We start from the raw sequence: 72089 nt of genomic DNA on the forward strand, positions 1-72089 counted from the left end.
CCGTGCGGTGTCCTCACCCAGTGACAGAAGGGGTAGCGAGGCACGCATCGTGTTGTTGCCATCAAGGGTAAAAAGATGGGTTTTATATCTATTGCATGAATTTATCCCTCTACATCATGTCATCTTGCTTAAGGCGTTACTCTGTTTGTCATGAACTCAATACACTAGATGCATGCTGGATAGCGGTCGATATGTGGAGTAATAGTAGTAGATGCAGAAAGTATCGGTCTACTTGGCTCAGACGTGATACCTATATGTATGATCATTGCCTTAGATATCGTCATGACTTTACGTGGTTCTATCAGTTGCTCGACAGTAATTCGTGCACCCACCGTAATATTTTCTATCATGAGAGAAGTCTCTAGTGAACACTATGGCCCCCGGGTCTACTTCACATCATATTTTCAGCTCCACACTTTTACTTTGTTGCACTTTCTGCCTTCAGATCTCACCTTGCAATCAATCGTGAAGGGATTGACAACCCCTTTGTAGCGTTGGGTGCAAGTTTGCTATTTTTGCGCAGGTACTTTGGAGACTTGCCTTGATACTCCTACTGGATTGATACCTTGGTTCTCAAACTGAGGGAAATACTTACTGCTACTGTGCTGCATCACCCTTTCCTCTTCAAGGGAAAAACCAACGCAAGCTCAAGAGGTAGCACGTATCAACCACTAGTTTCAAGATGGGCAAGGGAAAGAAGGGAAACTTCAAGAATGGCAAGCCAGGTGTTGCTCCAGTGAAGAAACCCAAGGTTTAACCCAAACCCGATACTAAGTGCTTCTATTGTGAGGGGAATTAACGGTCACTGGTAGCGGAACTACCCCAAATACTTGGTAGATAAGACGGTTGGCAACGTCAACAAAAGTATATTTGATATACATGTTTTGTGTACCTTACTAGTACTCGTCGTAGTGCTTGGGTATTAGATACCGATTCAGTTGCTAATATTAGTAACTCGAAAGAGAAGTTGCGGAATAACCGAATAATAGCTAGGGCGAGGTGATGATGTGTGTTGGAAGTGTTTCCAAGGTTGATGTGGTCACCATCGCATGCTCCCTCTACCTTCGAGATTAGTGTTGAACCTAAATAAATGTTATTTGGTGTCTGTGTTTAGCATGAACATGATTAGATCATGTTTATTGCAATACAGTTACTCATTTAAGTCAGAGAATAATGGTTGTTCTGTTTACATGAATAATACCTTCTATGGTCATGCACCCAATGTGAATGGTTTATTGAATCTCGATCATTGCGATACACATGTTCATAATATTGATGCAAAAAGTTGCAAGGTTAATAATGATAGTACCGCATACTTGTGGCACTGCCGCTAAGGACATATGGGTGTAAAGCGCATGCAGAAACTCCATGTTGATGGATCTTTAGACTCACTCGATTTCAGATTGCTTGAGACATGCAGACCATGCCTCATGGGCAAGATGACTAAGACCCCATTTTTCTCAAACAATGGAGCGGGCAAGTGACTTGTTGGAAATCATACATATTCATGTGTGCGGCCCAATGAGTGATGAAGCACGCGGTGGGTATCGTTATTATCTTACTTTCACATATGATTTGAGTAGATATGAGTATATTTACTTGATGAAACACAAGTCTGAAATTTTGAAAAGTTCAAGCAATTTGAGAGTGAAATTGAAGATCATCATGACAAGAAGATAAAAATGTCTATGATATGATCGTGGAGGAGAATATCTGAGTTATGAGTTTGGTATGCAAGACAATGTGCAAGTTGTTTCACAACTCACGCCACCTGGAACATAACCGTGTAATGGTGTGTCCGAACATAATAACCGTACTCTATTGGACATGGTGTGCTCTATGATTTCTCTTATCGATTTTCCACTATCATTTTGGGGTTATGCATTAGAGACAACTACATTCACCTTAAATAGGGCACCATCTAAGTCCGTTGAGATGACACCGTGTGAATTATGGTTTGGAAAGAAACCTAAGTTGTCATTTCTTAGAGTTTGGGGATACAACACTTATGTATGAGAAGCTCAAACCCTAAGAGGAAAAGTGCATCTTCATAATATACCCTAGAGAAAAAATTGGGTATACCTTCTATCATAGTTCCAAAGGTGAAAGGACGTGGATGTCACCTAGAGGGAGGTGAATAGGCGCGTTAAAATAATTACGGTTTAGGCTTGAACAAATGCGGAATAAAACTAACATTTAATTTGTCAAGCACAAAACCTAAAACAACTAGGCTCACCTATGTGCACCAATAACTTATGCTAAGCAAGATAAACAACTAACTGATAGCAAGATAAATAACAAGAAACAATATGGCTATCACAAAGTAAAGTGCATAAGTAAAGGGCTCGGGTAAGAGATAACCGAGGACACGGGGATGACGATGTATCCCGAAGTTCACACCCTTGCGGATGCTAATCTCTGTTTGGAGCGGTGTGGAGGCACAATGCTCCCCAAGAAGCCACTAGGGCCACCGTAATCTCCTCACGCCCTCGCACAATGCAAGATGTCATGATTCCACTAAGGGACTGCTACCTCTTGAGCTTGCGTTGGTTTCCCCTAGAAGAGGAAAGGGTGATACGGCAACGTAGATAAGTATATCCCTCGGTTTGTTGAGAACCAAGATATCAATCCAGTAGGAGGAACAAGCAAGGATCCAATAGTAGTACCTACACAAATAATCAAACACTTGCACCCAATGCTATAAAGGGGTTGTCAATCCCTTCAGAGTTATTTGCAAGGATGAGATCTGATAGAGATAGATATAAAAGATTGCGGAAACAAAAGTAAATAAATTGCAGCAAAGTACTTTTGGTATTTTTGGTTTATAGATCTGAAAATATAATATGGAAATCAGACCTGGGGGCATATGTTTCACTAGAGGCTTCTCTCATAAAGGAAAATAATATGGTGTGTGAACAAATTAGTGTCGAGCAATTGATAGAAAAGCGAATAATTATGAAGATATCTAAGGCAATGATTATGCATATAGGCATCACGTCCATGTCAAGTAGACCAAAACAATTCTTCATCTACTACTATTACTCCACACATCGATCGACTCCAACCTGCATCTAGAGTATTATGTTCATAAAGAACAGAATAACACATTAAGTAAGATGACATGATGTAGAGGGATAAACTCAAGGAATATGATGAAAATCCCATCTTTTATCCTTGATGGCAACAATACAATACGTGCCTCGCTACCCCTACTTTGTCACTGGGTGAGGACACCGCAAGATTGAACCCAAAACTAAGCACTTCTCCCATTGCAAGAATTATCAATCTAGTTGGCCAAACCAAACCAATAACTCGAAGATACTTGCTAAGATATGAAATCATGCATATAAGAATTCAGAAGAGACTCAAATAATATTCATAGATAATCTGAACATAAACTCACAATTCATTGGATGTCGACAATCACACCGCAAAAGAGTATTACATCAAATAGATCTCCATGAAGATCATGAAGAACATGGTATTGAAGATCAAAGAGAGAGAGGAAGCCATCTAGCTACTAGCTATGGACCCGTAGGTCTATGGTGAACTACTCACGCTTCATCGGAAGGGCAATGCAATTGATGTAGATGCCCTCCGTGATCAATTCCCTCTCCGACAGATTACCAGAAAAGGCTCCTAGATTGGATCTCATGGGAACAAAGGCTCTCGGCGGTTGAAAAGTATTTTCGTTGCCCTTTTTCATAGGAGAATATTTGGGAATTTATAGGCCAAATAATAGGGTTAGGAGGTCTATAGGGGACCCACAAGCCAGGGGGAGCGGCCACCCCCCTAGGGCGCGCCCTGCAGGCTTGTGGCCTCCCGGCAAGTGCCCTGCCCCCTACTCCAAGTCTCCTAGGTGTCTTCTGGTCCAAGAAAAATCTTTCCGGAGATTTTGTTCCGTTTGGACTCCATTTAATATTCCTTATCTGCAATACTAAAAAACGTGGAAAAAACAGAAACTGGTACTAGGCTCTAGATTAATAGGTTAGTGCCAAAAATAATATAAAACATCATATTAATGCATATAAAACATCCAAAACAAATAATATAATAGCATGGAACAATCAAAAATTATAGATATGTTGGAGACGCATCAGCATCCCCAAGCTTAATTCCTGCTCGTCCTCGAGTAGGTAAATGATAAAAACAGAATTTTTGATGTGGAATGCTACCTAACATATTTATCCATGTAATATTATTTATTGTGGTATGAATATTCACATCCATAAGACTCAGAACAAAAGTCTAATATTGACATAAAAAATAATATTTGAAGCATACTAATAAGGCAATTGCTTCCTTTAAAAATAACATGGTCTTAGAAAGTTATCCATACAAAATCATATGGTCTGGCTATGCTCCATCTTCACCACACAACATATCTAAGTCATGCACAACCCCGATGAAAATCAATAAATTGTTTCACACTTTTTATGTTCTCACACCTTTTCAAATATCACGCAATACATGAGCCTGAGCCATGGATATATCACTATAGGTGGACTAGAGTGTGGTGAAGGTTGCAAAAAGAAAGGAAGAAGATAGTCTCACATCAACTAGGATTATCAACGGGCTATGGAGATGCCTATCAATAGATATCAATGCGAGTGAGTAGGGATTGTCATGCAACAAATGCACTAGAGCTATAAGTGTATGAAAGCTCACAAAAGAAACTAAGTGGTTGTGCAAAAGATGTAATTCCACTAGTTATATGAAAGTGACACCATAGGAGACTCTCTATGAAGAACATGGTGCTACTTTGAAGCACAAGTGTGGAAAAAGATAGTAACATTCTCCCTTCTCTATTTCTCTCATTGTTTTCTCGTTTTTCTCTTTTTTTCTTTTTTGATGGGCTTCTGTGGCCTCTTTTATTTTTTATGAGCTTCGGTGGCCTCTTTTATTTTTTGTAAAGTCTGGAGACTCATCCCAACTTGTGAGGGAATCATAGATTCTATCATCCTTTTCTCACACGGGACAATGCTCTAATAATGCAAATCATCACACTTTTATTTACTTACAGCTCGAAGATTAGAACTCGATATCTAGAATAAAGTATGACTCTATAAGCAATATGAAAGTGATGTTGCGTGTCATAAAAACTAGACGATGGTGTTGCATGGCAATATATCTCGGAATGGCTATGAAAATGCCATAATAGGTAGGTATGGTGGCTATTTTGAGGAAAATATATGGTGGCAGTTTTGAGGAAGGTGGTTTTAATGTACCGGCGAAAGTTGCACGGTACTAGAGAGGCTAGCAAAGATGGAAGAGTGAGAGTGTGTATAATCCATGAACTCAATATTAGTCATTGATGACGAGATGATGCATATACTTCTCGCACCTCGTTGGTTACCCCAAGTTGAAGGTTGAGCTGTAGTCAGCAGCAAGTTTTCCCTTACATGGAGACTGTACGGTTTATCGAACCAGGAGGACTCCTAGGCTCAACAAGTAGGTGTCTCCCATCGTGGCGCTAGCAAAAGACGTGGACCTGCACACACACAAATAACTTTGCTCCCAACGAGTAGAGAGAGGTTGTCCATCTCTCCGGCCTTGTGGTTTGCAAAGGATCAAAACACAAGTGGGAATAGTAATAGTGATTGCAACGGAAAAGTAAATGAAAACGGTAAATAGTGGAGGTGTAAACGATGGTGGTGATATGGACCGGAGTCACATGATGTTCACTAGTGATGTCTCTCTCCCAAAAGACGATAAACAACTATGCTTGGGTAAACAAATTACAGTTGGGCAATTGATAGAATTATGAACGCACCGCAATGCTAATTATGCTACTTGATAGTTAGAGGTTCAATAGTAATGGGCAGTACGCCAAGGCAAGTAGACCATTTATTCATCAACATCTACTTACTAATCATCCACCTTGAGATATCTATCCAGAACATCTCGCCGGTATTAAGTTGTGAGCCCCACCCAAAGTGTAAACTCAAAGCAATAGACAACTTCATTAACGAACTATGCGTAAGGTAAACAATCCTTGCAACCATGGTAACAAGCACCGTTGTTTTCTCCTTGGTGGCAACAGCACATCCCCTAGTCTCATGTTTTTGTCACTCAAGCTAGACATCGAGGGGCATGAACCCACAATCATGCATAACGCTCCCTCTTGGAGTTACAATCTACTACTCGGCCAAAGCAATAAATAGCAACGGAGAACATGCATGAATCACTAAGGAACATAATATAAAAGGATAATCAAATATATAAGTCATAACAATCTGAACATAATCTCTTAATCCATCGGATCCAACAAACCGAGCATAGCAATATCAAGAGAATTACATAGATGCCTTGATCATGTAGGGCAGCTTACAAGGACTAACAGTTGAAGCACAAGATTGGAGAGAAGACATCACATAGCTACTGGTCATGGACCCATGGTCCAAGGAGGACTACTCACCGCACGTCCGGGAAGGGTCCATGGCGGTGGAGAAGCTCTTGGAGGTCAATCCTTCCTTCGACAAGGTGCCGGGAAGAGGTCTCCTGACACTCCCGATCTCGGAAGCGCTGTGGCGGCGTAACGATGGAGAAATTCACGATTCTGGATCCCCTATAGGGTTTTCCTCGACAAGGGGTAAGTATAGGCGAAAGGAGCGCACTGGAGAGCGTGGGACCCACCCAGGCGGCCTGTGGGCGCAGTTAGGGGGTAGGCCGCGCCAGGAGGTCACCTGGACGGCCCCTGCCCCCCCCCCTCTAGCCCATCTTCGGTGATCTGGAAGCTTCCGGTACGTTGATTTTTTATATATTTTTCTCAGGAATTTTGGGGCTTCAAAAAATTGGGTAAAAGCCACTGCAAAAAGACATTAGCAGACAGGAACTGGCATTGGGTCCACTGAGTTAGTAGGTTAGTCCAAATATGTGTAAAATGATATAAAAGTATAGCAAAACATATAATAATGTCACCCAAAAGATCATGGAACAAGCATAAATTATAGATACGTTTGGGACGTATCAGTCATAAAGAACTCACAGACTTATTGCAAAAGCCTATTAGTTATCGAAACAAAGTATTAGACGCATGCTCCTAGGGGAAGGGTTGGTAGGAGTTAACCATCGCGCGATCCTGACCTCCACACAAAGGTTGACAATCATTAAACAAATCATGCCCTGACTTCATCACATAACGTATCACCATACGTGCATGCTACGGGAATCACAAGCTTCAACACAAGCATTTCTTCTAATTCAAAATTACTTACTAGCATGACTCTCATATTACCATCTTCACATCTCAAAACTATATGCAAGGAATCAAACTTCTCATCATATTCAATGCACTTAATATGAAAGTTTTTATTGTATCCCTCTTGGATGCCTATCATATCAGGACTAAATTCATAACCTAAACCAATTACCATTCTATTGAAAGAAATCTCAAAATAATATAAGTGAGGTACGAGAGTTTGATAATTTCTATAAAACACAACACTGTCAGCGTTCTGGGAGTGGGGGTACGCAGACTTGTCTGCCTGTGGCCCAAGGCTGGCCCACTTCATCAAGCAAGCACAATCGGGCGCGGCACCACTCAAGGTAAGGTCCTCGCGAGGGGGCAAGCCTCGCGAGGAGGAACAACATCAAGACCCACAGGGGGGCCTCATCAGGACCACTCCGGAGCGGCGGATATTCTGAGGCGAGACCCGACCTGAGGAGTCAAGGATGGCGCGGAGGAAGGACATGCGAGCAGCAGACAGCAGGACAGAGCAGTTTCCCCTTTAGTGCAAAGGGGGCAAGGATGAACCGAGGTTCCCAAGGCATCTTCCAAAGGTTTCCTTTCTGGTGCAACAAGGCCATCGCCGCCCGCCAGCAGGACAGACGTCATCCTTGGACCCGTTCCTGCAACGCTCCCAGCCACTTTGCAGGTGAAGACCACCTTTGGGCAGGGGAGCACGTTCCCCTGTTCCCATTCAAAATTAGCCGTTGTGGGATCCCTTCCCGCTGAAACGATAAGGGAAGAGGATCGGGTCCGCCACTATATATAGAGAGAGTAGGTTACTTCATATGGGGGCCGATTCATTCATTCGCCCACCTGTACCACACAAGGGCCACCCAGCCTCCGAAGGCCCTCGAACACTATACTAGTTCATCCACCAACCTCCACGAGAGGCAATCCACCAAAGCAGGAGTAGGGTATTACGCTTCTCAGTGGCCCGAACCTGGGTAAATTATCGTATTATGTGTCTTCCTCACCATCGAGTGAGTTCTTTGCCATCCCCAGCGAGCAGCGAGTTAGGTGAGGCGAGCCCGCGAGAGATCTTCATACACGCCCATGAGTTCGAATCTTTAGGGTTTTGCGGAGCCTGAAATCCGACATTTGGCGCGCCAGGTAGGGGGCATGTCAAGGTTTCCTCCAAGCTCCGCCTTCACCAAGCTTTGTCGCTCCGATGGCTGACGCTCGCCGGGCTCGCGCCAAGCGTCGCACCACCCGCGTTGCTCAGACGGCGCCCGTGGGCCCTGCCGGCGCGCGCCGGTCACCGTCGCCCATGGTGAACGCTGTCACGGGCCCCGACGCTCAAGAACAGCAAGGTTCCTCCCAGCTGGCTACCGAGCAACCCGACGACCACACCGCTACTCCGTCGCTCGTCCGGACTTCCAGATTGCCCTCGCGCGCCCGGCCAGATATGCTGCATGGCCGGCGCGCGCTTGCCATGGAGACTGAGCTGCTCCACTACCGGCCCGCCCCTGACCGCCACAATGCTAGCTCCAGCGCATCGAGGAGCTCGTCGCCGCTGCCGGTGATTCCGTGGCCCTCTTCTGCTCGTTTCGACCCCAACCGTCCCTCGCGAACGACGAGGAGCAAGACGCGTCAGCCCCACCACTGTGGCATGGCGCGCGCCCTGAGCCCAGGCAGTAAGCGAGTCCCTGCGACCGGCCTCGTGAACCCAGGGCGAGGCCAGGAGATGAAGCAAGCTGTCAGGTGGTTCCTCCGCCACGCGTCGACACGCGCGCTCCCGGCGATGCAAATTCCGCACCACGAGCGTGCCCCGCTCGAAGCAGACCCATTGGAGCAACAAGACCAGGCCGCCCTTGCGCGCGCTGCACCTGTCGGGCCGGTGGGGTGCCTCGCCATCGCCCCTGAGCTCTACCCAATTGAGTGGCCATGCAAGTTCAAGCCTGACCTACCCCCGCGCTACGACGACACCCTGGACCCGGCCGAGTTCCTGCAACTCTACACGCTGAGTATCAGGGCGGCAGGAGGGGGCGACAAGGTCATGGCGTGCTGGTTCCCCATGGCGCTCAAGAGTGGCGTGCTCTCGTGGCTCCTCAACCTCCCAAGGGCGTCCATCACCTCCTGGGATGACCTACGCGAACGCTTCATCGCCAACTTCGAGGGCACCCGCGACCACGCCACCACCGTGAATGACCTGCGGCGTATCAAGCAGTAGGAGGGGGAGACCGTGCACAAGTTCATACAGTGATTCACGACCATGCGCCTCAAGATCCCCAAGGCATCGGACGAGGCCGTCATCTCGGCCTTCTCCGACGGAGTCACCCACCTCAAGATGAAGGAGGAGCTCACCATGAGTGATGAAATGAGCATTGCACTTGAGATGTTCAACCTGGCAAACAAGGGCGCCAGGGCTGAAGAAGGTCGCATGTCGCTCCTCGGGCCTCAGGCGACGGAACCAGAAGAGAAGAAGAACAAGGCCAAGGAGACGACGCGCAAGGCTTCGGCGGTGCTCGCAGCCGAGCCTGAGGCGAAGCACGGCCGAACGGGAGAGTGTTGGAAATATGCCCTAGAGGCAATAATAAAAAAGTTATTATCATATTTCCTTGTTCATGATAATCGTCTATTGTTCATGCTATAATTGTATTAACAGGAAACAGTAATACATGTGTGAATAAATAGATCACAATGTGTCCCTAGCAAGCCTCTAGTTGGCTAGCTCGTTAATCAATAGATGATCATGTTTTCCTGATCATGAGCATTAGATGTCATTGATAACGGGATCACATCATTGGGGGAATGATGTGATGGACAAGACCCAATCCTAAGCATAGCACTAGATCGTATTGTTCGTATGCTAAAGCTTTTCTAATGTCAAGTGTCTTTTCCTTCGACTGTGAGATTGTGCAACTCCCGGATACCATAGGAGTGCTTTGGGTGTATCAAACGTCACAACGTAACTGGGTGACTATAAAGGTGCACTACGGGTACCTTTGAAAGTGTCTGTTGGGTTGGCACGAATCGAGATCGGGATTTGTCACTCCATGTGACAGAGAGGTATCTTTGGGCCCACTCGGTAGAACATCTTCATGAGCTCAGTGTGATTAAGAAGTTAGTCACAGGATGACGTGCTACGGAACGAGTAAAGATACTTACCGGTAACGAGATTGAACAAGGTATAGGTATACCGACGATCGAATCTCGGGCAAGTTCTATACCGACAGACAAAGGGAATTGTATACGAGATTGATTGAATCCTTAACATCGTGGTTCATCCGATGAGATCATCGTGGAGCAAGTGGGAGCCACCATGGGTATCCAGACCCCGCTGATGGTTATTGGCCGGAGAGGTATCTCGGTCATGTCTGCTTGTTTCCCGAACCCGTAGGGTCTACATACTTAAGGTTCGATGACGCTAGGGTTATAGGGAATTGTTATACGAGGTTACCGAAATTTGTCCAGAGTCCCGGATGAGATCCCGGACGTCACGAGGAGCTCCAGAATGGTCCGGAGGTAAAGATTGATATATAGGATGGAGGGTTTTGGACGCCGGAAATGTTTCGGGCGTCACCGGTAGCGTACCGGGACCACCGGAAATGGTCTCGGGGGTCCAGCGGGAGGGGCCACCAACCCCAAGAGGTAGCATGGGCCAAAAGGTGGAGGGCAACCAACCCAAAGTGGGCTGGCGCGCCTCCCACAAAGGGGCCCAAGGCGCGGGAGGTGGAGAGGGGGGAAACCCTAGGCGCTGGTGGGCCTAAGGCCCACCTAGGGGTGCACCACCCCCTCCCCCTGCCCTGGCCGCCACACCTCCCATCTGGGGGGGGATGCCGCACCACCTAGGGTGGGAACCCTAGGGGTGGCACCCCCCCTCCTCCTATATATACCTAGGGTTTTGGGGCTGTTTTGCACACCGTTTCTTCCCTCCCTCGGCGCAGCCCTGCTCCCCTCCTTCCTCCTCCTCCCACGGTGCTTGGCAAAGCCCTGCCGGGAGACCTCGTCTCTCCATCGATACCACGCCATCGTGCTGTCGGAGATCTTCCCCAACCTCTCCCTCCTCCTTGCTGGACGAAGGTGCGGGAGACGTCACCGGGCTGCACGTGTGTTGAACGCGGAGGTGCCGTGGTTCGGCACTAGATCGGAATCACACCGCGATCTGAATCGCCGCGAGTACGACTCCATCAACCGCGTTCTAGCAACGCTTCCGCTCAGAGATCTTCAAAGGTATGAAGATGCACTCACCCCTCTCTCGTTGTTGGTCTCTCCATAGGAAGATCTGAATATGGCGTAGGAAAATTTTGAATTTATGCTACGTTACCCAACAGAGAGCGCCCGTCAGGAGGGGGCCAACGTGCATCTTCCAGGGCACCAGCGGCCATGATACCTCTGAGTGCCACGAGCTCCGACTGGTCCGTGCCGAGCACTTCAGCAGGCGCCCCCGGTGGGGAGACAGAGGCCCCACGCACGGCCGTGGTCGCAGTGGAGGCCGCTGGGATGATCGAGAACCACGTCAGGGGTGGCATGAATAGCCTCATGAAGACCGTTGGCGCGGCCAACCTCAGGAGGACCGCTGGCGCGACCGGGCTCGGGACGACCGCTGGCGCGACGACCTTCAGGAGGTACAACGACGCAGTTAGCCTCGTGAGGCTCGCCCTCATGAGGCTGGGCTGCCGCCGCTGCCTCCGCCACCCAGAAGGAGGGATGAAGACATGAAGAATGATGGGCCTGGGGGCTTCTAGGAGGTCAGGGCGGTGGCCTCCATCTTGGGCGGCGCCCAGACCCCGGCCTCGAACCGCGCCTTCAAGTAGTTCGCCTGGGAGGTGAATGCCACTCTCCCGAAGCCCGAAGCAATGCGCCCCTCAACTGGTCCCAGACCACCATCACCTTCGACCCAAGTGATCAGCTCAGGTGCTCATTCATGGCCGGCAAGCTCCCCATAATGTGCACCTTGACCATCAGCAACGTCCTCGTCACCAAGACCCTTATCGACAGTGGAGCGGGGCTCAACGTCCTCTCGGTCGAGACCTTCGAGACACTCCAGCTATCGTACGAACAGCTCATGCCGACCAAGCCCTTCTCAGGAGTCATGGATGGGTCCACCGTGCCCATCGGGCAGGTGCGTCAGCCAGTCACCTTCGGCGAGCGCAAGAACTACCACACTGAGATCATCGTCTTCGACGTCGTGCACCTCCACCTGTCGTACAACGTGATCCTTGGGTGCCCGGCTCTCGCCAAGTTCATGGCAGTGACCCACCATGGCTACAACGTCCTCAAGATGTCAGGGAGCAGCGGCGTCATCACCATCGCCTGCGACGAGAAGATGTCGTCTGCACACTCGAGCACGCCTACCGCGCCGCGGCGGCGGAATGCTCGGATGACGAAGAAGACGAGCCACCTCGTGAGGACCCATGCAAGAAGAAGCAACAGCTCCTCGGCGGAACGATTGGATGGTTAGAATGACAGTGGTATCTCAGTCCATCAAGGTTTAAGTCCTGGTGCTCGCATTATTCCTGAATTTATTTCAGGATTTTCGACGATGTGCATTCAGTGGGAGAAAACGTTTCCGTCGACAGCGAGACGTCTACGATGACTTCATAAATCTCAAGATGATATGTCCGCTCACTATCTTTAAGATGCTCACATGGATAGAATGTATGTGTACGTTTATAAGAGTGAGTGTTAGAGAAAAAGTTTACATATGTGTAGGTGTAGCATTTTTGAGTCACGAGACTCATGACCCCATGTACGTCGTGTGACAAGCAATCAAGCAACAAAAGCAGGCAACTCTAAATAAAGGCACTATCTACACCGGCGCGCCGGGCAAAACTTTCGGTCGATCGCGTGCGAGCCGTCAGAACAGGCCCTGTTGAACGATCGAGTCATGCAGCAAAAACCGTCGATGATAGCAAAAATAAGCAGCGGTGTAGCAAATTTCGGCCACGGATACAGCAAAAACTTGGTTGCAGCAAAATCATCGTCGTCGTCGCGAGGTCGCAACACCGTCTTGATGGATGTAGCAAAAAAGTTCATCGGCAATAGCAAAATGCAACTACGGTTGCAGCAAAAATTCCTCATAGCCGTCGCTAGGTCGCAGGTCCACCTTGATGGATGTAGCAAAAAAGTTAGGCAGTAGTAGAAAAATGCAAGTACTGTTACAGTTTTCCTTGCTGGGCAGAGCCGATTGAAGCTTTTTCTGTCTATGGTTGAAGCTTTTTTAGATGACGGTTACAACACTTGTATACGCGCGAGCCCAATGATGAAAGCACGTGACGAAGACGACAGGCGAAGGCTGGAACCGACGGATCTGACGGCCGATGGGGACGGGCACCGGTGATGCGGACGATCGACGGGGACGGACACCGACGATGCGGGCGGCAGCGATGCAGGGACGGCAGCAGACCGGCTGTAAACGTTTCTTAAAAAAAAAAAAGCTAGGCGACAGAAGGGGGGCGTCGCGTCGGCCTCGTGACTCGGATCAGATTCCAGACCCGCAGAAAAGGGCGGCCAACACAGGCAGCGGCACACAGCACAGCAGGAGACACAGAGGCGAGATCCCGTGGAGGCTCAGCGGCCGCCTGTCTGAACCGGCAACGTACCTCTTCCCTCCCCCCTCCCCGTTCCCCGCTCCACTCCGACGATCTACCCGTCGAGTCTCCTCACCGCGCCACCCGCGGCAGCGCCGGAGGAGGAGGATGGGGCGGCCGCCGAGCAGCGGGGGCCCAGCGTTCCGGTTCACGCACGCGGAGGTGGCGGAGATGGAGGAGCACCTGCGTCACCTCAACAACGCCATCCCGCAGCGCAGCGTCATCCAGGGCCTCGCCGAGAAGTTCACCGCCTCCGCCTCCCGCACCGGCAAGATCCCCGTCCAGTACAAGCAGGTACGTACGTACTAGGTTTCCCCCTCCCCGTCCGCGGAGCTCGAATTTAGTTCCCCCCACCCTATTTCCTTCCTTGGCGATACGAGACGGGCCCGTCTTATTTTCCGATCTAAAAGTATGTTGGATTTTGTGGATCGGCGCAGGTGTGGAACTGGTTCCAGAACCGGAGGTACTCGCAGCGGGCCAGGACCCCCAGGGGCGCGCCGCCGCCGCAGGGGAAGATGCTGCCCACGGGGGCCGAGGAGCACCACCCGGCCTCCTTCAGGGCTCAGGGGTCATCCTCTTCCTACCCCGGATCCCACTCAGGTGGCTGCTTGAACGCCCATAACTCGATATTTACGTATGCTGTTCATTTCCACAGCATATAGTAATTCCCCCTGATGGTTAAGATGACAATGATGATGGTATATCGGTATTGCTTTGGTGGTGCAGAAAATTTATGCACCAGTGCTGTGCTCGTTATGTTGAGTGTAGGGGTGCCTCTGAGTGTCCAGGGCTTGTGTTTGGGTGCTGGCTGCTATAAGAACAATTTTAGTGTTCATCGTTTAGAAAACTTTAGTTTTGCAACCGACCAGCCATGAACCATGTATCATGTTGATTATGGATTATTGATATTTTCGTTACCAATCAGGAAAGAGTGCTTCGGATGGTGGCATGGCCGAGTTTGAAGCAAAGTCAGCTAGAGATGGCGCGTGGTATGCAGATATACATACTTCATCCTCTCATCTTTTGTATCTTTTCATGTCACATGTGGTCTGTTTTTGCGTATATGTTGATTTATTTTTGTGCGTGTGTGGGCTGGTTTGTGTGTCTGTTTGTGTGTGTGGTGGTGGTGGGGGTTAAGCGTTGATCCAGTTTACTTGCATAAACCTTTTAGTTTTATATGCATGACCGGTCTTTGTTGTTACAGGTATGATGTTGCTGCCTTTCTGTCCCACAGGCTCTTTGAAACGGGGGACCCGGTAATGGCCATATATTTTTTTTGTTAAATATGATTGATTTACTAAATTCATTTCTGCCATTCTTTGTTGAAGCACTTTACCAGCACTAAAACTAGAGATGATTCCGGTTCTCATCTATTTATAGTTGGTTGGTATTGTGTCCTAGATTGCCCCAACACTTATAGCTGGATCTGTGTTGGTGTCCAAACATTTTGAACACCCGTCTTATCTAACTTTGTGTTGTAGAAGTCCTGTGAGTCGGCACCGTATAACTCCATCCTGCTCAACACCCTTACAAGATGGTACTAATAAAGTACTGATCAGTTAACACAACTCCAAGAACCTTGTGTATTTGCTACTTTAGGCTGGCATGGGAAGCTGATACTAGATGGTATAACATTTACTTTTCACCATCTCTGTGTTTTGACATGTAAAACAAAATACATAGATTTAATGTTTCTTTTAAAGATTATATAGCAGTGTAGACATGTCAGAGTTTGTAAAACAAGTAAGTTAATTCATCCCCTTCAATTATCCTGAGAAGCGATCTTGAATACTGAACCACGATGCTATTTACACACTTGAATTGTAGGAACTAAAGCGAATCAGATTAGAATAGTGGTTTTCATGTCAGTTTGGTCATGTAGCGACCGAATTCAGCTGCATTGCCACCATGGACCCCTACTCACCCATTCTACCAATCCCATGATCTATAGCCAGCATAGGGAAAATATTAGAGATTTGATATGGTGTGAACATGCAACATAACATCCTTACACGCGACACTGTGTGTGCCATCCAATTGCTTGCCATGAGCATGATGGCATGATCCGGACATCAAAGACGTGACCGTCATGACAGCTCCACAGGACTTTGTCATTGTCCCTGCAAGGGCCATCCATAATCAAACCCTGGCTGCTTCTCTTCCACACAGCCAGCAACAAGCAGGGGCGTCTCTGAGCCAAAGAGCCCTCCTGTACTATGCTGCAGGGCGTGGCCAAACAAGCACACCTACTCCAGAATCTTGTCCCAAGAGAAGACCCAGACTCATACGCATGCGAACTGCAAAGCGTAGGCTTCCATGCTGGGTTAATTTCCAAATTAACTAATTGATCCATCCAACTCTGCGCTAACTACCAGTTATCCACCGCCTCCGTACTAGCTGCCAAAGGTTTGTTTCTTGATGTCTTTGCCCAAGCTTGATGATTTGTCATAATTCTAGTACTTCTTCTTCCAGTTATTAATGGAGAATCACAGCAGCAGCAGCAGTAGTATTGTTTTAGACTTTTGGTTGACTCCACACACACCAAAGGGAGAAGCACAGCCATAGTACAGAAATCACTTTGCATCCAAATCAGTCTGTACATCACCTTGGGGGAACTGTGTGTGGTTGACGTGCGATGTGAACCACTGTAGGTGTAGTCTAGTGTATGTAGCAAGCGCGGAAGGCAAACATGTTTGATGGGCGCCCAAGGGTTGGTGGCGTTGCACAAGACGTTGAGTCAGTAACACATGTGGCTGCGGGGTTTGTGAGCCGAGTAAGGGTTGAGAAGGGAGAAACAAATTGACGACTTGACGTGTCTTGTCAAGCTGCTACTAAGATTCACATAAAATGATGATTGGGCTGCCAACACGGCAACGATCACTGTCAAAACCAGTCTTAAGGGTGATTTGTGTTTTTCACAGTTGAGAGTGAAAAAAAAAGACTCACTCATTCTCCACAGTGGGTTTACTACCTGTGTGTTACGCCAACTGTGCTTGCAGTTACTAGATTTTTGTGTTTCAGGAAGTAAAAGTTCGATTTTCTGGATTTGGACCTGAGGAGGATGAATGGATTAATGTTCGTAAATGTGTGAGGCTGCGTTCTCTTCCATGTGAATCTGCAGAATGTGTTGCTGTGCTTCCTGGGGATCTCATTCTTTGTTTTCAGGTAGTCATCTTAAACGACTTCTATTCACCTGACTTAGCACTTGAAAATTCTGCTCGTTAACTTTATTATTCCGTGATTACTTTCTTTCTGTTACTTATTGTCCTCTGATAGAGTCTTGGGTCTTAGGTCTTCCGAAGTTTATGTTTTGACTGTGGTGCACATGACAAACAGATTACTGTTGTTTATTGAGCCAAGTCACTTATTTGGTCCTTTTTAAGAATAATAATTGATTCATATATTTCAACCTTGTTGACACTCAAGGTTCTGCACAATTCATAGGCTCTATTTCTTGTTTGTGTAGACTTATCAAAGTTGTAATTCCAGTCTGTGAGCTTTTGAGTGTTGTGGTTGACAATATACCTATTAAATGGCCTTACTTTAATCAATAAGAATTATAAGCTCCAGTGCTGCATGTATTTTATATGATATATACAGCGCTGTAGTTGCAATAAATAGGACATGTAAGTACAACATCTGTTTTCTGTGGCTTTCCATATTCTTGGTAATCATATTTCATAATAGAATTTCACTGATGCCACTTGGTCCAACTGGCACTGTTGATTTTACAATTTATTAGTTAAGGTGTGAGTGGAAAAAGGACTGTAAAATCGCTACATTTTATTACTAATGTCATACTTTTGAGTACTAGGATTGATTTTTAATCTAAAATTGTGGATAAACCAACTTCCATCAAATAAGGCTGCCTAAAAATTTGTGTTGGTCGTTGTGCACAAAAACTGGGACCGATATATTAGAGCGTTGAGATTAAATGTGCATGAGTTTACTGCTAGTTCAAGACAGTATTATACTCAAATTGGAGTATTGTTGAGGGTCTGAGTAAGGAATTTTGGTCACCGGGTGTAAGTAACATTGTGAAGGAAAGTTGAACAAAGGGCCAGTCTATTTTCATTTGATTTAGTTGTCTTGTAATGTAGTGTTACCGTTTATCCGAGTTGATTTCTCACATGAATTAAGTATTTCTGTGCTGAATTGAACAGGAAGGCAAAGAGCAGGCCCTCTATTTTGATGCTCGTGTTCTTGATGCTCAAAGGCGCAGACATGATGTAAGAGGGTGCCGCTGCAGGTTTCTTGTTCGTTATGATCATGATCACTCTGAGGTAATTCTCCTTCTGTCCAACACTGTTAAGCGTTCAGGCATTTACTCTGGTTCCAGTGTTACACCATTTTGGATGCCAGAATTGGGGCTAGGGTGCTGGAGTTGCGTCTCTGGTTCCAGGGCTGTTTGCCTGCACATAGACTTGGATTTTGGACTTTATCCTGGATTCCATGAAGATTTGATGACAAGTACAACCCGAGCTGGAAAATCAGACCTCCACCCCTCTGATTTATATGTAGTTGGCCATGGTTTTCTTCTTCATAACGTGCCTGGACATGAATAGATGTGTAGCTCACCGTGGTCCTTTGCCGACCTAATTAAAAACCCATCCCAGTTTCTGTAGGCAACGAAACCTATTTTGGAATTTCCTTGTGGTTCCATTTCCAACCGGCAATTTCTTTGGCAGCCAAACAAAGAAATCTGAATGTTCAAGGAACAAATGATGAGGAAGAATAGTGTAAGATACTATGGTTATTGTTCTAGGCTAATTCTCTTACTATGTAGTCAAATAAAACAGAAAGAAGAGTGACGAGTTTAGCTTGTTTTATGATGTTTCAGACAAATAATCTTACCATGTAGTCAATTTCTTCTTACATTTCTTTTCATGTGACAGGAGATTGTTCCTCTGAGGAAGGTATGCCGTCGACCAGAAACTGATTTCAGGCTCCAGATCTTGCACGCCTCTAGAGCGGCGGCGGCTGCAGATGCTCAGAATGTTAGCCCACCTGAGCAGAAACCCCAAAAGCCACACAAGATGATGGACGTGAACACTGCCGAGGTGACCGTGGTTCCCAACCCAGATCAAGGAGGGCCATCTGACAAGCCGGCTGCTCCCTTACCAGCTGCGCCTACTAGCATCCGCAGTGATTCAGTTTCAGATGTGCAGATGGGGAATGTAGAGATTATTCCAAAAGTTGAAGCTGCAAATGAAGCACAGGACGACAAGATGAGCGTGTGAGCGTAGTTGTTTCGCTTCCCTGTGCATTTCGTTGTGAATCCTATAGGTCCAAAAAATGTTTTGCTTAGGAACATCCAATCGAGGAAGGATGATCGCCCGGTAACTGTAATGTGCCGATGTTGACTTGTTTGTTGGTGTGTTGTACAAAGCGTTGGATTGTCGGTATCTATTAGCTATATCGCGAGACAAATGCTGTTTTCTGGTGTTGGTGTCTTTTTATCTGTTCATCAGGGTCTGGGAGGTGTTTAAATGAGATTATCTAGCCCTCAGGAGAAGCAAGATGTGAAACTGGACTATAACGCTGTCTCGGTTCGGCTTGCACCATTGGTGTTTCGGAACTTCACAGTTTTGACAGAGAAAACACGAGCTTGCTCATGCACCAGAAGATTTGCAGAAGCTCCAAAGCCCAAGATAACCCTCGCACGTTCTTTACAAATGGCGCATAACTTGAACAAACTTGTTGGTTTCCAGTTCTCTTTCTTGCTCAATGAAAAGGCAGAGCTCTGCTGGTTGCTTGAAAAAAGAACGTTGAACCATGGTTCACAGTATAATTTTACATAAAGCGATATTGTTGCATTTACCTTGTTGCCGAGACATGGTATCTAGGGGAAATGGGGAATGCCATCAGGTACATTGCAATTATCTCAGTTCGGTCATCTCAGTCAATTTTCTCTCATCAATTTGTCATTCTCCCTCAATCTCTATTCCTATTTTTCGCCTGATGATTGCATAAAGCCAGCAACGATACACCTCAGGGTAGATCAGTCACATGAAAAAACATATAAAAATCAAACCCAAGGTTCTAACTCTGAAATCTTCTGGACCCATGAAACAAAATGCTAATTGTAGCCAAAAATATATTTCTTACGGAAGCAATGCCAATCATACCCCAAATTATTGATCCATCAGTTGACGTTTACATGAAAAGTGTAGCCTACAAAAGAATGTCTTCATGTCGATCCTGGCCGTGGCCGGGTCTTGGTGTACAACAGTTTATCAGCGTTCCAAATTGAACTTTTCCCATGCAGATCTGGATTACTAGTTGCCAGCCGCCTCACCGGGCGTCTTGGTGGTCATTTGGTCCACAGCATGCACGGTGCTCTGAAGCTCCTCCCATATAACCTTGTAAACCATTCTCTGCCTGTTCACAGCGGATTTCCCCTCAAACGCCTTCGAAACCACGTCTATGCTGAGGCCAAGAAAAGGGACAAGTCTAGTTTCAGAAATATAACCAAAGGGAAATAGTAGGACCAATCAAGCATCAGTTAATGAAAGAATCCCAAAAACTGTTGCCTCAAATATATAGTTTAACATAAGCACCCTACAGATCTAATTATAATGTTATTTGTCAACTCATGAACATGACGACTGTTAGTGCTAGCGGCAGTCTATCCCGACTTTCCGTAATTGTAGAATTAAAAAGTTCATGTTGAGAAAAAGAGGGATCTGTCCGCAGTTGAAGACAATCTTCAACATTATTGGACTAGCTGAAAATGGTAAAAATGTCTAGACACGGGTATGGAAAATGCTCGATAACCATTTTAATGGATTCATAAGAGAAGGCTTGATGCAGAATATGGATGTTGATAGCTTCTGATGTCAATCATGATTATTAAGTTGGATTGCCATTTTTTATCTCTTTTCAGTGTTCAACTTCTAAATATTTCCACGATCCATGATGCATGAAATAGTAGAGGGATGGGAGTATATGTATCTGAGTGATGTTTGCCACAATAATTCACTTGCGGGTGCACACTATCATATTTGACCAATCTAACTTAATTACTGTCCACTTATTATTTCTGATAATACCGGTGCCTTGGAATTTAGTTTCACTGTCTAAAATTTACGTCGCGTTCAAATACCAAACTGATACTACATCAATTTCCACAATGGGAAAAGTTAGCATGTCAGTATGTTGAATGCTATTGCCTCTCCCACTGAAATAAACCATGAATGTGATGATGCTCATCGAACTATCCATATCACATTAACACGAAATCAACTCCTATCGTTTTGAACTGATCCACATAGCTCTCCAATATCTGTAAGTTGCCTTGCAGGAATTGCACCCCCTGAGTCCCTGACCGATCTCCTCTCCTGTGATAGCTTCATTGCTCATTGAATGCACTGTTAGCTTTCTTCTCAGATTGTCATTGGCATGAAAATACTATGCCAAGTTTGTGGGCTTTTTCTTTCATCATTGCTCAACATGGTGTCACTCTGAGTCTGCACAAGTCCTTCACTACTTAACAAATCCGGATCATGGACTGTACGAGCAACTCTTTTATAGCAAAAAACATTATATCCATCGTTGCAAACAACACAACTGCTAGCACCACTGCAGTAATGATTGCTAATAGGTAGCTTGTGCCACTGTTGCCGCCCCGCCATCCCTTTGCCTTGCTGCCACGGCCAAGACCCTGGCTCTGGCACTACCACTGTCACTAACAGAGCAGATCCAGAGAATCTAACCATCCAGTCGGCTATAAGTTGGTCTCTTTCCTCAAAAATTTGCATCATGTATCTAAAGGGTTTTAAGAACATTAACTTACTAACAATGCATTAGTGCATTATAAATCCATTTTATGCATCCTCCCTTCTCTAATAAAGTAACCTAGTCTGAAAACCAAATGAGCTAGTCCCTTATGCATTCATATACCTCCACGCACAACGCCTAAAGTATCCCGACTATATCACCATAATACCGATGCTCCATACACAAATGTCACTCGCAACCAAGAGGTGATCAAGGGACCACAGATCAAATCAGTCTACTGCTTGAGTACAGTTACAAGTCTAGACCATGGAGCGTCTGTTCTCGACCGATAGCTCGAGGACCTAATTTACGCCGACAGAACAGCAAGCGTTATTTCATCTAGTCAATCACAGAGCTGTTGCCAGGGTCAATTTTGTTACCAGACGTGGCGGCCATCCCCTGAGGCATCGACGACGGTGACATGGTCCGCCTCCAGCTGCTCCTTGATCTGCCAAGAAAAAAAAGGATAACGAAAACAAGTAAGCAACCCAGGATTTTACATCTTACAGAAGTTGATCGGCTCCACCCGTCGAGAAACCAAGATTACTAGTAGATTAGAAGCAAGAGGCACCAAGCGGGGCGCCAAGAAGTACCTTGGTCTCCAGAGACTGCGCGATGGCGGAGCCGGTGGGTCCCGCCGGTCCCGGCGCCGACGCCCAGGCCGAGAAGCCCCCGGTCCGGGCGCTGCCGGGAAGAGGGGGAGGGGACCAGGTGGTGAATCTAGCAGACGACGAGGAGGGGGAGGAGGATAGGGAAGAGAGGGCCAGGGTGGCCTGACGGCGGATGGCGTATGAAGCGGAGGAGGAGGTGGTGAGGCGGCGGAGGAGCATGGAGGTGAAGGAGCAGGGGGCGGCGGCGGACCTCATCAGCAGCATCGTCGGAGAGGGCAGAGAGAGAGAGAGAGAGGACCAGGAGATTATTTCAGTTTTTTCTTTTTGAGACAATAGGAGATTTCAGAAATGTGGTCCTGTTCTGTCTGTGTTCGCTTGCTTCAGGGGCCATTTGCTTTGGGCCCGATCCAGGTCCCAAAAGGGCCGCGTGGAGAGGGTATTCCCGTGGGCTAAAAGAAGTAGGGCTGCCAATTCATTAAGAAGCTTATCATTACTTTGTGGGCAATCTGAAGCACAAGAAGGAAAGCAATTCATGAATCGATCTTTCAGAGTCCGGAGGCAACCCATGGCTTCATCTTAAGATACCTAGCGGACTCAAATCATTGCATGCATGCATGCCACAGGAGCAAGGTAGAACTACGCAACGGGCACTACAGGTGCCGAAGTGGATCCCTCCTGCGAAAGGCATGATAAAGATTAACTTGGAGGGAATTTACCTTGGCGGCGGTGCGACGGCCGTGTACCGAGACGTCCAAGGAATTTACCTTGGCTCTTCCGCTCGCACCATTGACAACTGTGATGATCCTGAAACACTTGAAGCAATGGCCGGCCTGTTTGGAGACACTATGCCTTGCAGCTGATCTCAATCTTCATAGGTTCATTATTGCATGTGACATAAAAACGGTTGTCAAGCAGATTAAGGAAGGAGGGAAGGGAATTTACAGCCATATTTTGCAAGAGATCAATATCCGCCGGCGGGAGTTCGAGGAGGGTTATTTCCCCTCAAAAAAAAGAAAAGAAGGGACAGGTCTACATATTTCATTTGAAAAGAAAGATACCACTAAAAAAATTAGAAGAAACATTCTTAAAAGAGAATGTACATGTTTTATTTTATTTCTCAAAAGGAATACAACAACACCAAAAATTTTTTGGGTTTCATCTTTATAAGAGTGGCTGAATTTTAAAAAAAATCGAAAAAACTTTCGATATATTCATATTCAATTATGAAATTACAACGAAATAAAAAATAATTAAAATTACATATAGATCCGTAGACCACCTAACGACGACTACAAACACTGAAGCGAACGGCTCACGGCTCACCAAACCTATCACAACGCTCCTCCTTTACCCGGACTTGAGACCACATATGTTAAGACAAAGTAATGCAGAGTTCACAGGGGGGGGGGGGGGGGGAGGCGGGCTGCCCAGGCCCCCTTTGTGCACTGTGGCGTTTTCGGCCTCAAGATACAGTATTTCGCTACAGTATTATGAAGGATTTGAACCTCCAGCACCCCGCTGAGCTGGATCCGCCCCTGTGTAATACTTTCTCCGTCTGAAAATATTTGTCCTAAAAAGTATAAAATGAATGTATCTATAACTAAAATAAATCTAGATACATCTATTTTTATGACAAATATTTCTGAACGGAGGGAGTATTATTATTATAAACATACTACTACGTGCATTATGGGTGTCTAGACATGAGTTTTGACCTTAATTTATTTGTATAAATATTTCGCAAATAGTTACAGTCTTACAGAATGACTAGGACTACATATACAAGGAGGTTTCCCCTCGTTCGAGTCCATGCATGGCCGAACCGTAACTGGAAACGTGAACTCGAATCTCGAAACTAGAAGTACAACTCAACGTTCACATACATGAGAGGACGCTGTAGAGTTAATGGTATATTGAAACGTACTATCAAGAAACATCGTGCGGCCATCATCTACTTTGTTGGCCTCGCAGGAGCAGCGCACGAATCTCCAGCATCCCTGACCTGCGGCGGATGCGCCTGCCTCGCTACGCCGGCGCCGTTTGCAGGAGCAGGAGCACACCTGAAGCCTGCTGCCGCGAACTGCCGGGGTGGGCCGAGCAGCGGGTGAGGCAGCGCCGGCATCCTGCCGACGCCACCGGCACCGCCACCGGCGCCGTGTTTCTCCCACCCCGCCGGCGGCTTCACGTGCGCGAACTTGATCTCGAAGACGTCGTCGTCGTCGTCCATGTCGTGCACCGTGGCGCGGGAGCTCGGCAGGGGCCTCATGACCGCCGGGTACTTGGCAGTGCCCAAACCCTTCTCCGCATCCGCGGTGCTCTGCTGCTCTGCAGAGGACTTTTCCCTGGACGACGACGACCTCCGGCCGCACAGCCGGCCGGCGATGCACGCGGCGACTGCGAGGAAGGAGATGACAGCGAGCACCACGAGCACCGGCCCGAAGGAGCCTCCGCCCTCGTCGGGCGCCGGCCCGCTGGCGTGCCGGACGGCGCCGGCGGAGGGATAGTAGCTGCCGCCGTACGGCAATGGCTGCGGCAGAGAAGCCATTGATGCTCTCCGATCGACTCCCGCGACGCAAGATCGATACTCGGCCTGCTTCGTGCGGTGACTGGTGAGTGCCGAGGGCTTGTTTATGTAGCAGCAGCGGCGTGCCGCTAAAGGTGGCCATGTGAGATGTGACGGTGCTTTGCCCGACTTTTGTGCATGTTTCTGGGCATCTTTGAACGCTTCGGGACGCGGGAAAAGGAAAGGTGATCGTACTACGTGTTCTTCCAAGGATCTCGTCTAGAATCTGTTTCAGATCAGATTTGTTCACGGCGTGAGGAACTCTTCTTTTGTTCTGCGATTGTGCTCTCCGCTTTGCTTTTTTTGCTTTGGGGAAGGGCGTTGCACTTGCAAGTTGGAACGGAACAAAGCAGGCAGGTGACCAAAGCATATGCAGGCGGGCCTTCGATAGATAAACTTGATTCACCCACATGTCTTTTGCTTTTATTTCTTTCTCTCTGAGTTATTTGCACAAAGGTATCACAATTCATGCTAGCTTTATCACTCTTTTTTTTTCACTCTTTGTAGGAGCCCAACCTCATCGATGCGGGCATGGCGCCGCATCTCACGGGCGGGATCGCCCGCTCGCGGCGGCGGAGCGTTCTTTCCCCGCGCCCGAGTAGGGGGGCGTGGGGGCCTCCCGATGGCGACGGTGTGGCTCGGCAGCGTGGATCCCGTTGGCTACAGGTCCCCCTGATGCGGCGGCGTGACTGTTAGTCGCGGGGCGGTGCTGGTGGCCGGCGGCGCTCGTGCGACCCAGATATGAGCCCTTTTGGGCTCCATCTGGACTGGGCGGGCCGATGGCTCGACGCGCGGTGGTGCTGCTACCTGGTGGTGGTGGCGTGGAGGTGGTGGACTGCGGGCAATGGCAGCTGGGTCGGCTGGCGAGCTGCAGCGGGGCGGCAAGGGATGTCCAAATCTAGTTGGGTCTGCCAGGACCAGGGGCCTGGTAAGCCCGTGTCGTCGCGTTCGGTCGGCTCCGCGTTCGCGAGGGAGGCTATCCCTCCTGTCGGCTGCGTTGAGGATTCCCCCGAGCCCCTTGTCTCCTCATCCGTCTTCCAGGTCTCTAGTCGGTGGACTCAGTGAGACGGCGGAGTTGGTTCGTGACTGTGGTGGCACATTGATACATCTTCAACGTATCTATAATATTTTATTGTTCCATGTAGTTATATTATCATTTTTGGATGTTTTATGATCATTTTATAGCAACTTTATATCATTTTATTGAACTAACATATTGATCCAGTGCCAAGTGTCAGTTCATGTTTGTTGCATGTTTTTAAAATATCCATATCAGACGACGTCCAAACGCGATAAAAATTTACAGAGAATTATTTTGGAATATATGTAATTTTTGGGAAACATAATCAACACAAAACGGAGGCCCACAGCCCCCACTAGACACCACCACGCGCCGGGGGGCCATGCACCGATGCACGGCCTTGTGTCTAGTGGGTGCCCCTTAAGTCGGTCGGGACTCTTCTTTGGACGCAGAAAAGCTAATTTATGGATAAAAATCCCCTCAAAATTTCAGCGAATCGGTTACGGATCTTCGAAAATTTAAGAAACGGTGAATGGCCAGAAAACAAGAACACGAAACAGAAGAGAACAGAAAGGGAGATTCAAGACCATAGGGGGGAACTCTCCTCCCATCTAGTGTGGGGGGGGGGGGGGGAGGGGGGGGAAGGAAGAATAAGGAGGGGGGCTCCCTCCCCCCTCTCACGATGGCGCCGAACTGCCGCCGGGGCAAGGAGTGTGACGGCGATCTACATCAACAATCTCATCCCCGTCAACGCCAACTCTCTCCACCTCTTTTCCCGCTGTAACTCTCTATTAAACATGGTGCTCAACACTACATACTATGTCCCAATGATATGTGGTTATCCTGTGATATTTGAGTAGATCCATTTTGTCCTACGTGTTTGTAATTGTGATATGATGTTACTGATATGAGTTACGTGTTGATATCATGTTGTCCTAAGATACCTTTCGTGGTGCGCACACGCGAAGGATAGTGGGGGAGATATGAAAATATCAATATCTAGAATATGATAATGATTTCATATTCTGAATGTTGATATTTTTGTCAATAAACTTGGTCAAAGTTTGAGAACTTTGACTTAAAAAAAAGTACACCTTATAATTAGGAACGGAGGGAGTAATATAAGGGGGGGGGGGGGACTCTTTTCCATTAATTAATTTCTCAAGAAGTAGGACAACGGCAATATAATACCGAGTGACCAAATTAGTGGCAAAGATGATATATATATTTTTAAAACCACACATAACATAATTGGCATGACACTACAATACATAAGATACAAATCTTCTCTATTACGTTTTGCCTTAATACTTGGTACTACTAAGCATGTTATTGATGTATGTCTTACACATAGATGTAGTTTGTCCATAATCCTTGTAGAAGGTACGGTTACACTTGGAAGCAGTGTAGTAACACATCACGTTCATTGGTTTCGGTTCTTCGCCAGCAGTCGACAGCGCAACTCTCCAAGAGCCCAGATGGGGAATAAGTTGCCGTAGTTGCCGTAATTGAAATACAAGGAGCAGTTGAAGCATCCAACGTGTTCCTGTCGCCAAACGTGAAAGTTTAGATTGCTTCGGGTCGCAATAACTAACATCTTGAAAAATGTACCACAACATGATAAATTAAATATATTAGTAGAACATGGTCCACTACTATCAAGGTTAGCAGATGATCATGGTAGGGTTTTGTGCCTTAAAAATATTTTTTCTGAAGAGTATATAACAGTTTCATCCTAAGCAGGAAGTATAGAAAATTAGAAACTAGTAATGCTTCTGTAGCCTCAAAAGTTCCATACTTACTTGATGGGGAAACTCTCCTGTCTCTAACTGCATATTGATCAATTCTTTGGCAGCCTGGTACAGTGGCATGGGATCTCGTTCAACCTGAATATAATGAACATAACATGTGGATATCAGAAGTTTAAAAGATGATACTCCCTCCATCCCATAATATAAGAGCGTTTTTGTAGTAAAAAACGCTCTTATATTATGGGGTGGAGGGAGTATATCAGAAGCTCAAAGTCAGTTCAAAAAAACCATGAACAAAACATACCTGCCCAGCATAAATTAAAGCCAACATTGCCCAAGCAGTGTTGACAGCATGCGGACTAGTAGCGCTCACATAAGACTGTAAAATATGAGGGTGAAAATCATAATTAAATCCATGAAGATTTGTACTAGTCACTTAATCAGTATTGACAATATATCAAGTAGTTCAAAAGGAACGGAAGTTAGCAATTTTCAGTTATGCCAGATAGCCAATCATTATGCACATGATCAATTATTCAATCAAAAGACTCAAGTTGGTATGCTTGCACAACAAGGACTGCATGGTAAAACATTCAGCGTGGTAAACTAAGAGCAGTATCGACTAACAAATTATGAAACATACTTTGTCACAAATTCACTAACTCGACACTGACATCACATGAACTGAAATGATTAATTTCTCTTCTTTCCATTGAGTATAGACGAGGAATGATCAAGAGGTAGCGTCAAGCTTGACGCCCTCCATGAGCGAGCTCGGGACAAAATCTGAGACAGCATGGTGGGCGGTGCCGAGCTGGTCAAAGTAGAAGCTATGGAGGACGTTTACCTTGGCTTGGTGAGAGCCAACAAACCCTACATGACAAGGATTATGCATGGGCACTCCATCGAGCTCAAGGGAGGCAATCTGGCTCTTCCTCATCTACGTGGATGCACAGGCACGGAAATACTTTGTGTTCTCGTCACCAAGCCAACAAAAATGAATTTGCTTCGCTGCCTCGAAAAGGCAGTGGTTTGAACCTCATGTATATCTTAGGAGCACTAGACAAGGCACCAAAGACAAAATTCAGGGCCAAAAATAGGTCGCCGCTCTTCGATGAGATCGATAAAGACAAAGACAGCCTGGCAGTTCCCCACAAGCGCATCCGGGTGCTGCAGTCCGCTTGCCCAGAAACATATCTTAGTGCATCCAGGATTGCACAGTACAGTCTATTCCTAATTAATTTATCATGGGTGATTTGAATTTCTGAACTCTTTGGGGCTTGAGTTTGCGCTAGTGATCTGCCAGATACAGGCATACAGCTACCGGTAGATAGCATCTCAAAGGCATACTCACTGTGTGTGTGTGTGTGGGGGGGGGGGGGGGGGGGGGGCGGGGGGATAGCATCTCAACAGCTTGCTCTTGTACTTATCATACCAAGCTAAAAAGTACAACAAACCCTACATGACCCTACCAAAACCTAATCAAAGTGTGTGGTTAGATACAGAAAAGAATGAGAATTACCTCAGTTTCACTAGAAAGATAAGTCTCTCCCCATCCACCTGTACTTAGCTGCTTTGACAATAGAAAGTCACATGCTCTTCTTATGGAGGAACTATTTTCATAAGTTCTTCCAGAAGCAATTAATCCTTTTACAGCAAAGAATGTTCCGTAAGTGAAACATACACCCCAAGTGCCAACCCTGTCAGATTTAAAATGATCCAGCTATTGACTGCCAATATTATAAGTTCAAATAATTAACACCAAGAAACAAAAATCATTTAAGATACCATGAGCCATCCTTTCGTTGACTATTCTCGATAAACTTGGAAGAATTTTTTATGCATTTTCCTATCTCCTCTTCGCGGTACCCCGGGTAAAGCTCTCGAAACAAAATAAAGGCTTGAAGCACCGATGATGTGCATTCAACAGATCTATCAATTGTTTGAAGTAGGTGAATTAGATCTCCAAGGATATGAAAAGGAATCAATTATATTTTCTGCAAGAAAGGAGATGTTTTCTTCCTTACGGATAATCGACAATAATATTCAGAAAAGACTCGGAAGGGTTGAGAACCTAGTACAAATAAAACCTAGGTTAGTGTAAGGTCAGGTAAAACATGTTAAGCAACAATATCATTTGGACATTCTGAATAGATAAACAATAAATAAGACGAGGAACCAATGAAGAGATAAATTAAAAGTACAGCAAAAGGATAGCTGGAAGTTAAATTTATTCCCAATTTGAACGATTAGATTACGGTTTGCATCTTCTGTACTTTATTTTTTAGACATTCATATGTCTATAGAGTACCTGCTACATAAACTGGACCAAATTTTGTTTCTGCCATCTATCTATAAATACTAATCGTTTATGATTGTACTGATAGTTGTCATTCGTGATGATAAAAGGATACGGTTGAGAACAAACTGGTTCCCAACTGAGGCCAGTGTGCTGCCTATTTTGGCTAGTTTCTAAAATTTAAACTGAAAAACAGTAATTTTGGTTGACAATTGTTTAAATTTGAAATTCCAGTACGAATCCGCAAATTGGAATTTCTGTCTTGATTGTAAAATTATTATTTTACACCATGGTTTTAACCTGATCACATGCAACTGAAACAGAGTGTCCCCATAGTTCCTGGGCTTGGTTTTCCAAACAACAGAAGTAGAACTGCGAAATACTCACCTCTAACAAAGATGTAGTTCTCTTGCACTCATATGTAGAAAAGGTACCGTCTTTGTTCTTCAAAGGAGAAAAAAAGTACGATCAGTGATCATTGATGTGTGCAATGCTAAATGGTTTTAAGACAACACATAAATCATCGGTAAGCATTAAAAGTGCAAAAAATTTAGTAAAAAGAAGAAGAGGATTTCTTGCAAGACAGCACAAAAACTTATAGTAATTCGCACCTAAGCAGAAAACTACAGAGATTCCAGTAAAGATTAGTAACAATTTAAAGGACTGATTATGATACATCTCATGGTATATTATGCAGTTGACGGAGTCTTTATCCTTCACCAGTTATTCAGCGTCGAAGCTGGGGTGCTGGTTGTGCATAAATCCAGGGGAAAAGTATAGTGGAGAAACCTTTGTAGCTAACATTTGTTTGCACCATAGGCATCTCCAAAAATCTACAGTCCACATGCACATATTACTTTATGAATCACTGTGTACTTACTCATTAGCTAAGAAATTACTATCTACACCACTCGCACAGATTAATTGGACATTCGGCGTACTATCCACTACTGACATACTCATGAATTTGAACCGCACAAGATACTCAGATCTATCTTTGGCACTTTTTCTCCATGTTGTCTTTGACCCAAGTGCACCTTTTTTCCCCTGCCTTTACTTCTAAGCATGACTAGTTCAAAGCTGATAGAAGTGGACTGGATTATCTGTCATTTAGACAGTACCTCAAAAAATTGAGAAAGGTAAATGTAAGGACATGAAACATGATTCGATTTAGTGTCATACCATGAAAGAAAGTAAGCAATCCACTGCATCATGCAACCTTTCACCTTTTATGGGATCTCCCACAAGATTAGGAGAGATCTTTGACAACAGCAACAATGCCTAAAGAGGTAAGAATCACTAAGAAAATTCCGTTACACAATGGGTGACATATCCACACATCATAAAGTTAGGACATTTGGGAACTTCAAAATAATAAGGAAAATCTACAAAATTTCATGACATAATGACACAAGTGCAGTTGCAAATTTTAGTGTAAGAAGATGATGATGTATGTATAATACAAAATTCCAATCAATATGGGTCGTTCTAGTTATGCATGAGTCTTGGTTGTCTTCCATACATTTGTTGCCTTCTTTGGAAATTTAAGAACCATTCACCCTTCTAATGTGCAAGCCAAAATGGCTCTAGTTGCACCTAGTTAAGTTGATGAAATCAATGGTCGGATATGAATAAAAAATGGTATTACTTTTCTGATGAACCACATTTTAGAGAGTACTACACTCAGTATCGATTTTTCTAATACGAAAGAATCTTTCCTACTTTTCTAGATTAAGGGAATATCAGAAATAACTTGTCTTGACCTTAAGTGCTTCTGCAGTACAATCTGATACCGACCAACCAATATCTGCTGTTGATAGTGTCCATGAACCTTTCGACCTATGGCGATAATAAGCTTCGCTCTGAGGATGGTTCTCAAGAATCTGCAAGCAAGAAACTGATGTCAAATTTACTATTCAAGTTTTATTTTATTTACAATGTGTAAATTTAGGAGATATAGAATTCGAACCTGTGAACCTTTAATGAACTCATGGGCTTTCCGAAGTGTTGGGCCAAACTCATTAGCAATGTCTGTTGAGCAATAAGCTTGAACAATAAAAGCTATCTCCCAGCTTTGACAACCATCACTGACCTATTGTAAAGAATTTAAGGGAAAAAGGTGTATGTAATACACATATCTCTTCATAGAACACTTGAGACCTCTCTTCAAATTAAATAAAGAACACACAAATTACACATTTTTATGTAACGAAGCTCTCGCGCAAAAGGAAAGGAAAATATCAGCAAAAACAAGTACTACAAAATATTGACAGGTCACAATAAGAAAAAGGGACATTTACATTTATACTCCTAATTTGTGCCCACTCTCAGATTTACACCTAACTTTTTGACGTGCTCAAATTTGCCCCCAAAAAGTATTTTAAGTCACGAGAATGCCCATCTAGCTGGTCAAAGTTGTTTGACCAAAATTTTGAAAATTCATAACAAATTCATATGAACTCAGAAGAATCCAAATAAGATATCAAAATGTTCTTAAAAATATCACCTATACGTGCATGTCATTTACATTCATCATCTACAAGTGCATTTAATTGCATTCACCCTAAATAGTTTTTTTATTTTATAAACCCTAAAAAAGCTTTAAAGAGTGCTTTTATCATGAACGTAAATGACATGTGCATATAGGTGATGTTTTTATGAACATTTTGATATCTTATTTTTCATTCTTCTGAGTTCGTATGAATTTCTGAAGAATTTTCAAAGTATCAGTCAAACAACTTTGACCAGATGGAAGGGCATTCTTGCGACCTAAAATGCTTTTTAGGGGCAAATTTCAGCACATCAAAAAGTTAGGGGTAAATTTGAGTAGTGGGTCCAAGTTAGGGACACAAATGTGAATGTCCCTAAAAAAAATCTTCAGTAGAAAAACAACCCTTAGTAATTTGTATTGATTATAAGCATTGGTAAGATTTCCATATTCTCATTAAAAGGAAGAACCATGAGTTTTTGTAGTGTAGAAACAATTCCTCTGTTCCTAAATATAAGTCTTTTTTAAGATTCCACTACGGATTACATATGGATGTATATAGACATACTTTAGAGTGTAGATTCACTCATTTCGTTCCATATGTAGTCCGTAGTGGAATCTTCAAAAAGAGTTATATTTAGGAACGGGGGGAGTATAAAATAAAATTCAGCACATTTATGATTAATTTTAAAAACTTATAGGATGTATTATTGTTTTCTCACGATTTGATTTCAATTGGCAAACAAACTGCCAGGAGACACAAAATGCACAAACATACAGTCTGCCAACAGTAGCGGACCAACGGGATAAAATACCAAATGTTTACACATAACGGTCCTCAGTCATAAAAACAAATGGAGTAGAGAAAAAATAGTGGACAAAGCACGACAAGATAGTGTTACCTACATGTGCTTTCATGCCATCTTCTGCAAGCCATAAACAATCATAGATCCTTGGAAGATGCAACTTCAGTGCATCTGAATTTGGATCTTCGCTCCAACAACAAATCATATCTAGTGCCTAGAACAAGAATTTTTCTCAGTTTATTAATTCAAACTAATTATTTTGTGAGATACATTGCAAGAAACTAGCAAGAAAGAGTTTGGTGGTTTGGGGATACCCAACATTAGAGAATTTAATATGGCCTTACTAGCTTCATGGGGGAAAAGATTTTTTAATGATGTGGATAGTGACTGGAAGAAAATTCTGAGATATAAATACAATGTGTCTAACCCAAATATATTCTGGTCTAGGCAGCAGGGAGGCTCTCCCTTTTGGAAGAGTGTGACCTGGGCTTTGAATGCCACTAGAACCTTATATAGATGGAATTTTGGTAATGGTAATCATATTAGTTTTTGGCATGACATTTGGGCTGGAGATTGTTCTCTGAAAGTAAGATTTTGGAGCTTATTTGAGATATGTAATCAACAGGACTGTACAGTTTCTCAGGTTTGGAATGAGACATATCTTAGGTTGTCCTTTAGAAGGTGTGTAGATAATAATGGTATGAATGACTGGAATAAGCTCATTGATTTTATTAAGAGCTTTTGCCTAACTGATCTGCATGATAAACCAATCTGGGGATTAGAATCTAATGGGATCTACTCTGTACGCTCCTTCTACAAGTTTATAAACTTTGGTGGTGTGGTTTCTCCTTTTGGAGATAGCTTATGGAAAACTTTATGCCCTCAAAGTATTCATGTGTTCCTTTGGCTTTGTTTATATAATAAAACATTAACCAGAGATAATGTTGCTAAAAGGAAACACCTTGATGATTTGACGTGCTTGTTTTGTAATGAACCTGAATCTATACAACACCTTTTCTTTGAGTGCATTAATGTTGGTGTTATCTGGACAGCTATATCTGGATTTTTTCATTGTGATGAAATACGTTGTTTTCATGATGTAGCTTCCTTTTGGAAACTGAATAAGAAGGAAAAAATGCTCAATATGATTACTGCTGCCTCCTTGTGGAGTGTTTGGACACTAAGGAATGAATTTCGCTTCCAGGGGCGCACTTGGAGAGGTCCAGGCTACGTCCTTGTCAAGTTAAAAGGAATTTTGCAACAATGGTCGGCTCTCTGCGACGCTGCTCAAATGGTTGTACTGAAGAACTTCGTCACAACGCTGGACATGCGCCGGGGGGAGCTGCTGAGGATCGCCTGGAGTGACCAAAGCTGATTCTTCTCTTTCTCCACCTGGCTGTAATATATAAGAGTTGTGTTTCGGTGGTTTAAATTGTAGCTGGGATGAGTACTTGTTTTCCTTTCCTAGGAAAAATGGCTGTAGGGAGATGACCTACAGGTTCGATAAGACGTAATCGTTTCGATGCGATGTCTGTTATGGCTTTGCTCTGCTTCAATAAAATGGGGCAGGGGGGGAAACCCCTTTCTTTCAAAAAAAAAAGAAACTAGCAAGAAAATAAGAAAATGACAAGGAGGTTATTTGGATGATTAAATGGCTAATAGGGGTGTTAACACATGAACTTCACACAATGGCAGGAATAGATGACAGTGACAATGACTGGGTATTGGGTTGGGACTGATTGGATTGTCCTATTCTAAGAACATCTCCAATAGAAGATGCAAATTTGGAGATGTAAAAATTTACATATCCAAAAAGTGCTTTTTGCATCTTCAAAAAATGACCAACTCCAACAGATGATGCAAAACGGAAATGTAAAAGAGCAACTCCAATAAAAGATGCAAACTAGAGATACAAAAACTTCGGGAATTTCATCGAACACCTTGTTTGCAGGGTGGACGAAATCGGACGGCTGCGGGTTGGCAGCCGTTCGGCGGCGGCGACTGCTCGGCAGAGGAGATGGCCGCACGTCAGTAGAGAAGAAGGTGGGAGCTCGACGTGGCCGGAAGAACGGCCAAGCCTCGCGGCCGTTGGGCGGGCGGCGTGGCGCGCCTTCCCTAACTCCGGCGGGGTGTCTAGGCCAGGAAGAAGCCTAGCCCATCGTAGACCTCGCCGGGGAAGTCATTTAGGCCAGCCGCAACAGCCGGAGATGCTTTGATTCGGCGGCGACCAAAAGTAAATCGGCGGCGACGCAGGCGGCGGGTGACGGGGGAGGGGGGAGGGGGGCGAAGTCGCCACGGCGGCGATTTGGTGCAGATTCGGCCGACGGCGGAGTTGGGCGAGCGGCAGCTGGTCGCGGGGAACTGAAATTAACGGCATTTGGCAGTTGGCGGGCGGTTGCGTTTTTACATCTCCTAGAGGTGGAGATGCAAATTTGCACCATGAGATGTTGTAGTTTACATCTCCGGGAGGCGGAGATGTAATTTTTTTTTGCATCTACACTATCTGTTGGAGAGGTGTTTTGGGGCCTCGGAGATGCAAAAGGTGGTTATTTTTGCATATACATCTTCTATTGGAGATGCTCTAAAAATACATGATCTAGTAATACTCCCTCTGTAAACTAATATAAGAGTATTTAGATCACTATTTTAGTGATTTAAACGCTCTTATATTAGTTTACGGAAGGAGTACTAAATATCTGTCATCGTATTCTCCCTTTTGAAGGCATATATTTAATACGATGCATGTAGAAAAGTAGAAATGGGTCTGAAATGCTTAAGCACCAAGGTAATTACGCTAAAAATATGCATAATAAACACATCAAAACATTTATTATTACTAAACATGCTTCAAAGCTCATATAGTAAACAAAAGTTTCACCCTAGAATGTGCAGAGTCAGATAGTATTGGCCATAAATTTTATTTACCATAGATTTGATCTAGAATATATAGGTTGTGGAAAACTCTGCCTATGTTGTCTCAACATAGCCGGTCCCAAAGCCCGGGTAAAGGAGGGTTGTGATAGGCTAGGCAAGCCAACGTCAAAACTCAACCACTCTTATGGAGATGAAACCCAAAAGATTTTCATTGGGGCGTAACCCTCTCAGTGTCGCGCCACATCTAAACCCGGGTGTGGTGGAAAATGGGCAAGGGCAAGGCCGTCACCCCCTAGGTGGCACGCTGTATCGTGATCTGGATACGGTCGCAAGTGAGCAAGGATCGGGTCGTCACATCCTTAGTTGCGCGCTACATCGACAACCGGGTGTAGTGGAAAATGAGCAAGGGTCTTCGCATTTGACTCGACGAGTGCGAAGGGTAAGGAAGCTAGCCGAGCCTAGGAGGATTCACTTAGGTAGCTGGAACGTAGGGTCTCTGACAAGTAAGCTTCGGGAGGTAGTTGATACAGCGGTGAGGAGAGGCGTTGATATCCTTTGCGTCCAAGAGACCAAATGGAGGGGACAGAAGGCGAAGGAGGTGGAGAGTACCAACTTCAAGCTGTGGTACACGGGCACGGTTGCAAACAAAAAATGGAGTAGGCATCTTGATCAGCAAGAGCCTCAACTATGGAGTGGTAGACGTCAAGAGACGTGGGGACCAGATTATCCTGGTCAAGCTGGTAGTTGGGACTTAGTTCTCAATGTTATCAGTACGTATGCCCCGCAAGTAGGCCACAATGAGAACACCAAGAGGGAGTTCTAGGAAGGCTTAGAGGACATGGTTAGGAGTGTACTGGTTGGCGAGAGGCTCTTCATAGGAGGAGACCTCAATGGCCACGTGGGCACATCTAACACAAGTTTTGAAGGGGTGCATGGGGGATTTGGCTATGGCATTAGGAATCAAGGAGAAGACGTCTTAAGCTTTCCGCTAGCCTACAACATGATCATAGCTAACACCCTCTTTAAGAAGAGAGAATCACATCTAGTGACTTACAGTAGTGGGCAACACTCTAGCCAGATTGATTTCATCCTCTCGAGAGAAGACAGGCGTGCATACCTAGACTGTAAGGTGATACCTGGACAGAGTGTTGTCCCTCAGCATAAGCTTGTGGTTGCTGACTTCCGCTTTCGGATTCGTGTCCAGCGGGGCAAGCGTGCCAAAGTCGCTAGAACGAAGTAGTGGAAGCTCAAGGGGGAGGTAGCTCAGGCGTTTAAGGAGAGGGTCATTAAGGAGGGCCCTTGGGAGGAAGGTGGTGATGCAGACAACATGTGGATGAAGATGGCAACTTGCATTGTAAGGTGGCCTCAGAGGAGTTTGGAGTGTCCAGGGAAGTAGAAGAGAAGCTAAAGATACCTGGTGGTGGAACGATGATGTCCAGAAGGTAATTAAGGAGAAGAAAGATTGTTTCAGACGCCTGTATCTGGATAGGAGTGTAGACAACATAGAGAAGTACAAGATGGCAAAGAAGGCCGCAAAGCAAGCTGTGAGTGAAGTAAGGGGTCGGGCGTATGAGGACCTCTACAACGGTTAGACACGAAGGAAGACGAAAGGGACATCTATAAGATGGCCAAGATCCGAGAGAGGAAGACGAGGGATGTTGACCAAATCAAGTGCATCAAGGACGGAGCAGAGCAACTGCTGGTGAAGAACGAGGAGATTAAGCATAGATGGCGGGAGTACTTTGACAAGCTGTTCAATGGGAAGAGTGAGAGCTCTACCATTGATCTGGACGACTCCTTTGATGATACTAGCAGGCGTTTTGTGCGGCGAATCTAGGAGTCGGAGGTCAAGGAGGCTTTAAAGAGGACGAAAAGAGGCAAGGCGATGGGCCCTGATTGTATCCCCATTGAGGTGTGGAGAGGCCTCGGGGACATAGCGATAGTATGGCTAACCAAACTTTTCAACCTCATTTTTCGAGCAAACAAGATGCCAGAAGAATGGAGATGGAGTATATTAGTATCAATCTTCAAGAACAAGGGGAATATTCAGAGTTGTACTAATTACTGTGGAATTAAATTGACGAGCCATACACTGAAGCTATGGGAGAGAGTCATTGAGCACCGCTTAAGAAGAATGACAAGCATGACCAAAAATCAGTTTGGTTTCATGCGTGGGAGGTCGACCATGGAAGCCATTTTCTTGGTATGACAACTTATGGAGAGATATAGGGAGCAAAAGAAGGACTTGCATATGGTGTTCATTGACTTGGAGAAGGCCTATGATAAGATACCGCGGAATGTTATGTGGTGGGCCTTGGAGAAACACAAAGTTCCAGCAAAGTACATTACCCTCATCAAGGACATGTACGATAATGTTGTGACAAGTGTTCGAACAAGTGATGGCGACACTGAACACTTCGCGATTAAGATAGGACTGCATCAGGGGTCAGCTTTGAGCCCTTATCTTTTTGCCTTGGTGATGGATGAGGTCACAAGGGATATACAAGGAGATATCCCATGGTGTATGCTCTTTGCGGACAATGTGGTGCTAGTCGATGATAGTCGGACGGGGGTCAACAGGAAGTTGGGAGTTATGGAGGCAAACCTTGGAATCGAAAGGTTTAGACTTAGTACGACTAAGACCGGGTACATGAGGTGCGCTTTCAGTACTACTAAGCACGAGGAGGAAGGGGATGTTAGCCTTGATGGGCAGGTGGTACCTCAGAAGGACACCTCCCGTTATTTGGGGTCAATGTTGCAGAAAGATGGGAATATCGATGAAGATGTGAACCATAGAAGTAAAGCCGGATGGATGAAGTGGCGTCAAGCTTCTGGCATTCTCTATGACAAGAGGGTGCCACAAAAGCTAAAAGGCAAGTTCTATAGGACGGCAGTTCGACCCGCAATGTTGTATGGCGCCGAGTGTTGGCCGACTAAAAGGCGACATGTGCAACAGCTAGGTGTGGTGGAGATGCGCATGTTGAGATGGATGTGTGGCCATACAAGGAAGGACCGAATCCGGAATGATGATATACGATATAGAGTTGGGGTAGCGCCAATTGAAGAGAAGCTTGTCCAACATCGTCGGAGATGGTTTGGCCATATTCAGCGCAGGCCTCCAGAAGCCCCAGTGCATAACGGACGGCTAAAGCATGCTGATAATGTCAAGAGAGGTCGGAGTAGACCGAACTTGACATGGGAAGAGTCCGTAAAGAGAGATCTAAAGGATTGGAGCATCACCAAAGAACTAGCCATGGACAGGGATGCGTGGAAGCTTGCTATCCATGTGCCAGAACCATGAGTTGGTCGCGAGATCTTATGGGTTTCACCTCTAGCCTACCCCAACTTGTTTGGGACTAAAGGCTTTGTTGTTGTTGTATATAGGTTGTGGAAATGGAATATGGACATGCATAGCCTTGAGGAGGATGTATGATATTTAAAAATCAGTCCTATTTACCACAGGCCTGGCCCCAGACTTAAAGCTTGTCCCTTTGGAAATGAACTAGATCTAGCCTTAGACGAATATTATAGCAGAAGTGGCAAAAGCCACCCACTACTTTCTTGCACATATTAAGAAGCAAGCCGGTCAAATTACCTTGTTAATCGGGCATATACCGATATATTTAGTACTTTCGTCTTCATAATGGATATGTTTCATGAGGTTCTTCAATGCTGTATCTCTTAACCTATTAACTGGCCAGAAATTCAAAACCGGTTCCACAAATTTATTAAGACATGTCCAAATAAGATTTTGCACAAATGTCCTTGGATAGCGAAGGTCTTCCTGCATGCAACAAAAAATAATAACAGAAAAAACGATTAAAAATCATCTATGTAGAGTTCTAGACAGATCAGTTATAACTGAGAACTTTAATGTAAGAAAAACAAGAAGGGTTTGTACTGTGTAAATAACTATCATTTCCCCATATTACTTACATTAGCAGTCACCTTATCTAATATTAGATGAGAAGTTTCACCGGCTGTGTAATTGTTCTTCAACAATTTTCACACTCAGTCATATTTCTAAGCAGCTAATTATTATTTTTTGTTTAATAAGAACATGCACAGGTAACAAGTGCAAGAAATTCAATTCAAAATGAATATAAAGATGTAGTGTACTCATAAATTACAATGCAAAACTAAACTTCCATTTAAGATATTCATTGTCCTTCTAATTTTCTAGCATTGGTCTCGTACAGAACTAGTAATTATTATGCCATATAAAACTGTATGTTAACACATACATAGTTACTTCTACACTTGCTGCACGATGGCATACATAAATATGAACTAATGATTTCGGTGGCTTGACACTGCAGCACCATACTTTTTCAACAAATAACATACTATCTAGTATATTTGCTTATGTAGTAGTGATTACATTTTGAGTAGCAATGTGTCTTTCTAAAACAAACCTTGGCACAAGTACCACGTGCTTTATTCCAATCGATCTCATGGTATGGCAAACTATAGAGCTCCTGTCTTATTTCCAATATTGTTGGTGTAATTGGGCCAACAAACTTTTTGCCATAAAGATAAGACATTGGCATATAAACCAACCGGGTAAAGCACCAGAATCGTCCTGTGAAAGAAATTCACTCGAATAAGAAAAACTATCATAAAAGCAGCAACCCAAATGCACTGTTGAAGGGGGTGATTTCTGAGCCGTTCATTTATTACCTTCTGGCAACATAGACAAACCAATTTAGCATTCCTGAGTTATAGTTTCAAAACAAGCAAGCATTTACTGGTACAGCCTTTTTTTAGTGAAAAGTGAAGGAGAGCTGCACATCATTAAATTAAGAATAGAACAAAAGTAAAAAAAAAAAGACGCATACAAGCGGGCCAAAGAAAGATATGACTATGACCTTGACCCGTCAAAAAGGCCCTTATGGCCAAATCCCCTGGAGCCCTTTGGCCCCAGTCATACACCACAAACGGGCCACATCCCAAATGTTTTGCAGGATCAAATTAAGGCTATTTGGGCCCCTCTAAAAAACACACCATTCATATGCTTCCATATCCATCAAGCTATCAAACACAACCAAAATGTCAAAGCCCTTGAGAACACAAGCTACGAGTAGATGTATGGTTTCCTCCACTTGATCACATAGAGGATATATACCGGGTGGTCAAGGCCCTGTTTAGCCAAATGATCCACAGTCCAACAACGATTTAGAGAGGCCAAACCCTAACCCTAAACAAACAAGCATCTTCAAAATGTCCATATCAGTGTCCATTGCATTTAATGGAAGCAATGAAGATTGAGTCTATTGAAATATTTTCCAGGTATCTATATATTTTACCAAAATGCTATTCTCAGTTAGTATATTTTAACAAACTCCATGTAACTTTGTTTAAGAAAATTCAAATTAATTCATGGAAAATACATTAACACGTCAATATGGTCGTGTATGGTATCAGTAGGAATGTGCATTAGTGTAGGATTGGCAAGCCAAAGTTGAATTGTGTATGTATGGAAAACAGGGACAATATAGATAGTAAGAACAAACAGGGGAATTCTGTGTACATTTAAGTCATGAGGGGTAATGGATATCTCGAAGATTCAATCATATTTACCCTTGCAAAAGAAACTAGTACCTGGATGAATTGGAAGAAAATGTGGGACAAGCCATAGTTCAGGAATGATCGCATTGTTTCCGGACCATTCATACAAACCGACCACCTTCATTTAAAAACATGAATTGCTTGCATTAACCCCTCCTTGGTCAAGAAATAATAATTTCTAGATAAAGTGAACAACTGCAACCGAGATTTTGGCAGCAACCAACTTACGGCAATTCAAGCAACCATAGAAACTAAGAAACTAAACTATTTTCACTTTGACTGCTTCTGGTGTAATCAAGTCAAGATGAATATGCTAAAATCTATCCTCATAACTAACATAGAAACAAGACACAGTCATGGAAAGGCATTTAAATTTGGAGGAAAACTATTAACTGGGAATTATACTATCCAATATCAAAGATTCTCTTGAATTTCAATACGTTTGCTGATTTATCAACAATCTAATACGTACACACAAAAAGTTCACATAAAAGGGCATTAAGCATAAATTACACTCTAATATGGTTCAAGGCAGTAAGGGAAACGGGTTAAATGTAACATGTAAGTACTCCCTCTGGTCCTTTTTAGTCTGCATATAAGTTTTGTCTGAAATCAAAGTATCTCTACTTTGACCAAACTTATAGAAAAAATTATGAACATTCACCATGCCAAATCAATATTGTTAGATTCTTTACGAAATGTAGTTTCATAATGTATATATTTGGTATTGTAGATATTGATATTTTTTAATATAAATTTGGTCAAACTTTGCAAAGTTTGACTTGACCGAAATCTAATACGGGAGTAAAAAGGACCGGAGGGAGTAGCTTCAAAAAAGTCCCTGCAGAGTAAGTTGCCAATTTTGGATTAAAAAATCTCCATACCCAAGGAACCCCCTTTATTGTCACACACGCAAGCCTAGAGATACTTCACATACTAATTGTTTGTGTTTCAGTAGCATACCGAGAGCCATATCTTTCCCCATTGTGGTATTGCAGCTGCACTTCCACGTGACAGAATCCAAGCACGTCCTGCAGTCAAGGCATCATTGTCCACCTCGTCAAGAAGCCTCAAGGTAACATAGTTCAAGCATGATCCAAACATGCTGCTCGGCCCTAATACTTGTGTACCCCAACCACCATCTTCATTCTACATGGATTACATTACATGCACTCTTGTCATGTTTTTCTATACCATCAAACTGTAATGTGCACTTGGCATATTAAGAGTATTAGTAGAAATTAACTGGGAGAGATTTTGGCATGCCTGATGATTGTAAATATAGCGACATATCTCACGTCGATGTTCTGTTGATAGGACAGTATTGAGTGATCCAGTAACATGTAGAGCAAATATCTGCGAGAAACAAATTATGATCATAATGGTGTCCACAGACCAACTGAGGTATGCAACTCCTGATAATTAGTTCAGGACTATTGACACCCGAGCATTAAATTGAACTGTCCAGCATTTGAAACAATTAGATTAAAAGGGGCAGCCCGGTGCATGCAGCTCCCGCTTGCGCAGGGTCCGGGAAAGGGTCCGACCACTTTGGGTCTATTGTACGCAGCCTTTCCCTACATTTTTGCAAGAGTCTGTTTCCAGGATTTGAAACAATTAGATTAAGCAGCTAATAATCCCGATGTATCTTGTGTACGGGAAGTATATATATGTGTGTACTATAATTAGATAGCTCTTAATAAGCACTACAAAAGGAAGTGAATAGAACACTTCATAGCATGGGTACAGCAATTTTTACTGTCAATTAATTTCCTTTGTCACAGACATAACGATGCAAGCTATATAACCAGGCAGCACGCATCCGACTTTTTGGAAAGACTTCAGTAAAACAATAATTACTGAGAACAAAATTAGCTGACAAACAATCAGATTCACCATATGACAACAAAACTTATACTTTCTCCTAGCAATATCAAACAGCTGACTGGAAAAATATACTCGAGGAAATAAATTCAAAGCAGAGTGAATAAAATACGCACCAAGATAGGCATAATGAGCATAATTCCACTGAAATCGCCAGCCCAATGCCCATCGTGTGTTTGCAGAGCAGAAAGGTGAGTAAGTGCTCCCCTCAATGATGTCAATATGGTCTCTGCCGTGACTTGTTCACTCTCTGCAATCTTGACGGCTGGAAGATCCACCTCAACATGCTTTTGCTTTGCAAGCTGCGATCGATAATGCTAAAATGTGAGAATTTTACTGCAGATGATGTAATTATTTAAAACACAGGTTTGCATATTAACATGGCAAAAATAGAACAAAAACATCTAGAGGACTTTGATCATTTGCTTGTCCGGGACCTTATTTTCCTGGAAAACAAACTCACAAACTGTGGACAGTCTGTATTCTAGTCTAGGAAAAAAAAACAATTGTGGACGGTCCCCTCTGCTCCATATGTTACAGAGCCGAGACTTTCAGTCTTTGTTTAATCATAACTATCTACTACCAGTAACTGGGTAACACCAATCGCTAGGGTAAATAAAGATGGTATCTTTAGAGAAACAGAGCAACGGCTTCAAAGATTTCCGGCCCAGCGAACTCACTCACGGGGGCGCCCTGAGCAGTGCGGCGTGGCGGCCGCCCGGCTGGCTCCGGTCGCGGTCAAGAGATCCGCGGGGGCTGCTGGCTGGGCGGCGGAAGGGAGATGACTGCTGTGGCGCCGTGGCGCGGCCCCGCCCTGGGAACCGCATATGTAGAGGTGGGCACGGGAGGTGGACCGCGACATGGACGCGGAAGACTAACAGACAATGGGCCGGCCGCATCCCAGTGCTCCCCGTCCCCGTTTCAATGGCGTTTGTAGTAGTACAGTAGGTACCCAGTATACGTGGTCGGTGGGTGGTACCGTTCTAAGTATACAAGTATAATAAGTAGGGGAGTGATCTGCGGCGCGCGCAGGCCGCACATCCACCAACCCCTCCGCGTCCGCACCGTTGGATCTCCATGCAATATTTTTTCCGCGATGCAACAATTTTTTCAATGGTTGCAACAAAAAACAAAATTAGTAACAAAAAAATATCTACGTGATCGTAGCAAAAATACGAAGTTGATGGTACGTGGTAGCAAAAGTGAAACGCCGGTTGTAACAAATATTTACGTGATGTGTATGCAACTTTTTTAATGAACGGTTGCAGCAAAAAATGATGTCGGTTGTAGCAAAAATTAACACGGTTGTAGCAAAAGTAAAAAACATCGATTGTAACGAAAAATTCGAAAAACTGGAGTTGCAACCAAATGTATATGCATTTTTTTACTGAACAAATGTAGGAAAAAAATAACGCTTGCAGCAAATATGACGCTGGTTGCAACTATTTAAACGAAAAAATATTGCATGCCCAGTCAGCACGCGTGGGCGGTCGTGTGCGGCCGGCCGAACAGTTGGGCCGGTGCACCGACCAGAAACGATTCCCTAATAAGTATGGTCCTTTTCCTTTCGGGAAATAAGTGTGGTTCTTGTAGTATACATGTTGCTACAAGGAAATATTGGATTAAATTGTCGTAAATAGTACTCGAGTAAAAATAAAGTGAACCATCCATCAAAAATGCCAAATGAAGGCTGAATATGAAAAAATTAAATTCATATTTTATGTTTCAATCTTCTCAAAAAAATACAGATATACTTAGAGACATGATTTCCATGTGTGTAAATTTTTAGAACAAAATACGTACAAGTAAGAGCTACACAAAAATATGTGTGGTTTTTTAGCACATGCACTATTCATCCTCAAAGTCCATGATTTTTTTTCTTTGCACAACTCGCATTTCAAGGTATTTCATTTTGAAATATTACACACATACACATCACATCCTCGTATACTTGAACAAATGTTTTTGGAACCAAAAATTTTGAATTTTAAAATTTTCAAAAAAATTGGCCTCCATGAAGCTCGGCTTCCAAAACGCCCTATTCGCATTTCTTTTTTCCTTTTTAAATGTTATATAAATACCTTCATGAATGTGTAATTATTTAAATGATCTTCACAATGTATAGTAAATCTTGTCTTTCAGGAAGATATTTAATCCCTGTGAGTACTATTAGCACTTCCTCCCGGTTTTTGTTTACTATACATGTTAGCTCTGTCAAGTCAAACTTTTTAAATTTGACCAAGTTAATAATAATATGTTGACATCTACAATAACAAATCAATACCATTAGATTCATCGATGAATATATTTATATGCTCATTATTTGAAATTTCATACTATAAACTTGATCAAATGTTATCAAGTTTGACTTATGGCAAAACTAATATATAGAGTAAACAAAAATAGAGGGGGTATCTAAAAAGTTTCTTACTTAAACTTGTACTGCTGATATATTTTTATTACATGTCATTTAGTTTGCTTCGTCATTCTACTTGTATTAGTATTTCCAGATTCATTAACTCTGCCCGAAGTCAAAGGATGCCACTATATATTCTTAAATGAGTAAAATACACTGAAGGTCTTAAAAGTATTTCAAGTGTGTTAAGTAGATCATAAAGTTTGATACCGTTCACCGCTGGTCCTAAATGTGTGTAAATCGTTCACTGCAGGTCTTAAAAGTATTCCAAAGTGTATTAAGTAGGTCTTAAAAGTGAACGATTTTAAACTTTTAGAACCTACTTGACACACTTGAAATATTTTTAGGACCTTTGGTGTATTTTACTCTTCTTAAATCATGTACTGTTGTGACGACTTCTAAACTTTGTCACGGGCCAGCTGACCCTAACGAATTTAGGTAAAGTATACATTAAGTTGTTGTTAATCAAAGAACGATTAGTGCTGAACCCATGTAATATATGAAGGTGATCCCATTGGAAAATTTGGCTGGATTGGCCCATCGTCATACCGGATTTCCGGCGATTCAGAAAACTGAACCACACACCTCATCACGAAAAAGGAAGATGGAAAATTAAAACAGTTAAATTATCTTCCAAGGAAAAAAAAAAGCAGTATTTTCACAACTCACTAGAACCACAGCAGCATGGCCATGGAGTGAACGTGCCCATCTAGGACGTGCAGGCCCATTTAATGCTCAATCGTACTTTTTCCATGCAATTGTGCCTATATTTAGGTTCCTATATATGGATAGTTTATGTCGTTTTCGTCTTGATATGGCTGCAAAATGCATGATGATGCTACTACTACTATGATCTGACTGGTGTCCTGATATTGTACTTTGCACGCGTGCAGATAGCTGGACATATCAGTGCATGCATATGCATGAGCATGACCATCTACTAGTGTGTATACCTGCATGCGCATAAGAAGATCCTGCGACTCCTTCTTCTGGAAACGGCGGTGCGTGAACTCCCGGCGCACCCTCTCCACCTCGGCGCGCTCCTCCGGCGTGCCGTAGTCGGCGTCGAACTCCCACACCGCCCTGCCGAGGAAGTTGTTCACCGACCGCAGCCACGGGCCGCCACCCTCGGACACCTTCAACCTCCACATCTCTCTCTGGACTCTGGACTAGCTGAACTGAGCTGAGCTGAGGTGAGATGAGCTCACAAAGTGCTCGATCACTATCGCCAACCCCAAACACTCTGCGCTTGTGATGGAGAGCCATGCAGCCCCCATGGGGTCCTGTTTATACGGGCCGGCGCGGTTTGGAAAAGTCTATTTTAAACCCTAAACTCATGAAGATCCAACGAAATGAACCCTTAAGTCAAAATCCCGATTCATTGCACCTGAACTATGTCATTCCGGTCTAAATCAAACGTTCGGATCATTTTTCAAATGAGAATTGTTGACGTGGCAAAAGATGATCGGAATTGGGCGGCCCAGTTCACGATAACGCGTGCTACACATTGTTTTGCTTCAGGTTTTTCGTTTGTTATTTTTTTTATTTTTTATTTTTTCTGGTTCTTTTTTCCTTTTCCTTTTATTTTTATTTCTTGTTTCTATTTATTTTTATTTCTTCTTTCTTTTCTTGTTACCGTTTATTATCTCCTGCTCCATCCGTTCCAAAATAAACGTCTTAACTTTATACTAGCTTTAATATAAAACAGTATTAAGTTTAAGATAATTATTTTGAAACGGAGGGAGTATTATATTATACAAAGTTCATTGTGTGTTGTCAAAATGTTTATTACATATTTAGGAAATGCTTTTGAAATTAGTTTAGTTATATATTACATAAATGTTTAATGTGTATTCAAAATTTGTTCAATGTATATTATAAATTGTTTAATACGTGTGTCTAGCAAAAACGTCTGCTCGCCGGCGTTCGTTGATGTGAAGTTGTACTTCAATGTCATAGCTCATGTCGTTGACGCACTAGCGTCCGTGTGATGTACTAGTACGTGCGTGCGTTATGCCATGTACTACTGGCTGTGATGTGCATGATCTAAACTTGGGCATATCCTGGGCCTGACCCGACCCGGGTTTTTCGGGCCAGGCTCGGGCCGGGCCGCCGGGCCGTGCTGTCCATGCCTAGGTGTAGCGTGATCTAGCGGAGCTAGCATTGGCTGGCTGCATGCGTGAGCTAGCTTCGAATGGTCGAGCGTGTGGTCGCTTCGGCTCGCTCCATCTGATCACTGTGTGCCTGATCGTTGTGATGTGCCTTGCGTGTCGCACTATATGAAAATTTTGTCGCACTGCGTGAAATACTTAAAAAAAGTTAATCGTTTCAGAAAAGATTAACGAATTTAAGAAAAAAAGGAAAATAAAAAATAAAAAAAGAGAAGGAAAGTAAAGAAAGAAATTAAATTTTCAATACTTTTTTTCTTATTTACAAGATTGAAATTTTAATTTATTTTGTATATATATTATTTTCTTATTTACATTTTTTATTTTTGATCAAATAAAATTTAAGTGGGCTGGTCCAATAGGGAGTAGGATGTACGTCCTTTGATTTTTTTAACGAAGAAGTTAAAACGAACCGGTCCATCTGACGAATTTCAGTTGATACATCATTAAAGTTTAATTTAAACCGGAGTATAGTTTAGGATACAGTGGAGCGGCATTTTGACTTGAGATTCATTTGGCCAATCAATACAAATTAATGTTTAAATTGGACTTTTCGGGCGGTTTGGTGAAATGAAGCTGCTGCGCCTCCTGCCTGCCACCCAACTTCATTAAGTGATGTGATGGCCCTCAAAACCTTGCACAGCAGCACAAGTCGGCCATTAAGGGGATATTTATTGGGCACGCATTATTTGATGCCGTGGGGCACGCTTGAGTAGTAAACTGACTGCTAGCGTGTCGCGCTCTGTGGCGACCGCTACAGGGCCGGGGTTTGATCACCTCCCGTTGCACTGTGCATTTTGCGGCAGCCCAGTTCTGATAAGGCTGCTCATAGTGGGGGAGTGGGGAGTAACTAAGAGTAGTAACATGATGTTGTTATTAGTCTATGTTACTACCTTCATAATGGGGAGTAACATACATGTGGTGTCATGCAAACAAACATTTATTAGGTTGTAGACACATAGTGCATTGAAATATGTGATGTGATGGTAACTAGCTATGTTACCACTACCATCTCTCTCCACATTAAATACTTGCCACGTCAGATTTTTTGCCCACGTGACGTTGATGTTACTACTTAGTTACTCCCCATTATGACTAGTCTAAGGTCGACACGCACGTACCGCAATCAATGCAATCACGCCTCAAAAAAATGGCAAACAATATCGTAATCAACAACCTGACTCTCCTTAGTTTTTCCATATTGCGGCCTGTACTAATACCACGGAAAGCTACTACGATGCCGGAATCCAGAGATAGCAGTACTACTGTACATCACCCTTGCGGAATACTGGTACCATGACGGGTACTCGTACTAGTCGGTGCATAGGGCGCTCTATGAACTTAATGTGGGTCGCCCGGGTATTAATTAGCGTCCATAATGAAGAATGGGTACGATGAGTGACATCATGGCTTATTTTATTGCTCTCAAGTACTCCATCGGTTTATAAAATGGAGTAAATGGTGATTAAATAAAATGCAAGAGGAAATAAACGTAAAACGAAACTTCAAATAAATTCGAACATTCATCTTGTAAAATTAAATAAATAAAATGTAAGTAAAAAATCAACCCCAAAAATGAAAATAATAAAATAATATAGATGGAAAATAAATGTCAAATATGCCTTAAAATAAATTCATATTTTAATCTTGTAAAATAAAATAAACAAAAAAGGTAAATAATAAAATAATCTATATGGGAAATAAATAAATAAAATGAAATGAAATTTCAATCTTGTAAAGATAATTAAAAAACTAAATAATTAACAACCCAAAAATTAAATAAGAAAATAATCTATGTAGAAAACAAACGTCCAATGAATCTTAAAATAAATTGAAATTTTAATTTTGTAAAAACGAAATAAGAAAAAGTGAATAAGAAAATAATGTATATACAAAATAAATATAGGGGGCTGCTACCAATCCATCGGTGGATATTTACTAAAAATCCATCACCTCCACAGCCGTTCGATCTCGCCCATAGCCGTCCGATCCGCTCCTGATTTAATTCCTGAAACGACGTTCGAGTTGCAGAAACAATCGCTTTGTTGCAAAAAATAAACTTTGGATCCATTAAATCCTGAAACAACGGTCGAGTTTCAGAAACAATTGCTTGTTTCAGGAAAAAAATTGTTCGTCTTTCTGCAAACATAGGTGCTGTTGCGGAAGAATTTTTTGCAACAAAGGTCATGTTTCAGGAATTTTTTGCAGCGGGCTGGGATGGGGCCGCGCTACGGCGGTGCGGGGCGACGGGCGGCGAGGCGTCTAGCCCCCTGGTTGCGGGAGCTCGCCGGCGTGGCCGAGGGGCTATGGCGGAGCCGAGAGCGGGCTGGGACGCCGCAGCACTCCGGCGGTGTGGGCGACGGGCGGCTGGCCCTGTCCGCGTGAGGCGAGGCGGCTGCCCCCTGGCCGCGTGAGGCAAGGCGACTGCCCCGTGGTCGCGGGAGCTCGCCGACGGGGCCGGGAGCAGGAGGGGAAGGCCATGGCAACGGCGGCAGCTCCGGCGAGGCTGAGCAGGCCCGCGACGGCGAGGTCGTCGGGGCCGCAGCAGGCCAACGGCGGAGGGGCGACGGGACCGCAACAGGCCGGCGGCGAGGTCGTCGGGGCCGCAGCAGGCCGGCGGCAGCAAGGTCGTCGGGGCCGCAGCAGGCCGGCGGCAGCAAGGTCGTCGGGGCCGAGGCGGAGGCGAAGGCACGTACCAGGCAGCTTTGTGAAGCACCTGCCCAGTTTCTGAAACACCGATCCAGTTTCGAGATTTAACGAACGAGCAGGGCGGCAGATGGATTGGGCGGATCGGCCGGTGGAAGATAATCTTTTCCATAAATATAATAATCTTAAAATAAATTGAAAATTTAATCTTGTAAAAAAATTGTAAGAAAAATAGCGATGGTGTGGGCCGCAACATCCCACGGTACCATCCAAACCTAACCTCTCACCCGTAACCCTCTCGAGCACGCGTCGTGCCGAACACTTCCACTACAGAGTACACAAGGGGTGAAGGAACCGCTCTTGGCGCTAGTCTGCTCTCTCTCATCCTCTGCGTCGCCCGTGTGTGGCAACACGGGAAAACCCGCGGTGCCACCCAAGGTCCCCTTGGCCACCACTGCTCCCCGCAGCGTCGCTGTCGGAGGGCCGGCCGGCGAAGCCGCGCAGCGCCCATGGATGGCGGCGACGGGCGGTTCCTTCTCCTCCCTCACGCGAGAGCCCCCTCCCCGCCATTCCTGGATATGACCGTGAGCCCCTCCATCATCGTCCCCGCTCCTCTAGCGGTCCTTCCCCGTATCCGATGATGGAGCTCGCCCCCTCTCTGTCGGATCCGTGACGGCGGCGCTCTCGTGCCTCCCCCCGCTAGCGCAGCCTGGCCCAGCCGGATCCGATCTGGCGAAGCCCCCTCCTTCCATCCGACTGTTGCGTCCTCTAGCCCGGCATGGCTGCCTCCTCCATCGAATGTGCGGGCTTGGTCTGCTCCTTTAGGCCTCGTATATGGTTAAGGAAGGGGCATTGGGAGGTTTTGAGAGGAAAATCCCCGGAAGGGCCAGAAACCCCAGAGATCCTCGGGCGCCCATTTGGTAGGAGGGGTTTGTTTAGCCCAATCCCCTCCGTTCCCCTTCAATCCCTTCCTATCCATGTGTTTCAAAACCCTCCTCGGGGGACTAGTGGAAGCAAAGCCCCGGGGATTTGAGAGGATTGGGTGGAATAAAGGGATTCACCCAATCCCCTGAAATCCCTCCCTCTCAAAACCTCCTCAATCCCCCTTAATCAAACGAGGCCTTATGGTGGGCCCATCCTCCCTCGGTAGCACACTCTCCTTCCATGCCGCTCGTGGTGAATGGGCATGGTTTGGGTGGTGCGGCCAGGCAAGCCGAGGCTATGGCCCTGCCTTGTTGCAGGCTACCATTCGTCTCCGGTGACGCCTCTGTAAGCAGCGGTGTTGCTTTTGTCTGATTTGTGTGGTGATGGTGGTCTTCCTTGGCATGCGGTTGTGGCCTCGTGGTGGAACCTTTGCCGACACCGCTCCGGTCCTGGCGGCTATGGACCCGTGTCTCCACTCTCAAGTGTCCATAGCCTGCGAGCATCCTCTGTCGGTGTGGTTCCATGCTCCGATTGCTGCGTCTTCTCCAGCCTTCGGCTTGCCGACGTCCTAGCGGCTCCGTCCCCGGTAGCTTGGATCTACGCTTCTTTCTGGCTCCTAGCTTGCCGGTGGCGTCGGTTGCCATCCCTTCCTCCGTGACGGCTCTTTTGTCCTGTCACGTTTTGACCATGTACACCTCCCAAAGCCCGCGTTTTTCGGTGTCGCCCGATGCCACCCGTCGACGGCGGACGCAACCCCACCCAACTCCCCCCCGAGGTGGTGATCTCGACTAGCGAAGCTACTTTTCATATCCGGCCCCTGATCTGCGACAATGGGATTGCTTGGACTCAGGCCAGGGCGAAGCCCATGCTCGGCTTACCGATGCTGGCAGCGGCGGCACCCACGGGTGTCATTTTCCTTCTTGGAGGCGCTGCCATGACCTCTGTCTGAGCCCCTCTTCGAGCACCGGAGAAACCCTTGGTTTGGTTCTTCGAACCGGATGGCGGCGCCGTCATGATGTCACTCCCCTTCTTGAAGGCGCCATCTTGCTTGCTCGCAGCATCTGTGGTGTTGGAGTTAGATATGATCGATGCCTAGCCGGTTCGGCTTGCCCCTTTACCTGGGCTTGGCTTGGTGGTTTAGTTGTGTTCTTCCTTTGTTTGGGCTTAGCCTCTGTGCTCTTGATACCATGTGTTCATGCATTCTCATGTATGCGTCTTTGCTATATGGTGTACCCTCTTATGTATTCGTCCTACTTTCTTTCCTATCAATGCAATGATACGCAAGCTTTGCGTATTCATGAAAAAAACACTTCCACTCCATCTTCCCCCTCACTCGTCTCTCTCTCTCTCATGCTCTCTAGAGCCGCCATCGCCAGATCTCGTCCCCACGTTGCCATCACCAGATCTCGCATCGCGTCGCCAAGAAAGGTTTTACACAACCCCTCTCTCTTTGCCACCACCAGATTATTAGTGTGGTAGAATCAGATTTGCCATGTGATTGGTAGTGTATTTGTCATGGGATTAGTAGTGTAGTTTCCACGAGATTTGAAGTGTAGTTGCCATGGAATTTGTAGTGTAGAGTCCATCCATTGATTTGTGGTGTAGAATCCAAGCATGGAATTTGCACTTAATTAGAGTGTGTAAAAGTGTAGAAAAGTATGGATTGAAGTAAAGACTTGTAGTCTCGAATCTTTATCTAGTGTTGTTGCAAGTTGACTCCATGTTTCTAAAGAAATGCTTGCATTGGAGTAGTATAAAGACTTGAAGAAATAATGGTTGGAGATGGTTCTAAAGAAATGCTATGTGTGATGCTTTTTCTATGTAATGATGCATCAATACCGAATCTTAGGTTGCTTTTTTGTTAGAGCTATATATATGTTGATAATGTCAATGATAATGAAGATGCCAAGAGCTATATATATTTATGATGATATAGTTATGCATATCATCCTAGTATAAATAATTTCTTCTCTAATAGGAAAATGGTGTCATGTCAACTATGCAAGTCAAGGTGCGTCACGAACCTTACAACTCGCTTGTTGTTCTACATTTATTTCCAACAATGTTATGTTCATTTAGTGGTAACAAACCTTCTTATATGACATGATATAGCAAATTTTCTTTTGTTTCTAGTGCTTTTACCATTAATGTATTGTGTTTTTGTTTTTTGTTAAATAGACCATCTCATGCAATGTGAGGTTTGAATTCAATAGCTTACCAAAGACAGTTTGATCTTCGAGGCTCGTGGCCCCCTACACTATATGGAGCTTTAGAAAGAACCAACAATGACCCATATGGGATAAGAAGGATGTGATCATTTCATTGTTTACAATCGTCTAACTGGGGTTGCAATTACGAGTTTCTCCTTAAGAGGATGAAGTCCCAGGATTTCTATTATTTCTATCAACGCTAATGATGACCCATTTCACGATGTCGTCTTTGCCCAAAGAATGAGGCTCAAAGAGGATTAGACTGACCACCTCTTCGACAGACTTCCGCTACATGAGGACTATGTCAGGTGCCATTCATGACCCATCTGACAAGACCAATGTTATTGACCATGTCACGGTATGTTACTTAAAGTCATTTAATTATCTAGTGTAGAAAATTGGTTAGTGTAGAATATAATTGATATATTTAGTGTGGAAATTTGGTTAGTGTAGAGTCTAACTAATATACTTAATGTAGAATGTGACTGATATGCTTAATGTACAATTTTGTTTAGTGTAGAATCTGATTGATATGTTAGTGTAAGATTTTTTTGTGTGTACAATCTGTATGATATGCTTGCGAGAGTATGTGCAAGACTAGATAATTGACATCATTGCTATATATATGTTGTTTTCCAAAAAATGTCTAAGAAGCTAGCTCTAAGCTCTCGCACTTAGGCTGATGAAGCAGGTCTTGTTGGAGTACGCCTTATAGCAAAGGGAGTCACCACCATGTGTGAGTACAATAAAGACATGGGCGACCGCATTATCTTAAGCTAGGAGGTGGAAGGACTTTTTCGTTGGGAAGACTCCAGGTTGGACATGCCATTCTAGTCACTATCATGAACATTCCACGCTCCAATTTGAGAATGATGATCATCATCGACATCATTAAAAAGTATATTTGCGGCTAGACCATGGGTGTGATTTGTCTTAAGTAAATTGCTTATTAGTTCGCTTGTGGGTGTTGACAATGATTGATCGCTAGTGTCTTCAAGTTATGAGATTGTCGTTGGTTAATTGATATTGTCAACGTTGGTCTATTTTCTACTATTTTATATATGACGCTCCCAAATGGGAAGCAAAATGCTATGGTGCTACAAAAATAATGGTTGCAATACATGTTGGCGGCGTGCATATTAGGTGTTAGGTGGGGAATTATAGTGTTGACGTGGGACATGTGGAAATCCATCATCACCTACATCATGGTTGATGTTGGAATACAACTACACCACTACTTTTGAAAACTCATACCACATTGATGGCGTTGGATGTCCACACAAGTATGAATCTTTTGGCCACACCAACACTTGGCTTTTTTGCACTAGCGATACTAAACGTAGAAGATGTTGGAAATATGCCTTAGAGGCAATAATAAATTGATTAATATTATATTTGCTTGTTCATGATAATCGTTTATTATCCATGCTAGAATTATATTGATTGGAAACTCAAATACATGTGTGGATACATATACAACACACTATCCCTAGTGAGCCTCTAGTTAACTAGCTCGTTGATAAAAAATGGTCAAGGTTTCCTGGCCATAGACAAGTGTTGTCACTTGATAACGGGATCACATCATTAGGACAATGATGTGATGGACAAGACCCAAACTATAAACATAGCATATGATCGTGTCAGTTTATTGCTACTGTTTTCTGCATGTCAATGTATGTGTTCCTATGACCATGAGATCATGCAACTCCCGGACATCGGAGGAATACCTTGTGTGTATCAAATATCGCAACGTTACTGGGTGACTATAAATGTGCTCTACAGGTATCTCCAAAGGTGTCTGTTGGGTTGGCATGGATCTAGACTGGGATTTGTCACTCCGTATGACGGAGAGGTATCTCGGGGCCCACTTGGTAATACAACATCACAACAAGCCTTTCAAGCAATGTGACTAAGAAGTTAGTCACGTGATCTTGTATTACGGAACGAGTAAACAGACTTGCCAGTAACGAGATTGAACTAGGTATGGAGATACCGACGATCGAATCTCGGTGTGACAATCCGAGACCGACGTTCCAGAAGATTCCCCTTCTATTCCGTTTTCGTTGTGTGACTTATTTTATTTGTCGCATCATCATTGCATCATGCGCATCATCCGCATTGCATCGGCATTCCGTTGCCGCCAGTTTTCAAAATTGCATCCGTTGTTAGTTTCCGGTTCTCGTCGTTGCACGTTCGGAGCCCGACCACACTCGCACGCGCGCGGCAACGTTTAAATCTTGTTTTTAATAGTGTGTGTAAAACTTTCTCTGATTTGGTTGAAACTTGGCGTGCGGTCGTATTTAATTATAGGTAGGCCGCCTGCCAAATTTCGTCGCAATCGGAGTCCGTCTGGTACCCGACTGGTCGACCGTAGCGGCACCATATTCGGTCTATCGTCGGACATTTTATCGGTGTTTTAAAATTATGTTGCCGCGCCGCACTGTTTTCCTCTCTTCCCCGGCTAGCCTACTCTACACGGTCACTTAGCCGACCCCGCGTTCGAGTTCGTTCGATTCCGATCGCGTGGGCGAAAACGGGACCGGATTCGGATAACCCTAGCCCCGTGTCTATAAATAGGCAGCCTCCCCTTCCTAATCTAACCCTAGCCCCTCCCTGCCTCGATTTCCATGCGAATTAGTGTGCAACCGCCACCCCCAACGCCCATGTCTCCCTCCTCACGCTAGGCCCTCCGAGCCCAGATCAAGGCCTGCCCGAGCCCATCTAGGCCCGAACGAGCCCGCTGGTGGTTGCAGCTCTCCTCCTCCCGAGCCATCCCCTCCGCGTGTAGCGCGCCGCCGCCTCGCCTCCAGCCTCTGGTAGCCGAGCCCTCCTGCAACCTTGCCCCGAGCCCCGGCTCCCTCCGTGCCGTCCTCTGCGCACCGCCCCGGCTACCTCCTGTTGTCGGCCCTGCCCGAGTAGCGCCCTAGCTCTGCTGCCCGTCGGCGAGCCGTCGCCCGCAGCCGGCCGTGGCCTCGTTAGCCCCGCCGCCGCCGCTAAGTGCCTCCTCCGGCCGGCGTAGCCCCGGATCCGCCGCAACCGCTCGCCCTCGCCCCGTTCCCGGCCTCCTCGACGTCCAGGCGAAGCCCCTCGTCGCCAGCCACCTTCGAGCCGCTGGCACTCCCCTCGATCCCGATCTGGATCGGGAGGAGCTCGAAGCTCGCGCCGGCCTCGCTCCCTGTGGGCCATGCGCCCTCGGCCCGTCCGCCCGAGCCGGCCTAGCCCCACATCTCCCGCGGCCTCGCCCTGGCCTGCCTCCCCTCCAGCTGGGCCTTGGCCCGCAAGGTGAGACCGCCCCTAAGCCCTCTAACTTTCGCTCGAGCGCTGTTTAGCGTTGTTGCGCCTTGGCACTGTAGGCCCAATTAGTTTAGTTTCGGCCCGTAGTATTTTAGGATTTAATTTACATTCCAGTTTTTGCTAGTTATTAATGCCCGTATCTTTTTAATAGTGACTCGGATCGCAATGTTTTATATATGTAACTTGTGTAGTTTTTCGCAGATTCATATTTTGGGGGCTTGCATGCATGTTTGACGTAGTTTGACCCGCCGAATGCCTAGTTTTGCATGCTGTCCTAATAGGAGTTTATCCCGTGTTTATTTTCGTGTGTGTCCGGATTGCTCAAACCCCATAGATAAAAAGCTCATGTTTTTAAGGACCCTTTTCCATGTATTTTAGAGTAGTTGTTTGTATTTTAGCATGGAGGATTCCGTCGCTAGTTTATTATATCGTGTTTAGGACATATTCCCGCATATACGTGTGGTGTTGTTTTTATTTTGCAACCCCTCATGTTATATATGTTTTCGGGGTAGAAAAATTCATAGAATTTAACTGTACGTTAAGTTTTAGCTTTTGAGCAAGTTAGTTCGCGTGATATTTTGCCGTGTTGCCCTTTTTTGTGGGATTTATTCCATACATGATATGACGGAGTTGTCAACTAGAGATATGCCCTTGGATGAGTAGGCTAGCCTCTGGTAATTTTGGTTGCAATAGAAATCCATGTTTAGGTGTGGGTTGCTTGCTCTCAACTTGCTAGGAAATAGTGTTGTTTTAGAGATGCTGAAATATTTCTAAGTCTGAAATGTGTTATATTTTGTTGCTGTCTTGTCATGAGTTCATGTGGTGATCTGTAGCTCTTTTGAGGTTGGTGCAATGAGTTAGTTGTAGACTTTAAGATTCTCTAGCATGCTGTCAATTTTCATGCCATTTGGAGTCCTGTAGCTTATGGTTTTGCTACTGTCAATATGCCTTCAGATCTTAAACTGCACTTTCATAAACTGTGTTTTTCCCTAAGTCTGAAACTGTGTGTGAGATGGCTTTTTGTGACTTCTTTCCTAGTGATCCATGCCTCCATGCTAGATGTTATTGGTTGTATGTTGTAGTGCATCTTGCCCTCTATCATCTCATGCCTTGGTTGAGTATATTGGTTTTGTGTAGCTCGTAGTTGTGGGGTGTAGAAAATGCTATGTGGCTGATTTTGGCAGATTGTAGTCATTTCTTGTTTAGCTCGTAGTTGTTGAACCGTTGCTCCGTTTTGATCGTGTCCTATATAAAACTTGCTTAGAATCTCTTGTAGTTTCATATTATCTTGCTGGTTGTGTGTTTTCGAATGCTTGTGACTGTTGTTGCACACATATTGCATTCATGCCATCATATCTTGCGGTGCTTGTATCTTTTGGACCGTAGCTCCGTTGGAGATGTTCTTTATGTGTAAATTGCTTGTAACGACGCATAGAATCACGTGAAACTATTTATTTTGCTGTTTAACAACTATTAAAACATGTTAGTTCAGATCTGGACAGAATTATAAATTAACATGTGAGGTCGTTTTGGAGGTGCTATATGTCATTTCCGACCTCATTTAAAATGCCTAGATAGGTAGCTTAATTACGCTTCACCTCTTGCCATGTTTAATCACATTTAACATTGCCGAGTACCTAACCGGTATAGAACTAAATAACCCGTATCTGGAGTTTCGTCAATATGCAACTCGTTGCATATTGAACTTCACTTAATGTGTAGTATTTGGTTGTTGTGATTTGACATGCCATGTCTTGCATATATTCTTCTGCTCATGCATCATATGTGGATTGCATCTTGTCATGCATGTGCCATGGTGAATATATGTGTTGATGCTTGTTTCCAGTTTGCTTCGTCTCGATAGAGTCCCGCAAGCGCGTCGGAAAGTGAGGAACCGTTTGACTACATCGGTTCGTCTGCTTCACGGAGTCGTTCTTCTTCCAAGCGGGATCTCAGGCAAGATGACCATTTCCCCAGATACCATTACTATCATTGCCATGCTAGTATTATCGTTTCTGTCGCTATGTCTCGTTGTCTACCACCTGTTAAATGTCAGCCTCTCAACATTGCCATGAAACCTTCAACCTGTTCACGACCTAGCAAACCACTGATTGGCTATGTTATCGCTTGCTTAACCATGTGTTAGTGTTGCTAGTTGCAGTTGCGGTTGCTTCCATGTGATAACATGGGTTCCTTGTTATATCACCCTATTAAATGTTATTTAATTTAATGGACCTATATACTTGGTAAAAGGTGGAAGGCTCGGCCTTTCTAGCCTGGTGTTTTGTTCCACCTTTGCCCCCTTAGTTTCGGCTACCGGTGTTATGTTCCATAATTGAGCGCTCCTAACACGATCGGGGTTGTTATGGGGACCCCCTTGATAATTCATCTTAGATTAAAGCTGGTCTGGCAAGGCCCAACTTTGGTACTACATTTGCCTAATAACCTAATAATAATGCATAGGGACCCGCCGGCGGGACCCGCGGAGTAATTTAATCAACCCCCGGGCCAGTGCTCCTCATGAGTGTTGGTCCCACCTGAGCGATGTCTGGCGCCCCCTGGTCACCCAGGGTTTAGTGATCCCGACGTCTAGCTCATCCGTCGTGTCCTGAGAACGAGATACGCGACTCCTATCGGGATCGTCGACACGTCGGGCAGCCTTGCTGGATTAGTTTTAACTTTTACGAGATATCTTGTGCATCGAGATTTCGGTGATGCTTTGGGTAATCTCAGAGTTGAGGTTTTCCACTAAGGAGTCCGACGAGATCGCGAGCTTCATGATCGAGGACTTCTATGCGGCTTGTGGTAATTTGTGATGGACTCGTTGGAGCACCCCTGCAGGGTTAAATCTTTCAGAAAGCCGTGCCCGCGGTTATGTGGCAACGTGGAAACTTTGTTTAACACTGGTTCTAGATAACTTGAAGTTAACTTAATTAAAATATGCCAACTGTGTGCGTAACCATGACTGTCTCTTTCGTGAGTTCCTTCTCCGACCGAGGACACGATGGGGTTATGTTTGACGTAAGTAGGTGTTTAGGATTATTCATTTGATCATTAGTAGTTCACGTTCGTTATGCGTAGATCATCCCCCTCTTTATTCTTGTACTCGTAAGTTAGCCACCAAATAGATGCTTAGCTGCTTGCTGCGACCTCACCACTTAACCATACCTCACCCATTAAGCTTTGCTAGTCTTGATACCTTTGGAAATGAGATTGTTGAGTCCCCTCTGGCTCACAGATTACTACAACACCAGTTGAGGTACATGTAAAGGTTACTTGACGCGAGCGCATTGATTGTTCATTTGGAGTTGCTTCTTCTTCTTCTTCTTCTTCATCGATCTAGGATGGGTTCCAGGCCGGCAGCCTGGGATAGCAAGGATGGACGTGGTTCTGTTTTCTCGTTTGTTTTCGTCCATAGTCGGACCCTGCTCTTCTTCAAGATGTTTATGTATTGTACTGATGTGACTCTGATGTAGCTTGTGGCGAGTGTAAGCCAATTCCATATATCTCACCTTTTCAGTACATGTACTTGTAACGATATCCATTCTTGCGAAACTACGAGATGCTCTTCTATCCATAACGAGCCCCCCGTGCCAAATTAAGGATAGGGTCGCATCTTGGACGTTACACTCGGACAAGTAACATACCGAAGGACAAAGGGAACATCATACGGGATTAACTGAATCCTTGACATAGAGGTTCAACCGATACAGATCTTCGTAGAATATGTAGGAGCCAATATGTACATCCAGGTCCCGCTATTGGTTATTGACCGGGGAGTGTCTCAGGTCATGTCTGCATAGTTCTCGAATCCGCAGAGTCTGCACACTTAAGGTTCAGTGACGTTTTTGGTATAGTTGAGTTATAGGTGTTGGTAACCGAAGGTTGTTCGGAGTCTCGGATGAGATCCTGGACGTCACGAGGAGCTCCGAAATGGTCCGGAGGTAAAGATGGATATATAGGAAAGTGGGTTTTGAACTTTGGAAAAGTTTCTCGCATTTCCGGCAGTGTACCGGGAGTGACGAATGGGTTCCGGGGCTCCACCAGGTGGGCCCACCCACCCCAAAGGGTCACATGGGATGTGGGAGGACGTGGACCAGACTCTAGTGGTCTGTTCGAAGCCCCCACTAAAGCCCAAGGTGGATTGGAGGTGGGAAGGAAAGAAATCCAAAGGTTGAAAAGGTGGAAAGGGTTTCCAAGTGGAGAGGAGGAATCCTACTCCTAGTCGGATCGGAGTAGGACTCCTCCACCTCCAATTTCGGCCAAACCTTAAGGGTTTGAGGCTGCCTCCTTCCCTCCCTCCATCCTATATATACTAGAGGTTTTAGAGGTGAGGGCTAAACCTAATTGCCACGTGCTCCCTCTACTTTTCTCTAGATCTGTTTCTCCTATAGTCTAATTCGACGGTGCTTAGGCGAAGCCCTACTGGATTAGTTCACCATCATCACCACCACGCCGTCATGCTGGAGAACTCATCTACCTCTCCGCCCCTCTTGCTGGATCAAGAAGGCGGGGTCGTCATCGAGCTGTATGTGTGCTGAACGCGGAGGTACCGTCCGTTCGGCACTAGATCGGGATGGATCGTGATGGGATCGCGGGACGGATTGTGATGAGATCACGAGACGGGCTGTGATTTGGATCGCGAAGATGATCCAGTACATCAACCACGTTATATACGCTTCTGCTTAGCAATCTAGAAGGTATGTAGATTCACTCTCCCCTCTCGTAGATGATCATCACCATGGATAGGTATTGCATGTGCGTAGCAAATTTTTGTTTCCCATGCAACGTTCCCCAACAATGGCATCATGAGCTAGGTTCATGCGTAGATGATATCTTGAGTAGAACACAAAAGAGTTTGTGGGCGTTGATGTTCAATTTGCTGCCCTCCTTAGTTTTTTTCTTGATTCAGCGGCATTGTTGGATTGAAGCGGCCCAGACCAACTTTACTCGTACGCTTACGAGAGACCGGTTACATCGACTCACATGCAACTTGTTGCATAAAGATGACTGACGTGTGTCTGTTTCTTCAACTTTAGTTGAATCGGATTTGACCGAGGCGGTCCTTGGAGAAGGTTAAATAACAATTTGCATATCACCGTTGTGGCTTTGCGTAAGTAAGATGCAATCATACTAGATACCCATAGCAGCCACGTAAAACATGCAACAACAATTTAGAGGACGTCTAACTTGTTTTTAGAGGGTATGCATGTGATGTGATATGGCCAAGGATATGATATGATATATTGGATGTACGAGATGATCATGTTGTAATAGTTAAATATAGACTTGCACGGTGATGCTACGACAACCGGCAGGAGCCATATGGTTGTCTTTAAACTAAGGTTTGTGTTTGAAGATGCTTTTACTATATCGCTAGGTTGTAGATTTAGTAGTAATAGCATAGATTGTGCAACAACCTCGATGGCGGCACGATGATGGAGATCATGGTGCGGCGCCGATGACGATGGAGATCAAGAAGCACAAGTTCATGGCCATATCATGTCACTTATGATTTGCATGTGATGTTAATCCTTTTATGCACCTTATTTTGCTTAGGACGACGGTAGCATTATAAGGTGACCCCTCACTAAAATTTCAAGATAAAGTTGTGTTCTCCCCGACTATGCCCTACTACGGCACCAGAAATCGACACGTTGACGGGAGACTATTCTTGACTCGATACTCCCCGGCAACGACGCCAAAAATCCCCGGCGACCTCTTGAGCTTGCGTTAGTTTTTCCCTTGAAGAAGAAAGGGTGATGCAGCACAGGAGCACTAAGTATTTTCCTCACTTGAGAACCAAGGTATCAATCCAGTAGGAGAATCAAGCCAAGTGTCCAAAGTACCCGCGCAAACACAAACGAGCTTGCACCCAACGCTATAAAGGGGTTGTCAATCCCTTCACGATTGATTGCAAAGTGAGATCTGAAAGCGGAAAGTGCAACGAAGTAAAAGTGCAAGGCTGAAAATATGAAGTGAAGTAGACCCTGGGGCCATGGTGTTCACTAGAGGCTTCTCTCAAAATAGCAAATATTACGGTGGGTGAACAAATTACTGTCGAGCAATTGATAGAACCGCGCAAAGTCATGACGATATCTAAGGCAATGATCATACATATAGGCATCACGTCCGAGACAAGTAGACCGATACTTCCTGCATCTACTACTATTACTCCACACATCGACCGCTATCCAGCATGCATCTAGTGTATTGAGTTCATGACGAACAGAGTAATGCCTTAAGCAAGATGACATGATGTAGAGGGATAAACTCAAACCAATGATGAAAACCCCATCTTTTTACCCTTGATGGCAAGAACACGATGCGTGCCTCGCTACCCCTTCTGTCACTGGGTGAGGTCACCGCACGGTATGAACCCAAAACCAAGCACTTCTCCCATTGCGAGAATCATAGATCAAGTTGGCCAAACAAAACCCACAACTCGAACAGAATTATAAGGATATGGAATCATGCATATAAGATATCAGAATAAACTCAAATAAGATTCATAGATAATCTGAACATAAATCCAGAATTCATCGGATCTCGACAAACACACCGCAAAAGAAGATTACATCGGATAGATCTCCATGAAGATCATGGAGAACTTTGTATTGAAGATCCAAGAGCGAGAAGAAGCCATCTAGCTACTAGCTATGGACCCGTAGGTCTATGGTGAACTACTCACGCATCATCGGAGAGGTCATGGTGTTGATGAAGAAGCCCTCCGTATCCGAATCCCCCCTCCGACAGGGCACCAGAACGTGCCCCAGATGGGATATTGCGGAGACACAAGCTTGCGGCGGCGGAAAAGTATTTTCGTGGATCTCTCCCGTGGTTTCATATTTTTAGGGAATTTATAGGCTGAAGAAGTAGGGCAGGGGAACCACGGGGAGCTCACAAGCCTGCTAGGCCCGCCCCCTAGGCCGGGCCTGGTGGGCTTGTGACCTCCTTCGAGGTCCCCGGCCTTGGTTCTCAAGTCTCCTGCCTGTCTTCTGTTATGGAAAAAATCATTCCGCAGGTTTTATTCCATTTGGACTCCGTTCAAAATTCTCCTATGAAAAAGGTGAAAAACACGGAAAAAACAGGAATTGGCACTCGGCACTGAGTTAATAGGTTAGTCCCAAAAAAGATATAAAAGGCATACAAAACATCCAAAGTTTGACAAGATAATAACATGGAACCATCAAAAATTATAGATACGTTGGGGACGTATATGATGACCCACAAGTATAGGGGATCAATCGTAGTCCTTTCGATAAGTAAGAGTGTCGAACCCAACGTGGAGGAGAAGGCTCTGATAAACGGTTTTCAGCAAGGTAATAACTACAAGCACTGAAAGTAGCGGTAACAAGTGATGGTGTAGTGAGGTGAAACGTAGCAAGCGAAAAGTAACAAGTAACAAGTAGTAGCAACAGTGCAGAAAGTGGCCCAATCCCTTTTGTAGCAAGGGACAAGCCTGAACAAAGTCTTATAAGAGGAAAAACGCTCCCAAGGACACACGGGAATTTCTGTCATGCTAGTTTCATCATGTTCATATGATTCGCGTTCGTTACTTTGATAGTTTGATATGTGGGTGGACCGGCGCTTGGGTACTGACCTTACTTGGACAAGCATACCACTTATGATTAACCCCTCTCGCAAGCATCCGCAACTACGAAAGAAGAATTAAGACAACGTCTAACCATAGCATTAAACTAGTGGATCAAAATCAGCCCCTTACGAAGCAACGCATAGACTGGGGTTTAAGCTTCTGTCACTCCAGCAACCCATCATCTAATTAATACTCCCCAATGCCTTCCTCTAGGCCCAAATATGGTGAAGTGTTATGTAGTCGACGTTCACATAACACCACTAGAGGAAAAACAACATACAACATATCAAAATACCGAACGAATACCAAATTCACATGACTATTATTAGCATGACTTATCCCATGTCCTCAGGAAAAAAAGTAACTACTCACAAAGCATAATCATAATCATGATCCGAGGTGTAATTAATAGCATCAAGGATCTGAACATAAACTCTTCCACCAAGTAATCCAACTAGCATCAACTACAAAGCGTAATCAACACTACTAGCAACCTTACAAGTACCAATCAGAGTCGCGAGACGAAGATTTGTTACAAGAGATGAACTAGGGTTTGGAGAGGAGATGGTGCCGATGAAGATGTTGATGGAGATGCCTCCCCTCCGACGAGAGGAGTGTTGGTTATGACGATGCCGACGATTTCCCCCTCCGGGAGGGAAGTTTCCCCGGCAGGGTCGTCCTGCCGGAGCTCTAGATTGGATCTCCTCAAGTTCCGCCTCGTGGCGGCGGAGAATCCACAAAAAAGCTCCACCCTAATTTTTTTCCGGACGAAACCCTTCATATAGGAAAAGAGGGGGGCCAGTGGGCCACCAGGGTGCCCACAAGCCCTGTTGCCACGGCTAGGGGGTAGGCCGCGGCAACCAGGCTTGTGGGCCCCTGGTTGCTCCCCTTTGACACTTCTTTCGCCCAATATTTTTTATAAAATACAAAAAAAATCCACGTTGATTTACAGGGCAATTGGAGTTTCACAGAATAGAGGACTCAGACTTGCTCCTTTTCCAGTCCAGAATTCCAGCTGTCGGTATTCTCCCTCTTCAAATAAACCTTGCAAAATAAGAGAGAAAAGGCATAAGTAAGGTTCCACAAAGTATAATAACAGTCCATAAAGCGATAAATATCAACATGAAAGTATGATGCAAAATGGACGTATCAACTCCCCCAAGCTTAGACCTCGCTTGTCCTCAAGCGAAAACCAAGACCCAAAACATGTCCACATGTTTAGGGATGAAGGTGTTGATAAAACATAATACGGACATGAGGGCATCACGATCACACATAGAACAACAATACATCATAGAGATTCTTATGGGAAAGTAACAATTCCTTCACAAAGCAAAGTATGAGACAAAAACCTTACCGAGAAGTGGCCAACAACCGTCCATAGTCATTGAAGCAATTGCAATTTATCATATTATCAGAAAGAGTCCAATAAGAGCTTGTAAGGCAAATCCACATACTCAATCATCTCTTTAGTTTTCCACAATTGTTACAACTCACGTGGTACTCATGGTATCAAAGTTTTAGTTGGACACACAGAAAGATAGGGGCTTATAGCTTGCCTCCCAACCATTTACCTCAAGGGTAAAGTCAACAATAATAAAGCATAAGTACTCAGCTCCAAGTTGATATATGAATATAGATCTTTCCCAAGCATATGACGTTCACCAAGAAAAAGGCTAAATAAGGAATTGGTGAAGATCACCATGACTCTTACAAGGGCAAAAAGTAAAGGTACAAGATAGGCCCTTCGCAGAGGGAAGCAGAGGTTGTCATGCGCTTTTGAGGTTTGGATGCGTGTCCTCTTAGTGCGGAGGAACGTCACTTTATATTGCCTCCTGTGATAAAGAACTTTATTATGCAGTCTATCGCTTTTATGTCTTCCTCATCACAGGTTCGTACAAAGCTTATTTTCCACACACTAATAGATCATACATATTAGAGAGCAATTTTTATTGCTTGCAGCGATGACAACTTACTTGAGGGATCTTATTCAATCCATAGGTAGGTATGGTGGACACTCATGGCAAAACTGGGTTGAAGGTTTATGGATGCACGAGTAGTATCTCTACTTGGTGCGGGAGTTTTGGCTAATATGAGGTGGAAGCAATCGTCACATGCTAAGGGATCTCTAATCATATAACATTGTTTGGAACCGAGCAAACACAATTCATTATGTTGTCTTCCTTGTCCAACATCTACTTCTAGACATGTAATAGTTTGGTGAGTGCTCACAATTATAGAAGTGTCTAAGATGATATATTTATATATGAACCTCTCTTTCCTTATTACTTCTTATTAATTGCAACAATGACTGAGGTCTATGTTGGTCTACTCTCAACAAGTTTCAATCATCATACTTGTTATATGTGAGGCTATCACTTTCCATGAGATCATCTCATGATCTTTCATGCTATCGTTCTTTTTCATACTTTTGATCACGGGACAAAGCAAAGCCCTTAAATAAGATACTCTTTATTATATAGCTCGCAAGCTCGAATACATCGGGGGATACACAAGGCAAAATACTCAAACTAAACACTAAAGACTTATTCCACTTAGAGAAGAAATAAAAAGTGAAAAGGAAAGAACTAAAACAAAGGTAAAAGCAAAAGATATAAAGGTAATACGATACCAGGGCAACTCCCCCAAGCTTGGCATAAGCCAAGGGGATTGCCCATACCAATGCTTAGTTGTCTTCCTTTGGTGGTGATGGTGGTGGTGTTGCAGTAGTCCGATCCTCCGTCTTTGATTCCAAGAGAGCTATCAATCTTTGATTTATACCTTTGAGATCTGCGATATGGTTTTCCAGCAAAACAACTTCACGAGAAAGGGAAATATTGCGAGCACGAGTTGTTTCACAAAACCTCAAGCGTTCAATCAAGGATGGAGAAACACATGGAGAAGGGTTGGAGAAAATCTACTCCTTCAACGTTTTCAATGTTGAACCTAGGTTGAGCTTCCTCCCTAGCTTGGGTTTTCTCCTTAGTTTTGTCCCTGGCTTCTGTGACTTCTACTCTTTTCAGATCAACATCTTCTTCTTCATGAACTCGAGGGAGATTATTCTCCCCAACAGATTCCTGAGACATCTTTGCTCTAAATCTGCGGCAGACAACAGGCTCGAAACGAAAACAGAGGAAAACTGCGCGATACGGAATCAAAACCCTCGGGCGTATATATAATGATTTTTTCTAGACCAGAAGGAGTGCTCCGCAAGAAAACGGAGTTCGGGAGGCACACGAGCTGCCCACAAGCCCCGTTGCCGCGACCAGGGGGTAGGCCGCGACAACCAAGCTTGTGGCCGCCTCGTGCGCTCTCCGGACTGCTTTTTATTTTTCCATTTTTCCATAAATTCCAAAACGGAGAAAATTTCCTATTGGAAAAGTTTCGGAGTCCAATTACTTACCGAAACAGATACCTCTTGGTTTTCAGGGTCTGAAACAGGCTGATAAACATCCCTTATGTACTCCTCTGAAGTTATGATATTGATGATATTGGTCTCAACATTTATGGGAGTACCAGAGATATAATGCTTGATTCTTTGCCCATTTACTACTCTAGGGAAATTGCCTTCCGTGTTATTGATTTTTATGGCACCGGAATGATATACTTCCTCGACAACGTAGGGACCTTCCCATTTAGAGAGAAGCTTGCCCGCGAAGAATCTTAAACGAGAATTGTATAGTAGGACATAGTCACCTACATTGAACTCTCGTTTTTGTATTCTTTTGTCGTGCCATCTCTTAACCTTTTACTTGAACAACTTGGCATTCTCATATGCCTGGGCCCTCCATTCATCTAATGAGCTGATATCAAACAACCGCTTCTCACCGGCAAGTTTGAAATCAAAGTTGAGCTCTTTGATTGCCCAATAAGCTTTGTGTTCCAGCTCAAGAGGTAAATGACAGGCCTTACCGTAAACCATTTTATACGGCGACATGCCCATGGGATTCTTATAAGCAGTCCTATAAGCCCATAGTGCATCGTCAAGTTTGCTAGACCAATTCTTTCGAGATCTATTGACGGTGTTTTGTAAGATCAATTTGATCTCCCTATTACTCAACTCCACTTGACCACTAGACTGAGGATGATAAGGAGATGCAACTCTGTGGTTGACATGATACTTAGCGAGCATCTTGCGGAAAACACCATGAATGAAGTGTGAACCGCCATCAGTCATCAGATATCTAGGGACTCCAAATCTTGGGAAAATGACTTCTTTAAGCATCTTAATAGAGGTGTGGTGATCAGCATTTTTAGTGGGGATAGCCTCTACCCACTTAGCGACATAATCCACAACAACTAAGATGTGAGTGTACCCATTGGAACTTGGGAAGGGTCCCATATAATCAAATCCCCAGACATCAAATGGTTCAATGACCACTGAATAGTTCATTGGCATTTCCCGACGTTTGCTAATGTTCCCTATTCTTTGACATTCTTCACAAGACAAGACAAACTTACGTGCATCCTTGAAGAGAGTGGGCCAATAGAAACCTGATTGCAATACCTTATGAGCAGTTCTGTCTCCAACATGGTGTCCTTCGTAGGCCTTGGAATGACATTTCTGCAGGATCTGTCCCTGTTCATGTTCAGGCACACAACGTCTAATAACACCATCTACTCCTTCCTTATAAAGGTGAGGATCATCCCAAAAGTAGTGTCTCAAATCAAAGAAGAATTTCTTCTTTTGCTAGTAGGTGAAACTGGGTGGTATGTATTTGGCTACGATATAGTTTGTGTAATCAGCATACCACGGTGCACTATGTGAAGTGTGGATGACATTCAATTGCTCATCAGGAAAGCTGTCATCAATAGGTCGTGGGTCATCAAGGACATTCTCTAGCCTAGACAAGTTATCTGCTACAGGGTTATCAGCACCCTTTCGGTCAACAACGTGCAAATCAAATTCCTGTAGCAGGAGAACCCATCTGATTAGCCTAGGCTTAGCGTCCTTCTTCTCCATGAGGTACTTAATAGCAGCATGATCAAAGTGAATAGTGACTTTGGAGTCCACTATATAAGATCTGAACTTTTCACATGCAAACACGGCTGCTAAAAACTCCTTCTCCGTAGTGGCATAGTTTCTTTGGGCACTGTCTAGAGTTTTACTAGCGTAGTGAATGACATTCAACTTCTTGTCAACTCTTTGTCCTAGAACAACACCAACAACATAATCACTAGCATCGCACATGATTTCAAAGGGCAAGTTCCAATCAGGTGGTTGAACAATAGGTACGGTTATCAAGGCCTTCTTAAGTATTTCGAAAGCTTCCTCACAATCCTAATCAAATACCAAAAGGAACATCCTTCTGCAAGAGGTTGGTAAGAGGCCTAGAAATGTTAGATAAGTCTTTAATGGACTTTCTATAGAAACTAGCATGACCTAGGAAACTTCGTATACCTCTGATATCTGTGGGGCAAGGCATTTTCTCAATTGCATCGACCTTATCCTTATCAACTTCAATGCCCTTCTCAGAGATTTTGTGTCCTAAGACGATTCCTTCATTAACCATGAAGTGGCACTTCTCCCAGTTCAAGACGAGGTTGGTATCTTTGCATCTCTGTAAAACTCGATCAAGGTTGCTGAGGCAATCGTCAAATGAAGAACCGTAGACAGAGAAATCATCCATGAAAACCTCAACAAACTTTTCAAAAAAGTTAGAGAATATAGCCATCATACATCTTTGAAAGGTGGCAGGTGCATTGCACAAGCCAAAAGGCATGCGTCTATAAGCGAAGGTACCGAAGGGGCATGTGAAGGTGGTTTTCTCTTGATCAGATTGTGCAACATGTATTTGCGAGAAACCTGAATAACCGTCTAGAAAGCAGAAGTGTGTGTGTTTAGATAGCCTTTCTAGCATCTGGTCGATAAATGGCAAAGGATAATGGTCCTTCCTGGTTGCCTTGTTCAGTTTCCGAAAGTCTATCACCATCCTATAGCCAGTAATAATCCTCTGCGGGATTAGTTCATCCTTATCATTAGGGACGACGGTGATACCTCCCTTCTTAGGTACGCAATGTACTGGACTTACCCAATCACTATGAGCAACATGATAAATGATTCCTGCTTCCAGAAGCTTTAATATTTATTTTCTCATGACCTCTTTCATCCTCGGATTGAGTCTCCGTTGATGATCAACAACTGGCTTAGAATCAGGATCGGTTTTAATCTTGTGCTGACATAGAGTGGGGCTAATACCCTTAAGATCATCAAGAGTATATCCAATAGCAGCACGGTGCTTCCTCAAAGTTTTTAATAACTTTTTCTCTTCGTGACTCGAGAGGTGAGCACTAATAATAACAGGATATATCTCCTTCTCATCAAGATAGGCATACTTAAGAGTATCTGGTAACTGTTTTAGCTCGAACATAGGATCACCCTTTGGTGGGGGAGGATCCCCAAGCAATTCAACAGGCAGCTTATTCTTGAGAATAGGATATTGTTCTAAGACAATTTTATCTATCTCATCTCTTTCATCCATATGCATATCATTTTCATGCTCAAGCAGATATTGCTCTAAAGGATCCGTAGGAGGTACGACAATAGAGGAAAGAGCAATGATTTCATCCCTACCAGATGACTCTTTTTCATGGGGTTGTCTTCCAAAATTGGAGAAGTTAAATTCATGAGACACACCCTTGAAACTAATAGTGACAGTCTGTTTAATGCAATCAATGTGAGCATTGATAGTGTTGAGAAAGGGTCTACCAAATATGATGGGACAAAAGTTATCTTGTGCAGTAGCAAGGACGAGGAAATCAGTAGGATACTTCGTCTTACCACACAGGACTTCTACGTCTCTCACAATTCCCAGAGGGCAGATAGTGTCTCTATTAGCTAGCGTAATAGTGACATCAATGGGTTCTAACTCAGCAGGTGCAATCTCATCTTTGATTTCATCATATAGGGAACGGGGTATTGCACTAACACTAGCACCCATATCACATAAACCATGGTAACAGTGATCTCCTATCTTGACAGAAACAACGGGCAGGCCAACTACATGTCCGTATTTGTCTTTCGCGTGAGGTTTAGCTATTCTAGCGGAGTCCTCATAGAATTTGATAACATGCCCATCTATGTCTTCGGCTAAGAGATCTTTGATAATAGAAACACTAGGTTCAACCCTAATTTCCTCAGGGGGTGCAAGTGGTCTAATGTAACCCCTACGTATCACGGTTGGAGCTTTAGAACAATCCTTTATCCTAGCAGGGTATGGTGGTTTCTCAGTGTAAGCACAAGGAACAAGAGGATCACTAAAAGCAATGACTTTCGTCTCAACTAGATTGGGTTTAACTATGTTGATTTCTACATGAGGATGATACTTAAACCACTTCTCTTTGGGAAGATCCACATGAGCAGCAAAAAGATTCACATAGAGAAGCTACTATCTCAGAGTCAAGTCCATACTTAGCGCTAAAATCT

At 44.4% G+C, this 72089-nt stretch overlaps 4 protein-coding genes across 4 annotated transcripts; 1 reads left to right on the plus strand and 3 right to left on the minus strand.

Moving 5' to 3' along the window:
* The first annotated feature begins 13624 nt into the window (after positions 1-13624).
* Positions 13625-19194, plus strand: LOC123412308 (protein SAWADEE HOMEODOMAIN HOMOLOG 2-like). The gene is made up of 7 exons (XM_045105263.1): positions 13625-14058; positions 14202-14364; positions 14690-14753; positions 14969-15020; positions 16786-16929; positions 17928-18047; positions 18660-19194. Exons 1-7 carry the CDS (start codon positions 13873-13875, stop codon positions 19002-19004), a joined length of 1074 nt encoding a protein of 357 aa, XP_044961198.1. The 5' UTR covers positions 13625-13872; the 3' UTR covers positions 19005-19194.
* A 637-nt stretch (positions 19195-19831) lies between these two features.
* On the minus strand, positions 19832-22494 carry LOC123412309 (protein BOLA4, chloroplastic/mitochondrial). Its single transcript, XM_045105264.1, has 3 exons — positions 22137-22494; positions 21924-21991; positions 19832-20193 (listed from the first exon to the last, which is right to left on the minus strand). The coding sequence occupies exons 1-3, from the start codon at positions 22416-22418 to the stop codon at positions 20043-20045; spliced, it is 501 nt and encodes a 166-aa protein (XP_044961199.1). The 5' UTR covers positions 22419-22494; the 3' UTR covers positions 19832-20042.
* A 1368-nt stretch (positions 22495-23862) lies between these two features.
* LOC123411272 lies at positions 23863-25061 on the minus strand. The gene has a single exon (XM_045104202.1). It carries the CDS (start codon positions 24697-24699, stop codon positions 24106-24108), a length of 594 nt encoding a protein of 197 aa, XP_044960137.1. The 5' UTR covers positions 24700-25061; the 3' UTR covers positions 23863-24105.
* A 1819-nt stretch (positions 25062-26880) lies between these two features.
* LOC123410304 (achilleol B synthase-like) lies at positions 26881-47070 on the minus strand. The gene is made up of 18 exons (XM_045103225.1): positions 46778-47070; positions 43525-43710; positions 42791-42880; positions 42488-42673; positions 41558-41642; positions 40372-40538; positions 39552-39740; positions 33183-33296; positions 31758-31880; positions 31552-31671; positions 30971-31069; positions 30176-30232; positions 29517-29563; positions 29278-29421; positions 29012-29189; positions 27794-27868; positions 27541-27624; positions 26881-27284 (listed from the first exon to the last, which is right to left on the minus strand). The coding sequence occupies exons 1-18, from the start codon at positions 46973-46975 to the stop codon at positions 27162-27164; spliced, it is 2265 nt and encodes a 754-aa protein (XP_044959160.1). The 5' UTR covers positions 46976-47070; the 3' UTR covers positions 26881-27161.
* Positions 47071-72089: the final 25019 nt, after the last annotated feature.

The sequence above is a fragment of the Hordeum vulgare genome, chromosome 7H (genome assembly GCF_904849725.1).
Source record: "Hordeum vulgare subsp. vulgare chromosome 7H, MorexV3_pseudomolecules_assembly, whole genome shotgun sequence".
Lineage (NCBI taxonomy): Eukaryota > Viridiplantae > Streptophyta > Magnoliopsida > Poales > Poaceae > Hordeum > Hordeum vulgare.

Coding starts and splice junctions, on each gene's coding strand:
- LOC123410304 (XM_045103225.1), bottom strand. CDS start 46,975: ATGTGGAGGTTGAAGGTGTCCGAGGGTGGCGGCCCGTGGCTGCGGTCG. Junction 40,539..41,557: donor TTTTCTTCCAATTCATCCAG/GTACTAGTTTCT, acceptor TTTCTTTCACAG/GACGATTCTGGTGCTTTACC. Junction 31,881..33,182: donor AAGATGGCATGAAAGCACAT/GTAGGTAACACT, acceptor TCTTTACAATAG/GTCAGTGATGGTTGTCAAAG.
- LOC123412309 (XM_045105264.1), bottom strand. CDS start 22,418: ATGCTGCTGATGAGGTCCGCCGCCGCCCCCTGCTCCTTCACCTCCATG. Junction 21,992..22,136: donor CGCAGTCTCTGGAGACCAAG/GTACTTCTTGGC, acceptor TTTTCTTGGCAG/ATCAAGGAGCAGCTGGAGGC. Junction 20,194..21,923: donor GGGGATGGCCGCCACGTCTG/GTAACAAAATTG, acceptor TCTTGGCCTCAG/CATAGACGTGGTTTCGAAGG.
- LOC123412308 (XM_045105263.1), top strand. CDS start 13,873: ATGGGGCGGCCGCCGAGCAGCGGGGGCCCAGCGTTCCGGTTCACGCAC. Junction 14,754..14,968: donor TCAGCTAGAGATGGCGCGTG/GTATGCAGATAT, acceptor TTGTTGTTACAG/GTATGATGTTGCTGCCTTTC. Junction 18,048..18,659: donor ATGATCATGATCACTCTGAG/GTAATTCTCCTT, acceptor TTCATGTGACAG/GAGATTGTTCCTCTGAGGAA.
- LOC123411272 (XM_045104202.1), bottom strand. CDS start 24,699: ATGGCTTCTCTGCCGCAGCCATTGCCGTACGGCGGCAGCTACTATCCC.